The 71,621-nt window shown below is 43.2% G+C and overlaps 4 protein-coding genes across 5 annotated transcripts in view; 2 read left to right on the top strand and 2 right to left on the bottom strand.

Annotated features, from left to right (window-relative positions):
• Positions 1-13,339, bottom strand: part of ern2 (endoplasmic reticulum to nucleus signaling 2) — a 65,419-nt gene extending 52,080 nt beyond the window's left edge. Inside the window, exon 1 of one of the 2 annotated variants that reach the window (XM_078417795.1) lies at positions 13,125-13,339. In XM_078417795.1, coding sequence (XP_078273921.1) covers positions 13,125-13,220 — 96 coding nt within the window. In that variant the 5' untranslated portion in view covers positions 13,221-13,339. The remainder of the gene's footprint in view (positions 1-13,124) is intronic. The other variant, XM_078417796.1, reaches the window with a different exon arrangement.
• A 982-nt stretch (positions 13,340-14,321) lies between these two features.
• Positions 14,322-26,782, bottom strand: ubfd1 (ubiquitin family domain containing 1). The gene is made up of 7 exons (XM_078417794.1): positions 26,720-26,782; positions 23,705-24,004; positions 22,148-22,356; positions 20,904-20,969; positions 19,079-19,184; positions 18,064-18,146; positions 14,322-16,708 (listed from the first exon to the last, which is right to left on the bottom strand). The coding sequence occupies exons 1-7, from the start codon at positions 26,733-26,735 to the stop codon at positions 16,598-16,600; spliced, it is 891 nt and encodes a 296-aa protein (XP_078273920.1). The 5' UTR covers positions 26,736-26,782; the 3' UTR covers positions 14,322-16,597.
• A 3,826-nt stretch (positions 26,783-30,608) lies between these two features.
• Positions 30,609-51,893, top strand: LOC144604255 (UNC93-like protein MFSD11). The gene is made up of 14 exons (XM_078418488.1): positions 30,609-30,698; positions 33,529-33,584; positions 35,025-35,132; positions 37,883-37,962; positions 38,612-38,708; positions 39,555-39,613; positions 40,945-41,080; positions 42,217-42,219; positions 44,665-44,714; positions 46,494-46,559; positions 46,757-46,882; positions 47,726-47,900; positions 48,892-49,027; positions 51,741-51,893. The coding sequence occupies exons 1-14, from the start codon at positions 30,609-30,611 to the stop codon at positions 51,891-51,893; spliced, it is 1,335 nt and encodes a 444-aa protein (XP_078274614.1).
• A 5,153-nt stretch (positions 51,894-57,046) lies between these two features.
• Positions 57,047-67,885, top strand: ears2 (glutamyl-tRNA synthetase 2, mitochondrial). Its single transcript, XM_078418487.1, has 9 exons — positions 57,047-57,226; positions 59,262-59,417; positions 59,920-60,109; positions 61,210-61,682; positions 61,993-62,101; positions 63,743-63,896; positions 64,428-64,558; positions 65,022-65,160; positions 66,206-67,885. Exons 1-9 carry the CDS (start codon positions 57,058-57,060, stop codon positions 66,287-66,289), a joined length of 1,605 nt encoding a protein of 534 aa, XP_078274613.1. The 5' UTR covers positions 57,047-57,057; the 3' UTR covers positions 66,290-67,885.
• The last annotated feature ends 3,736 nt before the right edge of the window (positions 67,886-71,621 follow it).

Genomic DNA, 71,621 nt, shown 5'->3' with positions numbered 1-71,621 from the left:
ATACACCCCGACTAACCACTGCAAAGTTTGCACTATTATGATTTGTGTATTATCATTGTCTAGTTTACTTAGGATAAATGATAATGTATTGTATTTCTTTGTTGTTGTTCAGTCTAATGTGTTTGCAAAGCTGTAGCAACTAATTTTATTGTTCCGGTTCATATCCAGTGCACGTGTCACATAAATATTCTTCAAACTCTTCCTGATAAAATCCACGTTACCTTTGGCCGCTGACTAGTGACGACTATGACTCACAACACCTATAAAGAAGGTAATTGTGAGTGTAATGTTAGCTTCTATTGCTAGGATTGTGCAACAATTATTATGAACACCTGAAACACTGCCTAAACGATACCATAAATTTATCTCGTTTGAAGAATGAATTAAACTAAATATAATCTATATACTAAAACTCATTTGATTGTTTGTTCGTTCCTGAACTACAGCCAAAATGGTACATGATAGCACGACAATTTTAGGCCCACCGTCGTCCCTTTCGTGCTAATGGAAGAAGTTTCATTGAAATCAGTCTTATATATTTAAAGTTATTCACATTTTAAAGTTTAAATCTATGTCCTAGGGAGGGAGGGGGAAGGGAGGGAGAGAGGGATAAGGGGGGTTGAGGGGGATGGAGTGGGGGGAGGGGAAGGTGGGGAAGAGAAGGGGGGAGGGGAGGAAGGTGGAGGGGGGGAGGGAGGGGGGAGCGGGGAGGAGGGGAGGGAAGGGGAGCAGGGGAGGAGGAGAGGGGGAGGGGGAGGAGAGGGGGAGAGGGGAGGGGTAGGGGGGAGGAGAGGGTGCTGCATCAATGCAGGAGAGGGTTGGGCTCAACGGGTCCACTTGGTCTAGTACTAGACTAAAGGTTGACACAAAATGTTGGAGGAACTCAGCAAGTTAGACAATAGACAATAGGTGCAGGATTGTCATTGTCAATAGGTGCAGGATAGGCCATTAGGCCCTTCGAGCCAGCACCACCATTCAATGTGATCATAGCTGATCATTCTCAATCAGTACCCCGTTCCTGCCTTCTTCCCATACCCCCTGACTCCGCTATCTTTAAGAGCTCTATCTAGCTATCTCTTGAAATCTTCTTCAGGCTTCTCGACCCATAACGTCACCCATTCCTTCTCTCCCGAGATGCTGCCTGACCCGCTGAGTTACTCCAGCATTTTGTGTCTACCTTCGATTTAAACCAGCATCTGCAGTTCTTTTCTACACATAGTGCTAGACTACCTCTCACAGCAGAACTTTTAGTATATTGTGCAGCTTAAAGCCATTCTCACCAGTTCATAATTTTATTCTGATATATCATTCATCATAAGATTTGTACTGTAGCAATAGCAATGTGTTTAAGTCTAATGTGAAATCAAACTCAATAATAATTGAAATGGCACTCTCAGAGAAATGAAAAATGTCAATAAATAAGAACAACTTTTACAGTGCCCTTTTAATTATTAGAGAAATATCAATCTCCTGAAAGAACAGGATTTGCAATGTACCACACCCTCACCTGGCTCAATGACAAAAATTCTTAGTACTACTTTCAGGGTTGAGGTCATGTAAACTTATATTTTAAACAATTCCCTCACAATTTAACAAGATTTAACACTATTTTCAGAAAGAAATATTTGAAAACTAATCTTTTGATGCAAAATTATATGCATTCACTGCTGTCTGCTGACTTAATGTTTGATTATTTGAACTTTGCGAACTTTGAAACTGACATCAGAACTAATTTCTGTCATATTTTAAGATTAAATATAATAAAATAAAATTATTCCCTAACTAATGTGATTATTGTTTTTTTACTGAAGATCACAAAGATAATTTAAGATCTGAAAACCCAGCTGTTAAGGTTGATGCAATAAACAGACAAACTAGGAAACTAAAGAGCTGCAAGTTTTAGGGCAGTTGTTTGAGAAGCTATTTGAATCTATGATTTAGGATATGTTGACTAAGTAGTTAGTAAAATATCAGTTGAATAGAGTGCCAATGTGGATTTATAAAAGGTGGGTCATGTCTCATTGAATATTTTGAGGAAGTAATAAAGAAATTGTAGGGAAATGATATGTAAACCAAGAGGAATGTGAAAAGGATCTGAACCGGGATCTCATCTGTTATTTGTGTTACATTGGAATGAATTCTCAATATTTATTGGTTTCAAGCTGAGAACAGGAGTTTCAAAGAATTTTAGGTTCCAAGTACATTTATCATTAAAATATACTGGACAAATTAAAACAAAATGAATAAAACTAATGGAATGTTACATTTTAAAACTAGAGGACTAGAATTTGCGAGGGAAAAAGTGTTGCTACACTTACACTGATTCTTGGTATTGCACCTTTGGAGGGATATAATGGTTTTGGAAGAAATTCAGGCAGATTCACCAAATGACACCAAGGCCCTTGGATTATATTATGTGATTGCATAAATATAGGTTGCAATGTCTTGAAATGAGAAGCAATGGGATAACCTGAATGAGAGATTTAGGATTCTGTAAATAACTGTTTGAAGAAACATAATCCAATGGTTACATAGTCTTTGCAAGAGAAAGTAATTTAAGAACCTGATCATTCATGATTTGAAACATGATTCCATAAAAAACACACGGAAATAATGGAGCCCCCTCCCACAAAATGCTGCAGATGACACCACAATTAATAATTTTAAATATTAGATCTGTATCTGTGTTTGTGCTCGACGTAACAGAAATAATGATTTGGGATGCAGATCTGCCTTAATCTCACTAAATAGAGAAATAGATGCAAGGCACTGAAATGCATAATCCTGTTCTTGTGTGTAATATGAAAGAGTCACATAGACTCCGACTTGCATGATGATAGATCTGGAGTAAATGACAAGAACAGTGGAACAAGGAGTGTTCACTGCAAGGGCTGCACCAGAAAACAAAACTCACTGGAATTCAGATGATGTACAAAGAGACAATCTTGATGGTTTTTAAAAAAAGAATTCATAGCATAAAACTGTTGTAATCAGTCTTCATTTAAATTCCAACTGAATAGCTTTGAATTTTTCAGAAAACTCTTAATAATCAAAGATACTATGGTTGCTATGGAGCCACATATAGACAATGCTGGAATGTCGAATTTTGATTTTCTTTCCTAAACAAGATCTAGAACCATTACAAAATCATGAGGAAGTGCAGATAAGATGAGTGGTCACAGTTTTTTTCCCAGCGTAGAGTCCAAAACTAGAGGACAGAGGTTTAAGGTGAGAGGGGAAAGATTTAAAAGAGACCCGAGGGGCAATTTCATCACACAGTGTGATGCATATATGGAACGATCTGCCAGAGGAAGCTGTAAAGGCAGATATAATTATATCATTCAAAAGTCATTTTGAGACATATGGATAGGAAAGATTTAGAGGGACATACACCAAACATAGGCAAATGGTACCAGCTCAGTTGGCATGAACAAGATGAGCCGTAGGGCCTGTTTCCATGCTGTATGACTCTCCAAAAGAATGCAGGAAAAACTAAAGTGGCTTTTATAACAATTCAGTTGTAATATAGACTCATAAATAAAACTTTTTTCTTGCAGTTTTTCCTTGTAAATAAAATAATATATCATTACAGGTTGAACACTGATTTTCCGGCACCCTTGGTTCCAGAATCTTTCTGGATTATCCGTTTCTCCAGGCCAACAAAGGTCATGTGATAATGAAACAACAGTACATTCCTGGCCCGATTATGACACCCTTCACGTGTTTCTAATGCACCATGGAGTGCCAGAAACTTAAATAAAACAAATAGAAAATGTAAATTGAATGTGAATGGAATGACCTGCCGACTCACGGCCCCTACCATCTCTCCAGCCATTTTCCGAGCCCCGGCTTCTGACCCCACTCCTGACTCGCAAGGTGCACCAACAAGCCCCTCTCACCTGCTGCTGTTTCTAGCTGTCGGTGGTGGCTTTATCCACCACCTTGTTGACCACCACTGCCTACTTCTCCCGTTGCCCTGCCCAATCGGTCTCTTCTCTCTCCCCCCCCACCGCCCCCACCTCCAAGTTCAGGACAAAGCATAGCAGGTAATAGGTGAACACAGATGAAGGGAGGTGTTTGATAGGAAGATGGTTGGACAAAGGCTAGAGATTAAAACAGAAGGTATGAGACAAAAGAGTTGAAACATTGCGAATTGTGAAGCCAGAGGAAGGAATGTGGGTGAAGGGGGAGAAGAGAAATAGAAGCGAGTCATTAGAGGTTACTGAAAATTGGAGAGATTGATGTCCATATATTCGGTTGTAGCTACCCGAGCAGAATATGAACCAAACGCAGGCTCAGCGATCGTTTCGCTCAACACCTTCGCTCAGTCCGCCTTAACCAATCTGATCTCCCGGTGGCTGAGCACTTCAACTCCCCCTCCCACTCCCAGTCTGACCTTTCTGTCATGGGCCTCCTCCAGTGCCATAGTGAGGCCCACCGGAAATTGGAGGAACAGCACCTCATATTTCGCTTGGGCAGCTTGCAGCCCAGCGGTATGAACATTGATCTCCAACTTTAGATAGTTCCTCTGTCCATCTCTTCCCCTCCCCCTTCCAAGTTCTCCCTCTATCTTCCTTTCTCCACCTATATCCTTCCTTTGTCCCGCCCCCCTGACATCAGTCTGAAGAAGGGTCTCGACCCGAAATGTCACCCATTCCTTCTCTCCTGAGATGCTGCCTGACCTGCTGAGTTGCTCCAGCATTTTGTGAATAAATACCTTCGATTTGTACCAGCATCTGCAGTTATTTTCTTACAGAATATGAAGTTTTGTTCCTTCAGTTTGCCTGTGGCCTCACTCTGGCAATGGAGGAGGCCCAGGATAGAAAAGTCAGTATGGGAATGGAAGGGGAGTGAAAATGGTTAGCATCCGGGAGATCTGGTAGGCCTTGGCAGACTGAGCGCAAGTGTTCAGCGAAATAGTCGCCGAGTTTACGCTCTGGTCTCGCCGATGTCACAAACTGCAATTTGCTAATGTTCAGTGACATATGACAATAAAACACTCTTGACTAGATAAACAGCGAAGTTGAATGCAGAAGGAATGTTACATGTTGTTTGTGATAAAGTTAAGAGACATTATTCACTTGGAATCTTCAATTTTAAATCACTAATTCCTCTGTTCATCTCAATTGTACCAGAGTGTGTTACATCAATCTAAGAGAGCAGTGGGGACCTTAATTTAATCTTTGACCAATTCACAAGATTGTCCACTAATACTGTTAGAATCCACAGCATAACTGAGATGGTATGCAGGCCTGAATTCCATGCTTTTTTTCAAAACCATGTCATACTATCCATGCGATACTGTAGGGTGAATCTCTTGCTTTTATTTCATCATCCCATACTATATAGAAATGCTACGTATAAACCGCTAACATCTGAGTCAAGATCAGACACAGTAGAATGCTTGGTTTCTTCATTTTATTGCACAATCTAGAAAGGTTTTTTTTAACTCGGGTTTTATTACTTCTGAAAAAGTGCTGCTCCTAACTCATTAGATAGGTAAATCCTAGGATTATTTTGTTTAGTATCACACAAAAATAATGGACTTCACAGATGCTTGGATTAATTTCATGCTAGCTAATAACACACCTACTATCTGTCTATGTAATTGACATTTGCATTAAGAACTGATTGACTCACAAATACATACAGTTCTTGGACTATCCATTGTATGAGACCATATTACCAAATCAGATGGTTTCCCATTTATGAGTTCTCTATTGTCGTGAAATACATGGAATACAATAGTGCAGATCACCAGTGAACAATGAGTACTGTAGTGCAGAACATTTTTACTGGTCTAGCAACTTAAAGGTTGAGAGTTCAATTCCATAATAACTCTCAATGAATCTGAAGGGTGGATATAATGAAAAATTACCATTCAATCTACCAGATCATGATACAACCTTTGCTGATTCAGTAATAGTTAGGAATCTAGCACATGTATCTTGTTATGCCATATGCTTACATAACACTTCTCACAAACCCAAGCATGTTACAAAAAATGAAGTACTTTTGGAGTGCAAAGATAAAGCTGAAAGCACTGTGAACCTCTCCGTCAGGGAATGCATGGATGCCAAGCTCAAACAACTGAAAGAGATGCAAAAATTCAGTCAATTGAGCCACACATCCCATCAAGCTTCACCCAAACTCCTCTGGCAGTCTACAGATCCCGTAGACTCATTCATCACTCGAGAACACAAAGAGCTGTAATGCAAGCAGGTCCTAAACCTTATTTGGCTTAACATTTCAAGTGAAAAACCACACCTCAGTGCATTGGATCCTCAAAGTGTGTGCTTCATACTCAAGTCTACAAAATGGAACTAGAACCATGATTTCCTGACCCAGAGATGAGAATGCTCCCACTGAACAACAGCTGATAATTGACTTGATACTTGACTCCAGTCACACAGCATACAATTCTTTCTTACTGCTATCTATAGTCAGGTTTTTGCACAATTTCTGAGCAATTAAAGATAATAATAAATGTAGTTGTTACCAAGCTCAAAAATCAAATAACATTATAATTTTAGCTTAATTTACTAACTTGACTATATCTTATTTAATAAAACGTATACCTTATTAAATAACTGAACTACTTTTGGTTAAAGAGCAGAATTTGAAATTTCATTTGTCCCAATATATTAACTGTGGAACAATTTTACTCGATGATTGACTTACTTTTTCCCCCACATAAAGGCGAGGTGAGTAATGGTTTAGAAGTATTATATATGAATGCGCGAAGTATAAGAAGTAAAGTGGATGAGCTTGAGGCTCAGTTAGAGATTGGTAGATATGACATTGTGGGGATTACAGAGACATGGATGCAGGAGGATCGGGACTGGGAATTAAATATTCAGGGTTATGCGTCCTATAGAAAGGACAGGCAGGTTGGCAGAGAAGGTGGAGTAGCTCTATTGGTGAGGGATGAAATTCAGTCACTTGCGAGGGGTGACATAGGGACTGGTGATGTGGAGTTGCTGTGGATAGAATTGAGGAATTGTAAAGGTAAGAAGACACTAATGGGAGTGATCTACAGGCCCCAAACAGTAGCCTGGGTATAGGGTGCAAGTTGCAGCAGGAGTTAAAATTTGGCGTGTAGCAAAGGTAATGCCACTGTGGTTTATGGGAGATTTCAATATGCAGGTAGACTGGGAAAATCAGGCTGGTTCTGGACCCCAAGAAAGGGCATTTGTAGAGTGCCTCCGAAATGAATTATTTGAGCAGCTTGTTCTGGAGCCTACCAGAGAGAAGGCAATTCTGGATTTAGTGTTGTCGAATGAACCAGATTTAATGAGGGAACTCAAGGTAAAGGAACTGCAAGGAGGTAGTGACCATAATAGGATAAGTTTTAATCTGCAATTTGAGAGGAAGAAGGTTAAATCAGAAGTGTCAATGTTGCCGTTGAACAAAAGGGACTATGAAGGCATGAGAGAGGAGCTGGCCAAGGTCGACTGGGAAAGGATCCTAGCAGGAATGACGGTGGAACAGCAATGGCAAGAATTTCTGGGCATAATCCAGAAGATGCAGGATCATTTCATTCCAAAGAGGAAGAAAGATTCTAAGGGGAGTAAGAGGCAACCATGGCTGACAAGGGAGGTTAGGGATGGAATAAAACTAAAAGAAAAGATGTATAACATAACAAAGAGTAGCGGGAAACCAGAGGATTGGGAAATTTCAAAGGTCAACAGAAGGTAACAAAAAGGGCAACATGGGGTGAAAAGATGAAGTACGAGGGTAAACTGGCCAAGAATATACAGAACACTGAACGTAAACATGCAGGTACAGCAGGCAGTGAAGAAAGCTAATGGCATGTTGGCTTTCATAACGAGAGGATTTGAGTATAGGAGTAAAGAAGTCCTTCTGCAGTTGTACAGGGCCCTGGTGAGACCACATCTGGAGTATTTTATGCAGTTTTGGTCTCCTAATTTGAGGAAGGACATCCTTGCTATTGAGGCAGTGCAGCATAGGTTCACGTGGTTAATCCCCGGGATGGTGGGACTGACATATGAGGAAAGATTGGAAAGACTGGGCTGGTATTCACTGGAATTTAGAAGGATGAGAGGGGATCTTATAGAAATATATAAAATTATAAAAGGACTGGACAAGCTGGATGCAGGAAAAATGGTCCCAATGTTGGGGGAGTCCAGAACCAGGGACAACAGTCCAAGAATAAAGGGGAGGCCATTTAAAACTGAGATGAGAAAACCCCTTTTCACCCAGAGAGTTGTGAATTTATGGAATTCAAACGCAGGCTCAGCGATCTATTGTTTATTGACTAGAATGTGAAATTATATTTTTTTGTTTAAATTTAGCATTTCATTAAAAATCATTGCTAATGAGATCAAATCATTAATAGGATTTAAGATGAAAGATATTTGTACCATAATGCAGCTTGATCTCTGATTCTCAAACTTTACAACCTCAAAATTGTCAATCTTGATGCAGGGATTCGACCCAAAACAACCACAATTTTAAATCTTCCACCCACCAAGCGCCGATGCTGTCTGACTTGCTGAGTTCCCCCAACAGATTTCTTGTTGCTCAAAACTGGCAAACGTTTTACCTCTCTAACTTTCAATTCCCTTGCATAACATATAGACATTTTAAACACCTGGGTTTAGGGGTCAGCATCCCCCTGTACCACTGCACCATTGACTTTCTGACCTACAGACCACAACCAGTGAAATTACGTGACAACAAATCCTCCACAATAACTCTCAATACCAGTGTCTAAGGATGCGATCTCAGTCCCCTACTACTTATACACACATGACTGCATGGCCAGCTAATTCAACACTAACTTCACCTACAAGTTTGCAGATTACACCACTGTGATGGACTGGATCATGAATAATGCTGAAACGAAGAACAGAAAAGAGATAGAGAACTTAGTAACATAGTGTCAGGACACCAACCACTCCCTCAATGTCAGCAAGATGAAGGAGCTAGTTATTAACTTCAGAAAATGTGACAGAGTACATGCCCCAATCAGAATTAATAGTGCTTCAAGTTCCTTGGCGATAATATAATCATTGATCAGCCATTTATCGACCACATAAGCAAATTAAGTCAGCAAATTAAAGTGAGGCATCCATTTGATGTTGTAGACCAACAGCATCAAAAAAATCTATGCTCCACTCCTCAACAGCACACCCCCCTGCGTTCTATTACATACAATATTCAACAAGGAACATACAACATACCAACACTATCAGAAAACGATTACCAAAAAACGATTTGCATTTTTAGCAACGGAAATATGTAACAGAGCTACTTGATTATCTCCAGAGTGGACCATATCTAATCATGAATAGCGGTGCTCTGTTAAACAGCTAACAGCAAATGGTTCCAATAATATTCTCATTCGCAGTGATGGCACAACCTAAAAAGCAAGTGCCAAATACCAGACTGAAGCATTTGCAGAAACAAGGAACTGCAGGTGCTGGTTTACCAAGGAAAGACACACAATGCTGGAATAACTCAGTGGGCTAGACAGCATCCTTGGATAACATGGATAGGTGACATTTCAGATCAGGACTCATCTTCAGACTGACTGCAAGGGCGAGGGAAAAGAAAGCTGGAAGAATGGAAGGGCAGGTCATAGGTGAACTCAGGCATCTGTTTTTTTTTATAGACAGATGGATAGACAAAGACCATAGACGAACACACCCAAGGTGTGCAACAAAAGGATGAGATTGTTGAAGCTAGAGGATTGACGAGGGGCAAATTGTTTAGGAATATAACGTGGTGGAAGGTCAGATAGGGTTCAGTGGAGGTGAGAGGGAAAAGAAAGAGGGGGTTTATGGGGGAAGAAGGGATGTTCTGTAGATGTAACCTACAGTTGGAGAATTCAATGTTTTTTTTTAGAGATACAGCGTGGAAACAGGCCCCGTCAGCCCACCGGGTCTGCGCCGCCCAGCGATCCCCGCACATTAACATTATCCTACACCCTAGGGACAATTTATTGTTAACATTTGTCCAGCCAATTAACCTACATACCTGTACGTCTTTGGAGTGTGGGAGGAAACCGAAGATCTCGGAGAAAACCCACGCAGGTCACGGGGAGAACGTACAAACTCCGTACAGACAGCGCCCGTAGTCAGGATCGAACCTGAGTCTCCGGCGCTGCATTCACTGTAAGGCAGCAACTCTACCGCTGCGCCACCGTGCCGCCCACGGTGGCAAATCAATGTTCATAACATTGGGTTGTAAGCTACCCATGTAGAAGATGAGGTGGTGTTCCTTCAGTTTGCATGTGGCTTCACTCTGGCAGTGGAAGAGCGCCAGGACAGAAAAGTTAGTATGGGAATTTGGGTTTTAGTGGAATAAGTGCAAGTGTTTGGCAAAACGGTTGCCGAGTCTACGTTTGGTCTCGCCGATGTAGAGTACGTCGCATTGGGAACACCGGATGCAGTAAATGAGGTTGGAGGAGGTGTCTCACCTGGAAGGACTGTCAGAGTCCCTGGATGGAAGTGAGGGAGGGGGTATAGGGACAGATGTTGGACCCTACAGTTGTGGAGTATAAACTAAGTACAGGACCTTTATGGAGTATAAACTAAACAGGAAATCAGGAGGGTCAAAAGGGCCATGAAATGTTCTTGCGGAGTAGGATTAAAGAAAATCCTAGGCCATTTTATACCTATATTAAGACAAAAGGTAACTAAGAAGAGGGCAGGGACACTCAAGGATAAAGGACTGAATTCCTGCCAAGGTAAATAGCAAGGTACTAAATGAGTACTTTGCATCAGTATTCACCAAGAAGAATGGCCTACAGGATGAAGAGATAATGAGGAAGGATTCAGCAGGATATAGATAAATTGGAAATGCAGCCAGAGAAATTATAGATAGAAATAAACTGGACAAGTGTGAGGTGTTACACTTTGGACGGTATACAATAAATGGCAGGATCTTAGGAACATTGATATACAGATGGATCATGGGGTGCAAGTCCAGCTCACTGAAAGTGGCATACAATTAGATAGGGTGGTAAAGAAAGCATACGACATACTTGCATTCATCAGGCAGGGTGTTGAATATCAAAGTCAGAAAGTCATATCTCAGCATTATTAGGCCACATTTGGAATATTGTGCAGTTCTGGTTGCTGCATTACAGAAGGCTGTAGAAATTTTGGTGAGGGTGCAGAAGAAGTTTACCAGGACGTTACCTGTATTAGAGTATATTAACTATAAGGAGAGGTTGGACAAACGTGGATTGTTTTCTCTGGTCCGTTGGAGGATGGGGAACAATATGATTGTTGATGTGGACTTGTGGGCCAAAGGGCCTGTTTCTGTGCTGAACTGTTGTATGTTCTATGAAATTAATTCAGAATTTGTCCACGTACCGCTTAAATGTATCTTATTATGACTGAAGTTAAATGGAGTCAAGGAAAAAATCTTCAATGGCTGGAATCACATCTTTCACAAAAGAAGATGGTTGTGTCCACTGGAGGCTAATTATTTTAATTCCAAGGTCCAACTTGCTACATCAATCTTTCCATCACCCAAGATTAGAAATGTGGAATCTTGTATAAGATTCACTTCCTAGCCCAACTCTATAATGAAGTAGCCCATAATCATGTGCAACGTAGAGATCATTTAGGCTTAGAATGCTAAAGCTGCTTGTAGCATGCCACACATGTACGAGGGAATAACAATCTCCAACAAGAATCTAACCAGCTATCCTTGACAATGAACAGCATACTACCACCACCCCTTCAAGAACATTTAGAGCTAAATAGCATTCCCCACAACCCCAAAATAAATTAAATAAAACTACAACTGAAAATCCATGTAGGGCTCATGAATTGTCAAAAGAGTTTAATTACTGTAAATCTCTTTAAATGCATTGCAACATAAATAACTGAATGATGTGAGGGAGGTGTGTGTGTGTGTTTTATTCTGCTGCACTTGGTTGCTCAAATAACTTTGGAGAATTGTCACGCTTAGTGGAATAGAAACAAAAACGCAAGAACATTGACTGAACTGTGTAAGTTTTCCATAACCGCCCAGTACTCCAGGAGATTTAAAGCATAAAATTGTGAATGTATAACTTTTAAGGTAAAAGACTTACAGATAACTGACTTTATTTCAGATTTCCACTTTTACCACCAAATGCTTATCTCAGGCTCAATTGGGAGCATTCTGTCTGAGTCTGAAGGTGGGTTCAATACCCACTCCACAGACCCAAGTTCCACAGTCTGCCTGAAACTCCATTCTGGAAGCTAACCCGAAGATCGGGTACGCTGTCAAAGATACAGCCGTTAAGATGAACGATTAAACTGGGGATCTGTCTTTCTCTCTTGTGAATGCGAACGATTATTTCGCACTGTTGCAAAAGAATGAATGAAAAGCTCTCTGGTGTTTTTGTTTCGCATATTTAGCCCTCAGTCAATATTATATATCTAATATCAAATCGCTGTTTGTGGAAACTTGCTAATGAAAAACGACTCCCGTGATACCCATACTAAATTTGAAAAAAACATTGCAGGTTATAAAGTAGCTCGAAATAACTTGTTCGTGTTCCGAAAGGTGCTTACATATATGGCTCTCTTCCCCAAATCAGTCACTGTTTTGGATAGGTTATTAAAAGCATGTAACGAAAACATTTTCAGATAGCAAGTCAAATCTTTGTGAGTAATCTGGGGGTGTAGGCGAGATATACCGAGCACCAATCTGTACTATCCAGTTGTAATGATTCAAGTGTATGACTAGAATCAGACACACCTAATAATAATAGTCCTTGAACTTTAATGCAATTTAAAGCCAAGTGGCAACTATTCTCATAACATCAGAAGAGTTTTTAGTCCTATTACTGAGAAGAACAAAAGTGTTTTGCTCGAAGTCGAAGAGTTATAGTGCCGCTCGGCAGCCTTGGTTATGCAAATCTAAGCCCCGAGTACAGAGTAGGTGGTGAACCGTCAGCCACATCAAGGCGCAGAGGCGGAACCACAGCAGTAAACCAGCTGAAGATCGGGTTTGAGAGCCGATCGCCTGCGACCCACTTCAGTTGGGAACCCCACATGTGGGCGAGCCCATACGCTCCTCCCCTCGGCCCCCATTAACCCCTGCCTTAACCACACGCGGGCGAGATGGGAAGAGAGCGAGAGAGCCCGAAGACTCACCCGCATTGCACCCACCGGCAGCAGTAGGGACATGAGGAGTAGGAGGAGGTGGTGGTGATGGTGGGCGGCGGCTTCGGGCCACCGGGGCCCCGCCATCGCCTTGCGCCGCAGGCTCGGGGCTTCAGTGAGGATCTCCGATCGGCCGGGCCCGTTCCATGGGGCACTCCAACCGTCAGCGGACAACAGCCATGGCGCGCGCCCGCTGCCCGGCGCGAGCGCCGCGCCCCCCCCCCCCCCCCCTCCCTCACACGATTGGCTGGAGGGCGCGGAACGCGAGCGGCCGGCGTTTCATTGGACAGCACGTCGGTCGTAGACAAGATGAGTGACATTGAACACCACCAATGGGACGAGAGGATGCCGCGGCCAGGTGGGCATGTCTCCGACACTGAACCAATTAGATGCCCACGCGGCGCCGCTGATGGGGAGGGGGCGGGGCCTGCGAAGCGAAAGTGACAGGTCGCTGACACGTGGAGCTGTTTTGTTTGTAAATGTTGTCGAGGAAGGTTCTTGCTACTTCCAGTTCCGGGAACATGCTGGATGCACAAACACCAGTTTTTAAAACGGCCCATCCAGAGAAACAGTAGAGATAACTAGACCCGTGTGGGTCCCCAAGCTGTAATTGCTTATTAATTGGAAAATACATTCACAAAATGCTGGAGTAACTCAGCGGGTAGAGAACACGGATGGGCGACGTTTCGGGTGGGAAGAAGGGTCCCATCCTGAAACATCACTGTGCATCCGTCCTCCCAACAACTAGAGAACAGTCCTGGGCTACCATCTACGTCATTAGAGACCTTCAGCCCAACTTTGATCGGACTATATTTTGCACTAAACGTTATTCCTTTTATCATGTATCTGTACACTGGATGGCTCGATTGTATACATGGATTGTCTTTCCGCTGATAGACAGAAAAAGCTGGAGTAACTCAGACTCAATCTGCGTCTGAAGAAGGGTCTCGACCCGAAACGTCACCCATTCCATCTCCAGCGATCCAATCTTAACTTATTCCTGGCATAGGTAGCATCACTATCTTTATCCTCAATGAAATTTTAGTATCTTTGTTCCGTATAACTGAATAATCTCTGCTCAAGTGTTCAAATCTGGGCATTTTTAAATCAGGTTGCACATTTGAGGGATAGTGTGGAGTGCTATTGCAAACAGACCCGTAAAGGACGACAAAAAAAATCTGATACTGTAAAGTAACAAACTTTAATTGGCAATAAAGACTAGTTTTCAGAATTAAACATTGGGCTAACTAATGGTCAGCACTAAAATTGGAAGCAGTACAACTCTAAAACCAAGTCAACTTCCTTAATTTGAAAAGATCAGTGTGCTTGAATCATGCATTCTGCAAGTTATGTGTTATTAAAACTGCATGACCCTTTACACTAAACCAGTATTGTATCAGTTTGTGTCATGAAAAACATCAGAACAGGGCAGAGGATTATTTTTTATATAAAAATGATGGCATATTACATTTAAATATTGCACCTTTCATGGTTATCTGGTCTAAGATCTATAAACTTATCAGAAATCCCAAAACACTCAACATTTAATTTATCTATTTATACTCATCCAAGTAAGGATCTCAGTGATTAGAAACTGCACACTATTCCATTTATTGCCATTAGTCCAAGTATTCGGTACCAATACAACACAAAAGCTCTTCCACACTGTCCAAAATACCTCCAAGGCATGTATATCAAGTTACATACAAAATTAGGTTCCTCTAGAGCATCCCAAAGACTCCCAGGTCCAATGGGTTGGGTGCAGTGCAAAGCTCCCTTTGCACTGTCCCCTCAAATATTTAAAGTCAGAAAATTCTGCAATTGAATGGATGGCTTGATCTGATGATTTGTTTACAGTACAAGAACCCTTTTCCCCACTTTAATGACTCAAATACAACCAAACTACACAGCACACATTGCAAACCTATACAACTCTGCCAGGCAGGAAATGGCCATTTAATGTTGAAAAGTTGCCTGATGTTTTACTCCTTTCCAAATTTCTCTAAAGTGTGCTTACTGTAAAACAGCAAAGGCAGGCAATGGGAAAGAAAAAAAAAAGAGGTTCAGTTTTGACATTTAAAAACATGCAATGGTCTTTTATCCATGGTTCAACTGGTTATGCCTGCCCCACCATGTGCACACGACTAACTTTACGAGGACAGATAGGCAGCACAGCCAATTGAAGAGCGCCAAATTGAATATCCTTCAGTGCAGAAGCATTAATAACTCAAACACCCTGGAATGCCAGGTAGAGTTGTCATCCATTTAGATCCAACGAGTTCAATCCAGAAATAGGAAAAAAGTGCACCTCACATCTAGAGAAAGCCAAAATGCTTTGCAACTCATCCACTGCCATACTGCAATACACCCCTTTTCGCTTGAACTCCCTCAACCCTACGAAACTGAAACCACAAGTGGAAATGGTCATGCAGCTTTAAACAGGTATGGCCCAAATGTTAACAAGGAAAGAAAAACATATTTTATAGTAATATTGTTCATCCAAATATGGCTTCCTTTGCTCTCAAATACAAATCAGAGGAAGTACAGTGGGTCCTGCATAATTGCATAGTAAAAGCCGAGGGGAGGAGGGAGGGAGGTTCTGCAATGAAATAGCAAAACTAGTTTGAAAGCAATGCGAAGGCACAGACAAATAGAATTTGTTATGCACCATTTAGTCTATGCTCTTCCTCTGGTTGTGGAAATAAAAACAGCCAATGAGGCAATACGCAAACATGAGTGCATATGAAATTTAAACATTATGACAGAAACCCTTATATTTAAAAAGTTACTTGGATGCATATTTGTTGTGCCACGCACTTACAAGTTTGCAGATCAAAAACTGTGAATTGGGATTAGGCCAGACTGCCTTTTCAATTGGCATTGAGATGGACTATATCGCCCATGACTTGGGAAGATACTTAAATACAAGGCAACCAATTGTGAAACGTCCTGAGAACAGACACGTGATGCAAGATTGCTTACAGAAATAAATATTCCACAATTTGGTTTTATATCAAGTACAATGGATCCACATGTAGATAAGAGGCGAGGAGCACATTGAGTAGAACTCCACTGTACTGTTTTACAGATACTGCTCCAAATGGATACTGAACAAGCCTACATTGGGATGTTATCCATGTTACAGTAGATATAATAAATGCTTCTAGCACATCACCTGCAGGTAATTGTGGCTCTCAAAGAAGAACTTGGATATTTTGAAGTTTTGCTTCTTTGAAATGGTGTTTTTTTTAAATTTGATGTTCACAGGTAAAGTCATATTGAACAAACCACCTCCAGCTTCTGGTGAGGATCTTCATTATTTTTTAATCTATATCTTTGTTAGCATCTTCCAATGTTTGGGAAGGGGGATGGGAGGAAGAATTATAATCCAGTAAGCAAGTTCCAATAAATTTTGTAGTCCTTTGGTTTCAGTCTATCCTTCACTGCCAGAGGTGGAGACATATTCAAAAATACTGCCACTTTCCAAGGACTGTATCTTTGATTGCATCAACATATTGTGTAGGCACCCAGTAAACCCAATAGTAAGAAGCTTCAGTGGGACCCAGCTGAAATGCCTGAAAAAAAAGAGGAAATGAGAACGATTATATTAAAGAAAGTAATTTCTGATTATTTACAGGCAAAACAGGCTTCTACTTGTACACAATCCTAGTTCTCACCAAAGCATCTTAAATTATTGTACATGCACTGAAGTACCTTGAGGTCCAACTACTGTTGTTGTGCATGAAGTCACGGGCAACGTTCTACAGAAAGTAGAATGAATAACCAGTTTCTGTGTTCTGACGTTGTTGAGGGAGGAATAGCGAGCCTATTTTTCATTGAACAATAACCTTTGTGCTTCTAAACAATGAATGGTTTTGATATCCGAAATTGTGGCTCTCAGAGAAGAACATGGATATTTTGAAGTTTTGCTTCTTTGAAATGGTGTTTCATTCAAAAGAAGTTCACTCAAAGAATCTCTAATCTAGAAATTAGAAATCCAGTGGTTAGAAGTTCATCCCATTCACTCAAGCCACAAAATTAGCACAACAGTAACCTCCCCACCTTCACCACGTTAAAAGCCCACAACTTTTAGATAGCCCAATAACACCAAATCAGATCCTGAAAATCAAATTTGATTTCTAAGAGCAACCTTTCCTTCTCTAATCTTTCCTTTGGTTTCAATCCAGAACTCAACTCCAGAGTTGGGATCAGTTTCATGCATCGCAGCTGCTCAGAAGATCAAGACTGTAACTTCCTTTAATATCCCTTCCACAATTTGTCCTAAGACATTCAAGAGGTGGAAAGTGACAAGAGTATCTTAGTACAATCAAGTATGTCAAAATTCACAAAGGTTTTCAAAACTTGAATGTCAGCACCGAATGGCAGTTTCTGCAGAATAGTCAAAGACATGATATAAAAATATTATTAACTGCAAGATGCGCACACACACGAGTTCAAATTTTCCAACGTAAACAGCTCCTCACTTGTAAGTCATGAAGGTCTGCAAATCAGGCCATAGATAAAACAAGGACAGTTGATGTGTCTTGGTGGTTTAGTTATGGAGTGGCAGCACTAAAGTTATGGGAGTTGTCAATAAGCATCTGGCCATTAAATGTAGGGAGGGTAACGCAAGCGAAATGCAAAAACTATCAGTGAAGATTGTCCACCTAATTATGCCTCCTCACAAAAAAACCCTAGCTGCTGCTCCCTCTACTAATTAGCTGCCTAAATCTTCATTGTTTTGTTCTTCGACTTGAGCCTGGCAGTGTTCACCCTACAGCTGCCAACAACTTCCTACTCACCCAAACTTCTGCTGTATCCCATCTCGTAGTCTCACATCTGCCTCGACAATATTGAATCCTAAATAGTGAGACGCCTTGCTGCTCTGCCGCAGTGTTTCCTCCTTGTCACAAGCTCCCTCAGTACTCACCATCATGTGATAATCTTCATGTCCTTCAATAGGTTCAGTGATAACATTTTTGATAGAGCCCATAGGGATCTTCTCAGTTCTTTCTGTTTAAAAGGAAATTGCTCACATCAGAACCTCGCAGAAATATATGAACTCAATTGTGCTGGCAAGAGATGTAACACGTGTACTTTTATTTCTCATCTTTCCACTTCCAGAACTCAAACCATTATTCAAAGCAAAACACAAACATATTGCTGATTAGTTGTCAATTTGTTGTAGCATTCCAACATCAAACCTTTGCCGTGCACTTAAACATTTTGGTAAAATCTGTGCAATTTGTTGACTCGATGAACAGCAACGTGCTTTCTAGATAATCTTTGATTGAATTTAATTCAGTTTTTGATCATTGAGCCATTCCTAATTATATCTCATTTAGACTAATTTTCTATTAGACTAACTAATTTTCCATTAGATTAACTTATGCCATTACAACCCCCTTTTGCTTTGCAACTTCATTCTATTTGTTATTTAATTTCATGTCCTCCACCTTGCCATAAACCTTTCCCCATTTTACTTCGTCCTAAAACACCTGATAAAACAAATGATTGGAGAACTTGAAACCTATTCTCAAAATCAGTTCTATGTTGAAATGTTAATGTCGTTTCCACTCCGCAGATTACCTTAAATTACGAAAACATTCTGTATTTATTTTGACCAAACATCAGTCATCAGTCCAATGTGACTTATTGTCAAAGCCCCAGTAGACTTTAAAACTGTACGAGAACATTCTTCAAAAATGCAGTATAAGCCAGTTCCTTTTTAAAAAAAATCAGCTCCTCAGCCCACTTAATACCAGATGGTCTTGGCACCAGTGAAGAAAATAGAGCCCACTTATCAGTGCAATCAGTGTTTTAAAAATCTGATGATTTTCCACCGACACTAAATAAACCAATATGAAATATTTTGTTTTGTTACACAGCTGGTTATAAGATCAATGATTCACAGAAGGAACAGAATTGCCATCTGCAGAACTTACCCTTTGTTCCAATCCAGAGCTGATCCTGCTCCAGTTTAAAGGTTAACCTTACTTTTCCACTCGACTTGTTGTACATGCCAGATAATGGTACACTTGGCAAGCGCTCCTACAAAGTTCAGGGAGCAAGTTATTAACACGGCATTATTCCTCATCACCTTTTGATTCAATGTATCAACAAAATCACGTCAGTTGAAAAGACAGAAAAAAAGATTTGTGGTCCAGGATATTTTGATTAGCAACAAAATATCAGTGCCACTGATGGCATCCAACTACAACACCAGTTTCCAAACTTTCTCAATCTATCAGAAGCTTTTAGGTCTTCAAAAGTGCACAGCTCCTCAGTACTGCACCAAGACCATCAGCCCAGATGTCTGGTTTTAGACCAAAGATAGACACAAAGTGCTGGAGTAACTCAGCGGGTCAGGCCACATCTCTGGAGAAGGATGGGTGACGATTTGGGTCGGGACCCTTCCTCAGACTGAAAGTAGATGAAAAGCTGGAGGTGAGAAAAGGCCAGGGTCAATCAAGGCTGGCCACAAATGTCCTCCAGCATGGTTAGTCCAATGTTGATGTGATCTCAAAAGAGAAACAATGGGGTGAACTGTGAAACTGGTAACACGAGTAGGGGGAAAGGGAATTCAAGTAGAAGTTACTTAAAATGAGCAAATCTATTGTCCATACCGCTGGGGTTGTACACTACCCAAGCGAAATGAGGTACAGTTCCTCCAATTTGCGTGTGGCCTCACTCTGACAACGGAGAAGGCCCAGAACTGAAATGACAGTATGGGAATGGGGAGGAGAGTTTAAATGGTTGGCAACCGGGAGATCCCCGTTGGTCTAGGCAGACTGAGCACTGTGCCAAGTTGTACCAACATTTGTACTATCTGTACAAATGTTCAGCAAAAAATTACCCCACTTTTACAGCCATGTGAGTGAGGTAATAAAAAGAGGAAAACAGCCGAGCGCTTGCGCGAGATGTACAACGGGGGTCAGAAAACGGGGAAAATTTTGAAAATTTACACACAAAATTACCAGTTTCAAGCCTTTTTTTAGTGCATTTCAGAGTAAAAGCAGACATTACAAAATAATGTGAATAGGTCACTGTACACTATTAACATTTTGAAGTAAATTCGCACATTAATTGATAATCAGCCCAAAAAGGTGGTAATTGACTTTTCTGCTGTATTTTATATTTTAACCCTGTCTTCATTAATTTAGTTATATAATCTTGCACTTAAATTGAATATTTACTCATTACAGTTCCACCACGGATTTTCTGGCACACTTGGCTCCAGAGCTTTGCTGGTTTAACTAGCAGGCCAAGGAAGTCGGCTACGGGGATAGATTTGCTGGCTGCAGCTGGGCTGAAGTTCCAGAGCCTCGGCCGCAGGTCGCAAATTCCGATCGGCCGTGAAAGTCCCGATGAGGTCGAGATTGGCTGCCTTGCCCAGCCTAGGTGCCACATTTTCAGGTAAACTTCCAGGGCGAGTGGGGGGGGGGGGGGGGGGGGGGGGGATTTCCCGCGGAACCCTAGTGTTCATTACAAGTCTATACATCGGGTTTTTTTCTTTCTAATTTTTGATCTGATTTCTCAGTTTATTTGGCAAAGTGAAAAACGTGGAAACCATGCAAAAAGCGCGGAAAATTGATTTTTTAAACGCGGAAATCCTGCGTTTAACATGCCTGCTTTTAGATTCAAGTGGCATTCACAATAGAGATTTGGGTGAGAGACGTACACTATGTCAATACTGACTACCTCCCCAATCTTCCACAAAAACTTATACAAGGCTTTACAAAACAACTAATATAACTGGTAACTACATACCTTAACACCTCGAATGGATGGCATGACATCTTCTGGTTTTCCTTTGTCCAACACTTTCCTGTGTTGCTAAAGCAAGCAAAACAGTAATCAAAACCAGAGCCAACGGGATATGTTGAAAAGTCTCTGGGAGCTCATCTGAAAATGGTGTCTCAGTAAAATAATGCTCAGTTTTTACTGCATTCTTAGCTGAATTTAACAGAATATCCTCCTAGAAAGCTCAGCAGCAATTTAAAAATTCCACAGAATTAGTCTAAACTTAATAATTCACTTCCTTTTCTTTCTGACAGTTTTAGCCCTAAAAATATTCAACCCTCAAGAATCCCACACTACCTTTACCATAATCGCCCATGGCCATCTTATCTACTGGATCCCAATAACAAAGTTGATCAAACAGAAATTGTTTGCCTTCTCTCCTCATGCCCCAAGTAGCAGTTCATGCCCCAAGTAGAATTTGCCAATTACTGGAGTTTATTTTAGCACAACTTAAAAATCAAAGCACACAGACTCCCAAAGGTTCACTGTTCATCAGCGTTAATAGTCCCAGTTTCAACTCAAATCTTATAGAATGTAAAAATATGGGCTCCATGTCCCAAGTCTACATTAACTTTCCCAGTTGACCATGCACATGTGCACTTTAAAAAAAAGATTAAACAAGATGGAATTTGCTTCCCTTAAAAAGAACAAAGATCAATTCATTAAGCTCTCAAACTGGCAATGGCTGCTTTAATTATGGGTTACTGCCAAGGTTTAAATGAATGAAACAAAGGCCCCAAAAAACAGCTAAAATCAACAAACTCCAAAGATTTTAAAACAACTATCGCAAACTACAGACCAGTTGGCAAAATTAGTCTTGGATGGGATACAAAAATGACAATGTGCTGATGCACATAACTATGTCAAAAGGTGAGCTCCAACACCCCCAACATAGATCCCATAGGGAGCTTTAAACAAAATTGCAGTAATGACCAGTCTTGCCAAGTCCACGGTTTCACAGGTGACAATGCAAAGCTACAGAAGATGCCATCAACAACACAAAATCCAATTGAGGACTGCACATTATGGGATGAATAATTAAAATCTGGAGATCGTAGAGTGTCAACTAAAATTTAAGATACAGGTGCATAGTTCTATTAAGATAGGGATCCACCATAACATCCATGTCGATCCACCATAACATCCGATGCCTTTCAGCCCTTCAAAACTGATGCAACATCATGTTCCCAATAACAAAAAGTGGAACTCACCTTTTGCCTACATAGAGGTTCTTTTTTGGGTTCTTCAGCTTTGGCCTCTTGTTGGACAACCTCCTTTGGTGTATTTACTGCTAAAACGTCATTAATCGTTGATCCAATAACCATGATTTTTGCACCATTTGTTACTTTTAATTCTCGTAGAGTTTTATCTTCCTGGAGCAGCCCCTTGTACATGACCTTCTGCATGGCAGGAGTGAGACCTGAAAGGCAAATAACGTTGATCCATTTAAATCTTTGAAAAATTAACTTAGGTGCTCTTTACTATCAGGGCGTGATATACATCAACTCTGTATACTGCAATCAATACAAGGGTTGAATCCTTCCTCTCTAGCCACCCGAATCGCTACACCTTCCCTCGACTGCATCCAAATGTCAGCTTAAAACAGCCACATAAAATGTTGTTCCTTCATTACCACTATTGTCAATTACCTCAACAGCGACTCATTGTCGAAGTGAACTCACCATTTTGTACAGTAAACCTGTGTTATAACAGACCATGGGGTGGGAGAAGATGGTGTCTGTTATAGCCAATTGCCCCCTTTAACCGAGTACGGTATTATCACTATGTATTTAAAACAAAGAACTGTAGACAATGATCAATACACAAAAGGGTGCAAAGCGCTATAGTAACTCAGTGGGTCAGGCAGCATCTCTGGAGATGAGGATGCTGCCGGAACCGCTGAGTTACTCCAGCAATTTGTCATCGTTTGTACACCAGCACCTGCAGTTCCTTGCTTCTACAAAAGGGAAAGATGAAAGACTCTTGTAAAAAGACAAATTACCATGAGCAAATTCCAGAATTCAAAGGATGCAGAAAACAATATAGAAAAATGGAATACAAAAGCATCTAGTAATAAAGAAAAAACTACAAAAGCTTCATCAATAGGAAAAAGGAAAAAAAGTATTTGTGAGTCTGCAAAAGACAAAAAGACAAAGGAAACAGAGACATCTGACAGATATTGTACTCACCTTTGCAAGAAAAATACACAGAAAAAACCTGGAAACAGTAATTACAATAAAGGCACCATGCAAGAAGCTATAAAAACAAATTAAAGCACATTAAAATACAGACAATATACTGGCATGGATTGAGAATTAGTTAAGACATCAATTATAAAGTGGCCCCAGAAGCACCAGAGAAATGCAAATCCGTTTCTTATTTTCTAAGTAAGTCTCTACTATATAGAAGCTAAAGAATTGCCAAAGTCTTCAATGTTATGCATAATAGCACCACTGCCAATGTATATTTAATTCTTAAGATAGACAAAGTGTTGGAGTAACTCAGCAAAACAGGCAGCACCTCTGGAGGAAAAGGATAGCTCCAGCACTTTGTGTCTATCCTTGGCCTAAACCAGCATCTGCAGTTCCTTATTTCTATATTTTGGCCCTATCCTTTTCCTCTAGAGATGCTGCCTGACCCACTGAGTACAACACATCGTGGCTATTTCTGATATACACCAACATCTGCAGTTCCTTGTTTCTATATTTAATTCTTAGCCAGTACATAACAAGAAAAAGTAGTGCAACCAATCCTCCCTTGAAACATACCTGTAAGGGAGTGAATCTTTTCTTTCAGGCTAGCTCCTGTACTACTGAGTGGCACTTTCAGATCATATTTGTTTTTGTTCCATATAACTTTTAGATCTACCATTTCCTTGCTGATATCCGACTCTCCACCATTGCTAACAGACGTTTGAGGAAGAGAATCCTCATTCTCCATTTGTTCAGTTATTAAGTATTGCGAATCTGCTTCACTGGTAGTCCTATTCTCTGGGACTGGTAGTCCTTTCTCTTGCTGAATAGGTACGTCCGTGTTAGCTTCAGATTCCATTCCACCAGTATCTGCTCCTGCAAGACAGCCATGTTGACATAAATTTAATTTGCATTGTTATATTGAAAAATTGCTGATAGTTACACTGCTATAATTTGTTAACAATACCATATTTAGGACAAGCACATAGACTAATTCACAAAAATATCAGAAAGAAAGAAAAACAGCTTACATAATCCAAATGGATTGCAATCGAAAGATCACATTTGAACCTAAATTCACTCTCCTGTCTTCTCTCTAATCCCTTCATTATATTGATGGCAGCAAAATGTATTGATCTCAACCATTAATAAATTAACCAAACAGCCACCCGCCCACAGGAGTATAGGATTCTAAAGTTCTACAGAAAGTTGTCAACTTAGGTAGTGACACAACGGCTAGACCTACTGCCTCACAATGCCAGAGACCCGGTTTCAACCCTGAGATCGGGTGCTGTCTATGTGGAGTTTGCACATTCTCCCTATGACCCCATAGGGTTTCCTTGTGGTAATCAGTTTCCTCCCACATCCCAAAGAAACGTGGGTTTGTAGATTATTGCTCTATAAATTGTCCCTAATGTGTAGGGAGTGAATGCAAAGTGGGATAACATAGAAGTAGTGTAAATGTGTAATCAATAGTCAGCTTGTACTCAGTGGGCCGGAGGACCCATTTCCCTGGCTGTACCTCTAAACTAATTCCAAGGCTAACCCTTTTAATCCAAATCTATGACTCAGAATTCTACTCTAGAAAAAAAGCCTTAGAATTTTCCTTGCCAAACTCAATGTTTGGTTTCAATGACCTAATTTTCTTAACTTCCATCTATTTTTAAAAAGAGAAGCTCAGGATCTGTATAAGAAGATAACTGCAGATGCTGGTACAAATTGAAGGTTTTTATTCACAAAATGCTGGAGTAACTCAGCAGGCCAGACAGCATCTCGGGAGAGAAGGAATTCCCTCTCTCCCGAGATGCTGCCTGACCTGCTGAGTTACTCCAGCATTTTGTGAATAAAGCTCAGGATCTGTAATGTTTTATAGGTAGAATGTGGTGCCTTTGGAGAGGGTAAAGAAAAGGTTAATAAAATGCTGCCTGGATTATATATTACCAATAAGGTGTTAGACAGGTGTTGTCTGCTCAGGAACTTCAGAGGTTGAGTGGAGAGCTATTAAAAGTATTTAAAACTGAAAAGCATGGACAGGTTAGATAATAAGAACCTTTTTTCTAGGGTGAAAATGTCAAAGACGAGAGGTCATCACTTTAAGGTGAGAAGGGCAAAGCTTAACGGAAATGTTTTCTAAAAACAATCAGTTGTGGGTGCTGGGGGACCATGGACAACGTAGATATTATAGCAACATTTAACAGGCTTTCAGAGGCAAGATTTGAGAGGCACTCAGATTCACAGGGAATGGAGGGATGTGGATCATGTGCAGGCAGGAGATTACTTTAACTTGGTATCATGTTCAACATGGCTATTGCAGGGTGAAGGACCTGCTCATGTTCTCATATCATCCCCAAGGCCAACATTTACCATTGATCTTTAATTGCCCATGAGCCATTGGGCAGTTAAAAAAACATTCATTTTCTTGACATGGAGGCCAAGACATTTCCTTCCCTAAATGGACTAGGTCCAAATAGCAATCTGGTCATTTGCCAGAGCCCGTTCAATGTTCAAAACCAGAACTAATTAATTCTAAGCTTATTCAATGCTCACCCCTCATGGAACCCCCTTTTTAACATACTGCACCTCAACACCCTTCCGTACACCCCAAACACAATGGTTCCTGGCACCCAGCCCCATGCGTTGATCTCATGAAAATACCACCTGTTCCCTACATATGCTAGTCCCTTATGCACTGCCCCCTTGTACACTGCCGCTTCTGCTCCCTGTACATGTTGGTTCCTTGCAGTTTCCTACCACAGCATTCTTTACAATAACTTCCCCAGCTCCCTGTGCACTACGACTCACTGCACACATTGATCCATTGCACACTGCCTTCTGTATACAATGGACCTTGGCACTGTACATCACTCCTTGCACATTGGTATCTTGTTCACATATCCAACCCACCCGATTCCTTGCACACAGCCCCCTTCGGCACATTGACTCCCCTCTGCTTCTTTTAAACATTCATCACTTACACACTGACCTCCCTTGTTCCCGGACATATTGATCCTTTGCACGCAGTACATATTGCTCCCTTGTACAACTACACCTCTGCTCCCTGTACATGTTGTTCCCTTGCACTGTCGTCGCCCCCCCCTCCTTCACCCTCACTGTACACATCGATCTTTTGCACAATGACTCCCTCTGCATGGGGCACTAGTCACTTGCACTGTCCTGTAGGCGCTGGACCTTGCACGCTGCACGCCACACACACTCAGTCCGCCACCTTACACTGGCACTTCTATGCACACATATCCGACCCATCTACCCCTTTCTTCTTTGGTACTTAACTTCAACCCTCCCTTGCCCATTGCAGAGTCTCGATGGACCCGCTTCCCCACCACCTACAATCATGCATTTTGCATGTCCCCCTTGCCCACTTAACCCCCCACACCCCCCGCGGATCTGGTGACTTGGTGCTCTGGTCCTCGGGGGGAAGGGGAGGGCTCGTCTCGCGGCTGTCCACCGACATGAATCGGCCTGCAGCGATGACTGCCGTGCGTTGCATTGGCTAGGCCTGTGCGGAGACAGTGTCCAGCGATGACTGTGCTGAAATCCCCAGGTCTGTAACAGGCCGCATCCGACACCTACCGTCCCGAGTTGCCATCGCTGCCCGTCTGAGCCTGTGGCCCGCTGGGAAAGCGCTGACGACTTCCGCCATGGAACGTTATCGGCAGCTCCCGGTGATTGGCAGAGGGAGGGAGGAGCCGAGTGACACATCTGGGAGCGGGGCTCAGCAAAGTAGAAAGTTAAATGTCTTTTCAATTATATTGTGGATGCAGCAGAGTTCTATTGTTTGCAAATGCCTACTCTCTGCTTCCATGACTTTTAAAAATAAAACAAAAAGAGATACAGCTCGTGGAGGTGAAATTAAAATTAACAGAGGAACAGCTCATTAAATATTTATTCACAAAATGCTGGAGTAACTCATTAAATATGATCAATTGGCCTGATACAGAGTGGATCTCCAGTGCAAATATTTAATCAGTAACATCCAAAGTTTAAAGATCACAAGCAGCAACTCTTCAAGAAATAGTTATAAATGTCAACTGTCAACTTATTCAAGAAGTTGAACAAAAATAATTGTTTGCAAACATTTTATATACGAAGAAACCGCAGAGAGTTATGAACACTGCCCAGTCTAGCTCACAGAATCTGCTTACTAAAATGGCGCTGAAGTTTACCCATGACCTACTGTTTTTAGAGTCGAGTGGTCTATCTTGCTCCTCTAGTATCTTTGGGGCTCAGTGCGGTCCGGGGCGGGGCCATGTGATTGACAGCGGGAGGGTGGGGCTTAGTGTGCTCCGGGGCGGGGCCATCTGATTGACAGCGGGAGGGGATGGGGCTCAGTGTGCTCTGGGGCGGGGCCAGGTGATTGACAGCTGCAGGGGAGGGGCTGTGTCTGTCAGCCCAGCTGAGTGGGAAGGAACTGCAGATACTGGTTTACACCGAAGATAGACACAAAACATTGGAGTAACTCATCGGGTCAGGCAGCATTTCTGGAGAGATGGAATAGGTTCTTCTTTCGACTGAGAGTCAGGAGAAAGGGAAACATAGAGATGTGGGAAGGTAGGGTGTGAGAAAGACAGATCAAAGCAGACGCTGATACAATACAATACAATATATCTTTATTGTCATTGTACAGGGGTACAACGAGATTGGGAATGCGACTTCCATACGATGCAATAAATCAATTAGCTAATCAGCATAAATTTAGACAACCCAGTGAAACAAAATTAGAAAGAGTTTAAAAAAAGAATAATGTGCAAATAGGTCTGTGCCAGTTCACTGTGCGATGTGACCATCCGACTCAGCAGGACCGGTGCAGAGCAGCTATGGCCCTGGGGATGAAACTGTTCCTGTCTGGAGGTGCGGGCGGAGAAGGCCTTGTAGCGTCTGCCAGATGGTAGAAGTTCGAACAGACTATTGCAGGGGTGTGAGGAGTTTTTGTGGATGCTGGTGGCTTTCCTGAGGCATCGTGTGTTGTAGATGCCCTCCAAGGCCGGTAGCTGTGTTCCGATAATCTTTGGAGCTCTATAGACTACCCGCTGAAAAGCTCTCCTCTCTGCCGCCATGCAGCTGAGATACCACACAGGGATGCCATGCGTTAGGATGCTCTCTATGACGCAACGGTAGAAGGTTGTCAGCAGCTGTTGGGGCAGACCAGACTTTTTCAGTGTTCTCAGGTAGAACAGTCGTTGCTGTGCCTTCTTGACCAGCGCAGCGGTGTTAGTGGACCATGTGAGGTCCTCCGAAATGTGAGTGCCCAGAAACTTGAAGCTGGACACTCTCTCCACACTGTCCCCGTTAAAGATCGGAGCGTATTCCCTGTTATGTGACCTACGGAAGTTGATGATCAGCTCCTTGGTCTTGGAGGTGCTTAGGGACAGACTACCCGCTGAAAAGCTCTCCTCTCTGCCTCCATGCAGCAGAGATACCACACAGGGATGCCATTCATTAGGATGCTCTCTATGATGCAACGGTAGAAGGTTGTCAGCAGCTGTTGGGGCAGACCAGACATAGTACTCTGTAAACAATAACCATATATATATAGGTAAACACAAAATGCTGGAGTAACTCAGCGGGTCAGGCAGCATCTCAGGAGAGAAGGAATGGGTGATGTTTCAGGTCGACACCCTTCTTCAGACTGATGTCCGATGAAATCAGTCTGAAGAAGGGTCTCGACCCGAAACGTCACCCAATCCTTCTCGCCTGAGATGCTACCTGAACCGCTGAGTTACTCCAGCATTTTGTGTCTACCTTCAATTTGAACCAGCATCTGCAGTTACTTTCCTACTATGTACACTATATATACACTATATACACTATATAAATCAGTGCATTCAGAAAGTATTCAGAGCCCTTCACTTTTTCCACATTTTGTTACCTTACAGCCTTATTTTAAAATGGATTAAATTCATTTATTATCATCAATCTACACACAATACCCCATAATAAAAAACCCAAAACAGGTGTTTAGAAATTTTTGTAAAGTAATTAAAAAGAAATAACTGAAATACCCATTCCTTCTATCCTGAGATGCTGCTTGTCCCGCTGAGTTACTCCAACAACACCTTCGCTCAGTCTACCTGGACCTACCTAATCTCCCAGGTGCCAAACACTTGAATTCCCCTTCCTATTCCCACACTGACATTTCTGACCTAGACCTCTGAAGGAGGCCAAAGTGAGGCCAAATTCAAATTGGAGGAACAGCATCTCATGTTTTGCTTGGGCAGCTTACAACCCAGTGGTATGGATAATGATTTCTCTAACTTCAACTAGCCCTTGCATCCCTCTCTCTTCATCCCTCCCCCACCCAAGTTGAACCAGCGACAAAGTCGTCTTGTTGAGTCTCATTGTCTGTAACTCGTTTCCACCTAACACACAGCTAACAATGGCCTGTTTCCTATATCATCATTACTTTTTTTGCGTATCTATCATTCATTTGTTCTATATCTCTACATCACTGTCTGTATCTCCCATTTCCCTTTCCCCTGACTCTCAGTCTGAAGAAGGGTCTCGACCGGAATCCTCACCTATTCATCTCCAGTGATGCTGTCTGACCCGCTGTTATCCCAGCTTTTAGTATCTATCTTCAGTTTATACCAGCATCTGCAGTTCCTTCCTACACATCCCAACTTTTATACTTAATACTGACTGATGAATGCCAATATATGGATAGCCTTCTTGATCACCCTATCTAACTGGGTATCAAAATTAAGTATCAAAAGTACTTAATTAATTATAAACACTTGGGATGTTGCAATCTTTCATTTATCAAATATCATTCATGTGCCATGAAAACTTGTTGAGCAGTTCATACTTATTGTGGATATGATGTGAGGCGAATCTTGTTTCCCGCACATTCCAGATTAAGAATAGAGGGTTCCTGGGTCCATACTGGTACGGAGCACATGTGGATATGTTAACATGTAGATATGTTAACATCGATCGAGTCAGAATACATGCCAAATAATTCTTATTTGCTACTTTCAGAACCCCTGGACATCCTAAAGCTGAGAAATAAGATGTATAATATTCACTAAACGGCCTTGAGACGACCTGAGAGTGAGATCAAAAGGCGAAAGGCGACACTCGTGAGGTGCTGCATTTATGCCCAGCGCTTCTACCGCAGCAAAGAACGAGAGGTCTTTGGCACCAGGTTCAAAGAGGAACCCTTTGCTGGACAATGATCAGATCGCCACTGTGCACTGGTTCCGCATTATAAGCAATAGAGCCGGCCTTCCATGATTACTTGACAGCGACCTTATCTAATTCATCGCCGGCACCCCGACCCTCACCTCCCATTGACACCACCGTCTCTGCTCTGCCTCAGAGTCTGGCCGAAACCAATTCCTCCGCCCATCAAAGTCGGAGTGACAAGTTTCCCCCCACCCCTCTTGGTCTTTGCAGCTCCGCCTTGTTTGACTTACTGGCAGCTCACTGGGGCAAGTCGCGGCTGCCGTGGTCCACCGTCTCAATGGATGATTGCCGTGTGGTTAACATTTACCTCCTAGGTGTGGGTTTCATGCTCATCTTCACCGCTTTCACCACTTGCGGGAACATAGAGGTGAGTATAATCACTGATTAGTAAAGTGGAACTGGAGTAACTGGATTCAGATTAGAGCAATCGGATATGAATTAGAGTAATACTGGAATATAATCTTCCTGTAATGGTTTATGGAGTTAGGGTTAGACTACTTGGCGTGGGTTAGATTCAGGAGTAACACTTAGAGCGACTGAAATAACAATGCACTTTATCAAAATTTGAATGTTAAGTAGCAATTAAGTATAAACAACAATCTTTGAATCAAAATAATGTATTCGTTGTAACAATCTGTAGTTTGAAGAATATTTTAACAACGTATTGTAACTGTAATGATGAAGCTAATACTGTTTGACTAAATAAGGATTAAAGAGGACAACATTGTTTCAAGTAATAATCTGTAAATTGAAGGGACCTAAGCAAGAAATGAAACGCCTGCGGTGATCTGCAGAAGTTACATTGTACTGAAATAAAGGCGCAAGAAACTTGGGTTGCAATTCCCCTCCAGAGTCTAACAGTCTGCCGATGCTCACTGGGCTCTGGGACTGGAGGGGAGTCCCGCAAGGGGGGAGCGGGAGAGGAGGAATGAGAACGGAAACACAGACAGAAGCAGATGAGACCAAAAAAAAGAGCTCCGGACGCTATTTACTCATCAATTCGTAGCATGTGATTCCAGGACTTGGGCACAAACAGAAACTCTGTTCTTCAAATAACTTTATCTCCCACAAGTAACCCATGACTGTCAAACAACTTCAATTAAACTCGCTGTTCTGAACCATTACATTTTTGCAGCATAAAAAATAGACAGTTCTCCCAACCATGGATTCATTGACTGTGAGCTCCTGAAACCCCAAATTACCTCAAAACCCTTTACTGATCTGAAACTAATCTTTATGTAATTTTCTCTTTCCCAGGCCGATACTGTATCAATTTAAAAAAAAAGTATTCTGCTAGCCCATTCTTCCTAGAGTGCTATCAAACTCAAAGCAATCCTTCTCTCCTGTGCTAACACCAGAGTCTACTCAACTTAAACCAGTATTACTCCTTGAGCAGTCCCTCAGGGGCAAGGTTGAGGTAATCCCAAAGTATTCCCAGTGTGTTGGTGTCTGTGGTGCTGTATCAGTCTCAAACTATTAACACTGCCAGTTGCTTTCTCTATCGACCTGTCTGAACCCCAGATCACTTCCATTGTCCCATTTTTTTATATTCCAGTATAAATCCCAAACTGCTGCCATTGTCTTACATTTTATTTTAGAGCCAGATGATTGTGCCTGCACAGAAATGGCACTGGCTGTGTTGACCTTCTTCCCCATCCATGCTAATCCCATTTGGTTGCATAAGATTGTATATGTCGAGAGAAACACAAGGAACTACAGACGCTATTAACAACAACAAGAAAAGGCACAAAGTGCTGGAGTAACTCAGCAGGTCAGGCAGCATCTCTGGAGAATATGGATAGGCGATGTTTGGGGTCGGACTCCTCTTCAGGGTCTGAAGAAGGGTCCTTACCTGAAATGTCACTGAACGATGTTCTCCAGAGATGCTGCCTTATCTGCTGAATTTCGCCAACACTTTGTGTCTGTATCCTTCTATACTTTGCATATTTAATTGCCTATCTAAATGCCTCCTGTATCAATCTCTAATTAATCCCATTGCTTCATGAAATAATTGTGCATCCATCCCAAACTAATCCCACTGGTCTAGTCTCTTCCCATATCAATTTTAACCAACCCACTATTCTGTTTTATCATATTTTCAAAAAAATAATTGTTACCAACCTGAAATAAATGAATTTTTGTTCCAATGGAAACCATTCCATTAACTTATATCTGAAGATACAATGAGGATAGAAAGTAAGTCAAATAATAATAATAACAATAATAATAATAATATATTCCTTTATTTATCCCACACTGGGGAAATTTGCAGTGTTACAGGAGCAAAGTGGATAGATAGCAAGAGACATTCATTATAAATAAAAAATAAAGATAAGGATAATTGTCATAATTTACTGTGTTGTTTTTTTTACTGATACTGTTAACTGGTCTGTTGACTGGTCTGCTGGGAGTAGCGCTGTCCAGTCAAAATAATTTTATTCTTAAAAGATTACGTTTTTTCTACATCTATCGGGGAAAGTTCCAGTCTTAATTTACCAAAATGACAGCAGAGACTGGAGCTCTGAGCAAAGATTTGTAAAATTAAAGGCTGTATTCAAGGGAATATTGAAAGTTAAAGTCATCCTAACAATCATCGGGAGCTTTAAAAGGATTTAGGAATAAATAGTTAAACCCCAACTCTATTAGTCATTGGTAAGAAAGCATAATATTTAGGATTTGTTCTGGAATATAAGTAGGTTATAAAGCCCACAATTATTCAATCTGTTCACCTTACTACAGAATCTGAATGATTCTCCTGCAGAATGTTGCAGTTTGGATGCCAGTGTCTTTAAAAAGTGTTAATCTAAAATATAGCAGCAAGTTAGGCTATAAATTTGGCCCACTTCAGGGTTTAAATATATAATCTAGATTGGACTACTGCAATGATAAATGCTGTTTTGTCAGATAAATGTTGCATTGTCTTTCCAATGTTGCATTGTCTTTCCAATGTGAGATCTACCACAAAGATTGCATAACCATTATTGGAAAAGGAACTTTACCCAGTTCCTCACTAGGTGTTCTTTTCTCATGCAAAATGCCCAAAACATGAGCTGATTGCATTGCTATTTGTGGGATCTTGTTCTGCACTGCACAACTGCCATGTGGTTTTTGAAGCAACATAAGAGACCAGCCTTTAATATTTAGATGTTCATGGGAAATGAATAAATAGTAACCTTTCCATTGTTCTTACTTTGTAGCAAACTGTAATACGGAGTTTGACCAACACCAGTTTCTCTGGCAGCGGCTATGACAGGTACAAGTGGTTGCGGCTCTTTCCTATTGATTGAGTTAATTTCCATTGTTCTGCATGGACTCGTGGACAATGGCCCAATTCTCATCTACCTGCACCAAAACCCTGGAGCTCAGCAACAACACTGACCTCTGCAGTTGGGAATCTGGGTTCAAGGATGTGCTTTGTGGTTGAAGTCCATATCAATCCATCCAAATTCTGGGTGGGTTAGGAGATTTTTGGATTTTTGTTGTCAAAATTTGGGAGTTCCAACTGTGTTGAGTTTGAGTGCTATCAATCCAAGTATGCTTCTTGAACTTCTTCCTATGTGGGACTCTGATTTTGTTCTGACTGTTGCGAATCTCCGGACCCTGATTTCATAGCAGAGGATTTCTTTGCTGTGTGAGGCTCATTTACTGAAACTGGAATAAAGATTTGTAACATTGTGGCGGCCCCTCTGTCGACCGATTACCGTACGCGGTCCGGTCGGGTTGTGCGACCACCAGTGCGTTTCGTGCCTCCGGTTCTGGGGGGGGGTCCTGTGGCGGCTCCCAAGGGTCGGGCCATACTACTATCGACCCCTCGGCATGGGAATGGACCAGTCCAGGGGGGCGGTCCGGTACCATGTATATAAGGACAAGGTTTTGGGCGCGAAGCCATTCCGGCAGACTCGACCCGTCTGATAACCGAGGTATAATAAAACATAACGCCCCCAAAATACCTGGCTCCTTGCCTTTATTTCGGGCCTCTATCGACGTGCCACAACATCCTCCAAACTCTGGGTAAATAGCTTGCCATCTGGGTAATGCCACTGAATGCTGTTGCCTTTGATTTATGGGCCAAGACACACATTTGCAATAGTATGATACTTTTAATACAGTAATATATCCCATGCACTTTACAGGAGCATAATCAGACAACAAACTGACTGAAGCATTGGAAAGATTCATGAGGATAGGGCACCAATTGCTTGGCCAGAGGTGGATTTGAAGAGAATCTTTCAGCAGGGAGATGGACAGAGAGGGTTAACGATGGAATTCCTGAGCTCTGAACTCTGGATATCTGACGGCGTGCGTGCTAAAAGTGGAATAGGTGGAATATCATACCTGATAATAGGAATGAAGAGATGTCAGGGGAATGGAGGGCTGCAGAATGTTAGAGATAAGGAGTGGAAAGAGATTAATCGGGTGGCAAGAGTGGGAAAGACTATAAGTGGAGTTTGTAAGGAGCTTCATTGTATGTTGTGGTTCATGGCAGAGAGAGTGTATACTGGCTGTGAAAGGAGATTTAGTGTGTGGGTAGATCTTATTGTAGGAGAGAGGGTGCATTGTGTATGGAAGGTGGAAGGTGGTTCAGTGGGCAAGTTGATCCAACATAGCTTTGCTAGTGCCTGGGTTATGACAGGAGAAGAATTGAATATTACATTTATATTTTCATATTATATTTTCTTGTATTGTTTCCAAGTCTTGCCATTATCTATGGAGTGTTCTCGGCATCTAACCTTATTGCACCATCTGTGGTCGCAGTTGTGGGACCAAAGTTGTCCATGATATTAAGTGGAGTTGTTTACAGGTAAGATTTATGGTTTTAGTCTCCAGCATGTTATCTATAATAAAGCTTTTTGTTGATCCAGTACTGATTCATAAACTCCACCAGTCAAAATTTGCCAATCTGAAAATTGCTTGTCCATCTCTATTTCCTGTTTTTTTGTCAGTCAACCAACTCTATCCTTGCTAATTTGTTACTCAATACTGGGAGCCCATTCCTTATGGAATAACCTTTTATGTTACTCTTTTCAAAGTGTTGTCAAGCACAATACTCCATTCATAAAATTATGGCTCCGCCCAAGACGGAATTACTTTTTCAAGTGACCTATAACTACTGAATTAAATATGCATTCCAACATTTTCTCAATGATCAAAGTTAAGTTCAAGGTGGCAGACAATTTTCTGTTTTCGTTATCTCTCCTTTCTTGAATAATGGATTTATCTTTTTTGAGTTTCTGCTCTGTAATTATGGGATCTAAGGAATTTTGAAAAATCAGTGCATCCATTTCTTTGAGAACCATAGGTTGTGTGCTATCAGATTGTGGAATTTGGCAGTTATTGTCCTATCAGCAGTTTACCTGGTATGTTTTCTCTTGTGATAATTATTTTTTCTTCCTTCTATTGTGAAGATAGATTCAATATATTTGTTTAATATCTTTGTGATTCCTTTTATTCTTCCTTATTAGTTTTCCTGCCTTTGCTTCTGATGGAGCAAAGTCACCATTCTTGTTTTGTTCTTCTCTGTGTTTATAGAAACTCCTACAATTTGTTTTGCTAGTTTGCTTTCAATTTGTTTCCCCCAATTTGTATTAATATTAACTTTGCTGGTTTCTAAATTGCTCCCAATCCTCTGGCCTGCTATTATTCCTTGCGACATCATAAGCTTTTTCTTTCAGTCTATTACTATCCTTAATATTTATTAATAATGAATGGACTTTCTCTTGTGTAGATTCTTTATTCCTTGAAAGCACTATCTGTGTTCAGCATTGTAAAATATTAATTTTAATTATCTGCCAATATCTGTCTAGCAATGTAGTCACTTTTGGCCAACTCCCTTTTCATTCTTTTGTAATTGTCTTTATATAAGTACCTGCTAATTCTGTTACTTCCAAACTGAACATGAAGTTCTATCATGTTAAGATCACTCCATCAAAGTACTTTTAAGATCACATCTAAAATGGCTGGATCTCTGCCTACAAAGTGGTTTTCTAGGTAATTCTCTTGAATGCATTCCATAATTCATTCACAAAACTATCTTTGCAAATATCCTGTCAACATAAAGATTTAAGTCCTCTATAATTACTGCCTTACCTTTATTGTAGGCTCCCATTATTCCTTGACCAATAATATATCCAGTGATATAGCTAATGTTATGGGGGTGGGGAGTACTCTTACAAATGTTTTATTTCTTTTCCTAAATAGGAAATATTTAGGGTATATAGGGTATATTTTGTTGTATGCAATTACCAGTCAATAAGATGTATTAGTTTCTTTTGGTCTTTGCAAGTGTAACTAAATTCACATTGCAGCTTAATCGATACACTGTAAATGGATCGATTGTAATCATGCATTGTCTTTCTGCTGACTGGTTGCATGCAACAAAAGCTTTTCCCTGTACATCAGGACACATGACAATAAACTAAACTGAAACTTATATAACAAATCATTAGTTGATTTGATATGTCTGTGCACTGCTTCTCAAGCTTGTAACAAAGCAGTCCCACAAATTAAATTCCACTTTTTAAAAGAGGAATACAGTATATTCATGGGATCCCCACCACATATGGACATTATGATGAGGTCCAGATTTAATGCTGCTTCTCTTCAAGAATTAGTGCGTTTCATCATTCATGCTGGTCACAATCACATTGTTTGAATCAAGCCTAATTTGTAATTGAATTTAGCAACAGAAGGGCTTCAGTCACATTGTTTCATTTTTTAAAATAGTTATTGCCGCTATGAAATTTAAAACCTGGAAAAGTGAAGTTTTCCCAAGTAGCCTTTGAGAGGGGTGAGAGGAGTTATTTTGGGTTTAATCAGTTAGAAATGAAAAAAAATGGAAGCCCTATTTGAAGAAGGTCTCGACCCGAAATGTCACCTATTCCTTCTCTCCAAAGATGCTGCCAGTCCCGATGAGTTACTCCAGCATTTTGTGTCTATCTTCGATTTAAACCAGCAACTGCAGTTCTTTCCTGCACACCCCTATTTTTTACTCTTCTCCACCCAGGATTTTCTGATTATTCCTGATTTTCCGAGTAAAGATAATTTTTCATAACTTTCTGAACCATCCCTTCTCCTATTCTGCCTACCCTTCAAAATGTTACGTACCTGGAACATTCAGTTCCCAGCTTTGGTTATTTTGCAATTGCACCGCTTTAATGGCTTCAAGTCCACATCCATTTCTTTCTACATCTGTCATCTATAATTCATCTACAAATGATTTATGCATTCATAATGGGAGTTGTTGATGGTAATGCCATTAAATATCAGGTTAGGAGGTTAGACTCATTCTTGTTGGAGATGGTCATTGTGTGGTAGTTCAGTGGTGCAAATACCACTTGCCATTTATCACCTATTACAAAGGTATCAAGGAACTAGTGATCTCCTATTATCATCTAACAGTTCAAAGGGCTGCATGGCTTTCTTCTGCTCTTTGTAACTGGGTTAAGTGTTTGGATATAATAGGGGAGGGCCTGAAAGGCCTGCTTTAGTTTCTGGGATGGACTTGAGGTGAGAAGGACTTGTGGTAAAGCTCATGTGTTTATTTATTTCCAGTGGTTACGTGATTTCCTTCAGCAAGCCGATGACTTGGTCGCTGTACCTTACCTCAACACTCATTGGGTTTGCAGCCGCTGGTGAGTGCTGAATGAAACACTTTCTATTTGGAAATCTCAGTAATAGTGCTTCTCTTTCTCATTTAACCTGTATCATTCTCTCCCTCTGCCAACTATCCATCCAAATATCCTCCCTCCAACCAACAAAACATGGTTTCAACTCCAGAGTTCAACCCCAACCTCCGTTGCTGTCTGTGTGGACTTTACACATCCCACAGCTCCAATTTTCACTTTCTTCATAAGACGTATGGTGTGGCAGGTTAATTGGTGATTTTAAATTACTTAATGTATGATTTACAGAAGCTGGGGAAAGTTGATGGGAATGTGTGGAGATTAAAAACTGGACTGTGCCCTGTGATAACTAGCACAGATCTGATGGGCCAATTGGCCTTTTCTTCCTCATGCTCTATGATGCTGGCTAAGTGCATCAGTGCATTGGAACAATGGCCAGGGTGCCATTGATCAGTGATGCGGGCCTAAACTTGACTTGTCACATGCGCATATTTCCCATTAACTAGGACAACAGGATTGGCAATATTGGTAACCTTTCTGAAGTTCTTTTCGCAACCCAGTCATTTTAAACCAGGTTGCATGACTTCACACATTATCAATGCTGGCTGCGGAAGGAACTGAGGGCACTTCTCTGCACATGTTCTTCCTTCTCTTCCAGTACTGTGGACAGCCCAGGGGACTTTCCTCATCATGAACTCTGACTCCGCCACTATCAACAGGAACACTGGGACCTTCTGGGCTCTCTTGCAGTGCAGGTAAGGGAAGTGTAGACTCTCCTGGTGCAGAGTGATACACGCACAAAAGACACCCCTCAGTATTCTTGTGTAGAAAGGAACATTATATGCTGGTTTACACTGAAGATAGACACAAAATGCTGGAGTAACTCAGCAGGACAGGCAGCATCTCTGGAGAGAAGGAATGGATGATGTTTTGGGTCAAGACCCTTCTTCAGACCTGAAACATCACCCCTTCCTTCTCTTCAGATAGGTTGCCTGTCCCACTGAGTTACTCCAGCATTTTTGTGTCTACTCTTAGTATTCTTTCTCTTTTCACATTAGTGTCTGGAGACCAGACATGGTAGCCTTATGGTCATACACAAAATGCTGGAATAACTCAGCGGGACCAGCAGCATCTCTGGAGAGAAGGATTGGGTGATGTTTCGGGTCTGACAGCCCTATGATTACAGTAGCCTGGAGTTAGAAAGGCTGATCTTAGTCATCAATAATTCTTAGTTCAGTTGATGCCAATAAAACCAATTGGGTCTTGTTCAGGTGAAGGAGGCGGTGCTGAGGGAGGGAGCACAGGTAGAAAGTGAGTGAGGGAGAGGGAGAATGGGATGAAGTTGAGGGTTAGGTAAGGAACAAGGCATTTGGGGAGGCTGAGAGAGGGAGCAATGGAGCAGTGGAGTGTGAGAGAGAGGGAACACAGGGCAGTGGTGAGTGGTTAACTTGTCCCTAGGGTGTAGGGGATAGTGCTAGTGAATGGGGACCGCCGGTGGAGCAAAAGGCCTGTTTTTGTGCTGGATCTCTGAAGTTTAAAGTAAAGTCGAAAGAACCCATCTGATGTGGGCAGTCTGACTGGGTGGATGCATTTTTTTGCAGCATGTTGTTTGGGAATCTCTACGTTTATCTGCAATGGAGAGAAGTGATGACAATCTCAGGTAAACACTGACTCTGTCTTGTTCTACGTGTATGGGGAAGGCTTGTGGGGCAGGGGTGAGAAGCTCAGTGGATTTGACTTTGCAGGCTCTACACTGGGCAGCACAGTGGTACAGCTGATAGAGCTGCTGTCTCACATCTCCAGGGACCTCCGTTGCTGTCCATGTGAAGTTTGCACACTCTCCCTGTGACGGCATGGGCTTTCCCCGGTTGCTGTGGTTTCCTCCTACATCCAACGTTTTCTGGAGATTGAGAGCTAATCAGCCTCTAAAATTGCCCCTTGTGTAGGTGGGTGGTGGAATTGATGGGAATATTGTGGAGAATTAGTGGAGGAACGGGATAGCTCTGTGAGCCAGCAAATACCTTGATGGGCCAAATGACCTTTCATTTCTGTACTACAATTTGTTTGGAATTCAAAGCCTGTCTCAGTAAAACTGGGTCTACTTGTCCAGAGTAGTCTCGGTCTGTTAAGCATTCCAAACAGGCTTATGACATTTACCAATTTAGAACCTCGTGTCCATTTCATGGAGCAGTTGGAAGATGCAGTCAGAGCCCTAGCCAGCTCAGCAAGGTGAACACAGAAACAACTTGCTGGCAGGCAAAGCTCCACAAGCTGAAGGTGGGGCACGCAGCATTGCAATTCATAGGTCCTGCCTTTGAGCTTAGCTCTGAAAACTGCAGCATGTAATGCAGGTCGGCACACCACCTTGGTGTCTGACATGCAGCGTGAGCTCCCCCTGGACTCCTGGTTGTTGTAAAACAATGACTCCCAATCTTATTCACCCGTGGCTGAAAATGGATCAAACGCTTGGACTTACGGCCCATATTATATGACAGCAGGTTTAATTAATTTGATAATTCTGTCAAAATGTTTCGAGTTTTCAAAATGTCTTATTTTGGCTTTGCAGCCTGTTAATCACAAAATTAAAGCATGAAATGAAAGTCAAATTAAATCACTGAAAACATAGTTAAAGCATGAACTAAAATTCAAATTAAGCTTTTTGCACCCCCTCATAACCCAGTTTGAATCCTTCGCGGCCCAATTTTGAACTGTAACCGCAGGTTGAGGAGCGGTGGTGTAAAGGAACCCGAGGTGCCATTTTGAAGATGAATCTCTTTTCATTGTCCTGGCTACTATTTATTGCTCAATGTGCTTCCACAGTTTGCTCACTGTCAAACTGCTGCTTGATGGGAAGTTATTTGGGCCCAAATTGCTTTCTCACCATCACACGTCGCTATGTGTTATTGTCGGTAACGTATTATAGGATGCTCTGACAAAATAGTGCTCTGAAAGGCATGAGAGAATTGCAAGTGTTTTGTTCTGTGTTGTCAGATAATGACAGGCGGACCCTGTTCATCGTGCTCTCTGTGATCTCCCTTGCCGGCACGGCCATTTTAGTCACGCTGAAGAACACCAAACACGTAGACAACAGCCGCCAGATATTCGGCCCTCTGCTTCCTTCCCAGACGTAAGTTTGAGAGTGGAGCCAACGACAACTTCCATTTACAAGGGATCTTTAATGTTGCAAACATATTTCATGATGCACCACATGAATGTTAACAAATGTAAAAGGCTTGGTGTCAAGGAGACTGGTTAGGACAAGGTTGCATAGAGGTTTTGTGAGGGATGTACAGAGAACGTATTCGAGTATGCTGAAGAGGTGAAATTGGAGTATAGTAAAACACTGATCTGCTAAAGATTTTGGTGGTGCTGTGTTGGCAGATTTTTTTAATTATTGGATGTTATTTTAATAATACCTCAACATGCTTTTAATACATGTGTAGGAAAGAACTGCAGATGCTGGTTTAAATCGAAGATAGACACAAAATGCTGGCGTAGCTCAGCGGGACAGGCAGCATCTCTGGAGAGAAGGAATGGGTGATGCTTCGGGTCGAGACCCTTCTTCAGACTGATCAGACACTTTTAATACACTTTTTATTAGATGTTACATGATATATTGTAATAAATTTTCCAGAGAACCAGGTAAGCTGTTTCCCAGCTCAACCTCCTCATCACTGAGGTTCCTATTCACTTTCAGTTGGCTTCTTTGGACAGGCTAATTTGCTCACATCACTGACATCTGACACCTAAAACACTGAGTTGTGTTGTGGGAAGGGATTACTAGGTGGACAACGAAAAAGATTTAAGGTTATGCTCATAACTTGCTGGAAAATGGACAATACTCTTGGGAACCTCTGGCCCGTGACCTTTCAAAGTGCAGAAGATGCGTTGAGAACCTCAAAGCCGTGAATCAGAAGCATAGATTTTTAATTTATTTTTTAGATTTAGAGATATAGCGCGGAAACAGGTCCTTCGGCCCACCGAGTCCGCGCCGCCCAGCGATCCCCGCACTTTAACACTATCCTACACACACTAGGGAAATTTTTTACATTTACCCAGTCAATTAACCTACAAACCTGTACGTCTTTGGAGTGTGGGAGGAAACCGAAGATCTCGGGGAAAACCCACGCAGGTCACGGGGAGAACGTACAAACTCCGTACAGACGGCGCCCGTAGTCAGGATCGAACCTGAGTCTCCGGCGCTGCATTCGCTGTAAGGCAGCAACTCTACCGCTGCACCACCGTGCCACCTAACATAGAGAGGCTGTGCTTTAGCGGTAGAAGGATTGCATCACTTCACACTACCACCCATCCATCTGCCCGGTAGCAGCCACATGTGGTTCCCAATTTGGCCACATTAGTCACCTCAAAAGGCACAAAACCAGAGACCAATCGAGTCATATCAACATTAATGGACAAAAGAGAAGAAGAAGAAGAATATGGTTCTGCTCCAAAATGACATGCAAGCCCTGATGTTAACTAGCGTGTCTACAACAAACTATTGTATCATTGCCCCAAGATTTTTCTCAGTCCCTCTTGGTCCACTATTATATCTCCAACAAACTTTCTATCGAAGTGTTAGATCAGGTTCCAAGCCATTGTCAATGGTTGCTTTAAGGCATGTGAGATGATGACTCTTACACTCAATATCCACTGGATAAAGGTCCTCTACTAACATGTCCTTACTGCACAACACAAAACCCCTCCAACAACTAGAGTCCACAACAAAAGCCGAGAAAGTGTCAACCTACTAATTAGTGGGAGCCACATCTCAGTGAAAACAGATATTGCTGATCAAATTCATCACTGCCTTCAATGTAACAGCAAAATCTTTGGTCGACTGGGGAAAAGGGTGTTTGAAGAAAAAAACCTTGGGCGTGGCACAAAACATTCTGTATTAGACAGCAATATTCCCTTCCCTCCAAATGCTTCTGATTCCTGATCTACCCACAGCAGTCAAGCATCTTCATCAGAAGGATAATCGAACATCCATGATATTGAGTCCCTGGTTGTAGTCCATGGGCTGCGTTCAGTAAGCCATGTTCCAAAGACGTACAGGTATGTAGGTTAATTGGCTGGGTAAATGTAAAAATTGTCCCTAGTGGGTGTAGGATAGTGTTAATGTACGGGGATCGCTGGGCGGTGCGGACTTGGTGGGCCGAAAAGGCCTGTTTCCGCGCAGTATATATATGATGATATGATATGATATGAAGCAGACACTCAATAGACAATAGACAATAGACAATAGGTGCAGGAGTAGGCCATTCAGCCCTTCGAGCCAGCACCGCCATTCAATGCGATCATGGCTGATCACTCTCAATCAGTACCCCGTTCCTGCCTTCTCCCCATACCCCCTAACTCCGCTATCCTTAAGAGCTCTATCCAGCTCTCTCTTGAAAGCATCCAACGAACTGGCCTCCACTGCCTTCTGAGGCAGAGAAATCCATACCTTCACCACCCTCTGACTGAAAAAGTTCTTCCTCATCTCCGTTCTAAATGGCCTACCCCTTATTCTTAAACTGTGGCCCCTTGTTCTGGACTCCCCCAACATTGGGAACATGTTATCTGCCTCTAATGTGTCCAATCCCCTAATTATATTATATGTTTCAATAAGATCCCCCCTCATCCTTCTAAATTCCAGTGTATACAAGCCCAATCGCTCCAGCCTTTCAACATACGACAGTCCCGCCATTCCGGGAATTAACCTAGTGAACCTACGCTGCACGCACTCGGTACATGGAAAGAGATAACCAGGAGAGTGCCAGGCAGGTAGAGGATATGATTCGAGCTTAAGAGACCTTGAAGAATACTTGGTCCATGACCATTCAAAGTGGAGAAGGAACATTACACATGGTGTTGAGAGCTTCTGTGTAAGTAGTAGAAGGAGTAACCTGTTTTTTAAACTACCCACCTGCCTGCTTAGTCAGCCACCATCTGTGGGATGGCCTGCACGTCTTACATTGGTTTCATCAGCTGCCTCAGAACCAGAGTGAAAGTAAGTCATCTTCTATCCCGAGGGACTGACTGAAAAGAAGAATGGTAAGGGAGACGCAATAAACTGTAGATGCTGTAATCTTGAGCAAAAATCAAACTGCTGGAGGAATTCAACGGGTCAGGCAGCATCTGTAGAGTGATTGGATAGAGGAACCTAGTCTGAAGAAGGGTTCAAACCTGAACCATTGTCCATTCTTCCACACATGCTGCCCGATCTGCTGAGTTCCTCAGCAGTTTTTTTTTCATTGAAGAAGTGTAATGGGCGATATTACCAATGAGGCAGGGATTATGGGTTCAAATACCTCTCCACATACTTGAGGCCAAATTTCTGATTGACTCTCAATGCAGTATTGAAGAGACGCAGGAATGGTGGAAACTAATGATAAAACTAATTAAGGACTGATCTGCCTTCTCAAATGATATAAAATATCAAGTGATACCAACTCAAAAATAAAACCCAAATCTTGCTCAATGTATTAATCAATATAACTCAACTGGCTTAAGCAGACCACCCACTCATCATCACATTGCAATACATGAGATGCTGGGGTGATCCAACTGTCTGTGCCTTTCTCGTGTTATATCAATCACCAAGTCAGAGCACATTTCCAAACTGTAAAGTGCTTTGCAGCATTTCGAGATCGTTACAGGTGCTTTTATTTTCTTTTTCAGATCATTACAGTTTCATAATCTTGTTTTTTCTGGATGTCGTCCTAGGTTTAAAGAGAAAGCGGCCTCAACCCTGGATCAGATCATTACAGAGTTCAGTAAGTTGCTTCAATGCTGCTGAGGCTGAGGCCAGTGAGTTTGGTTGCTTCTCATGAGGGGGACAGACAATTTGTTTTGGTCTAGTTTAGTGATTAACGGGGGGTGGGGGTGGATTTGGAGGTGTGGTGATTGGTGGGGTAGGAGAGTGTGCTGATGGGAAGATCCGATGAATGGGTATGAGTTTAAGGATAGTGGGATGTGGACAAGGAGGTGCAGTAATTAGTGGTGAGGGATTAAGGATAGTCATATATGAGGATTAGTGAGTTTAGTGTGGAGGTGATCTTGTTGCTGTCAAAGCTGTAATCAAGGAATTGTGTTTTGAAATCACACTGAGAATTAAAAAAAATGAATACATCCAGGTTGTCATTTTATGGGCATTGGGATAAGAATCCCTTTGTACAGTTGGAGATTCATTTTCACCAGGCACTGCCACTTTGATCTGCCTTGTGGAAACATTACCTTACCCAAGTCCACTTGCCCTTCCATTCACCATTTGATGTAGGTTTTTGGAGTCAATTTCAATCTACATTTGGTTTAAATCAAAACTTTGATTAGTTTGTTTGGCGACTGAGTCTGTAATGCCTCGGTTCTTTTTGTTCTCTGCCATCTTCCTCTGAAGGGGTGACAAATTCATATTTGTTTCCAGGCCCCGGATCTCCAGAGACCAGATCCAGCGCTGCCGGAAGTGTCTCCCAATAGCTATAGACTGGCTTCCCCCTGATCTATTGCTGAGGTGTCCTTCTGAAAATCCAAATACATCACATCCACTGGTGCCTGCCACCTTTTCTGTTCCACTGACCACATCTTCAGAGTAATCCAATACACGAGTCAAACATGTTTTCCCTTTTATAAATCCATGCGAAGTCTTATTGTTCATTTCCAGACACCAGTATCTGGGGTGTGGCTGTCTGTTGTTCCCATGGGCAAGAGAGGAATGAGTTTCAGGAACTTGGATGATTCTGAAAAGGGTGGATACCCAGTGAAGGATGGAATTGAAGCATAGATAGGGTGCCTCAGAGACAGAACCTTTATCCCAGGATGGGAATATCAAATACTAGAAGGCATAGCTTTCAGGTGAGAAGGGAAAAGTTTAGAGAATATGTGCAGAACAATTTATTTTTGCACAGAGGATGGTAAGTGCCTGGAACATGCTGCCGGGGGTGGTGGTGGAGGCAAATACGACTGTGGCATTTGAAAGATTTATGGATCGGCACATGGATGTGCAGGGAATAGAGGGATATGTATTTTGTGCAGACAAAATAGAGTCCGGCACAGTGGCGCAGCGGTAGAGATGCTGTCTTACAGCGCCAGAGACCCGGGTTCAATATTGACTACAGGTGCTGCCTGTACTGAGTTTGTATGTTCTCCCTGTGACTGCGTGAGTTTTCTATCACACTTCAAAGACGTACAGATTTGTAGCTTAATTGGCTTCAGTAAAAAAAATAGTAAATTGTCCCTAGTGTGTAGTTTCGTGCTAGTGTGCAGGGTGATCGTTGGTCAGCGCGGACTCGGTGTGCCGAAGGGCATGCTTTCGTGCTGTATTTCTAAAGTCTAAAGTAAAGTCTAAAGTTGGTCTTGGCATCAGGTTCCACACAGAAACTGTGGGCAGAAGGGCCTGTTCCTGTGCTGTTTTGTTCTATGTTTTAACGTGAGAGATGCTGAGGTAGGCTAAAGTGACCCAGAAAGGATTTTAAACCGTGAACCCCCTTCTGCACTCGCAGATAGCCAAGTATTCGGCAAGAAACTTTTCTTACTATGTCCAACTCTTTTTATTTCAGGATCGATGTTGAGGCTAATTCGCACAAAGAACATGATGCTGCTGAGTGTGACAATAGTGTACAGCGGTGAGTATGTCCATGTGTGACAAAGATTTGAATGTGTGCACATGGGGCAGCACAGCGGTGCAACTAGTAAACCTGCTACCACTCAGCTCCTTGACTTGGGTTCAATCCTGACTACGGGTGCTGTCAGTATGGAGTTTGCACGTTTTTCTTGGGATCGACAGTGTTTAACTCTTGTTTGTTGGCTGTTATTGTTCCAGGGTTGATGCTGACCTTCTACAGCGGGGTGTATGGGACATGTATTGGAGCTACCAGAGAGTTCAGGATGGTGGCCAAGGGCCTCATTGGACTTTCAGGGGTATTTATTGGCATTGGAGAGATTCTTGGTGAGTGTGGAAACGTCTGCAGCATGCAATGTAAAACAGCGCCAACTGCTGACAGAAACCTTCCCGAGGCACATTCCATGCCGAGCACTCGACTCTGGGTGGTTGTGAGGTGGCTGTTAGAGAAAGAGGTCTAGGGAAAGGCAAAGGCAAAGACCAGAAGCTGGAGAGTCTTGTCAGATGTTGATTAGAAGCGGCCACTCTCAGAAAGCACCAGGATTAGAAGAGCTTTGGCACTCTCCCCCAACAGATAGAGGCAAATTATTCCAAATCTACAAATAGCGACATCCCCTTGCTGTTCAGGAGGTGCTGAATGACCTCCTCCTATCCCTGTATAACATTCTTAAGGTGACTGTATTGTCTCTCCTGCTCCAAAGGAATAGACATGAGAGGGATTTAGATAGGCACATGGATATGGAGGGATATGGATCACGTGCAGCTGGAAGGGATTAGTTTAATTTGGCGTCATGGTCAGCACAGTCATGCTGGGTCGAAGGGCCCGTTTCTATGCTGTACTGTCCTGTGTCCTACGGCAGTAAAGGTGTTCACATCACATTTCCAGAAACCTTCTCTCTTCCCCACCACCGCCACCACCTGGAAGGGGCAATGTTCTTATGGGGTTTAAGGACTTGGCTGACGTCCTGTTGGTTTTTGAAGAACTGGTTTGGTGCAGGACGGGTGTAGAGGTGTGATTAGTTCTACACTCAGGAGGCGCCCAATGGGAAGGCTGTTGCACTGACACATTCATGGTGCTGTGTGTGGTGCCTCGGGCAATGGATGTCCAAGGGGCACAACCTGGGACATGCGACAGTGTGGAGTGGTGACTGCCTGTCTCTCTTATTGCAGGGGGTGGGATTTTCGGGTTGCTGTTTTTCAATAATCAGTTCCGACGCACCTCTGCCATCTTACTGGGAGTCATCGCTCACCTCCTGGCATTCTACCTGGTCTTCCTCATGATCCCAGGCGATGCTCCAATTGCAAGTGCCGACAGCAGTCACTACAAGCCGTACCTGTCTCCCAGGTGAGTCTTCTTCATGATCATAACCAGCCTCCCGTTTGGATCATTTAGCACCTCTGCCCAACTCTGTACACCCCACCCAACATTTGACCATGCCACTGGACAACAGTGGCCCGAGTCCCACACTACCTGATGTGGTGCAGGACCAGGAGTAGAACTAGACCTGTGGAACTCAGCGATCAGCGGAGAACAACGGAGGTTCGGTGAGGCAATACTGCAGGCAGAACAATGGCACTGACATTGGAACTGCTTCCTCGTTGCCTCTAGCGACTTGGGTTCGATCCTGTTCGTGTGGAGTTCCCAAGTTCTCCCTGCGATCGTGTGGGTTTCCTCCAGGTGTTCTGGTTTCCTCCCACATCTCAAAAGACATGCAGGTTGGTAAGTTAATTGGCCCCTGGTGATAGAATCTGGGGATAGTTGGATACAATCGAGGCCGGGAGAATAGGTTACAGGGAATGGGATTGGTCAAGGAGCCATATAGACTCAAAGAGCTAAAAAGGCTGCTTTCTAGCACACAGGGAAGTACGGAAATTGCATTGGGGTGTAGAGTGGTGCAGAGACCAGGGAAAGCAGTGGTGAGGATACAAACAGATGGGGGGCGTAGCTGCCTGGAACAAGAAGCTGATTCCCTCACTTGGCTAATATTCACTGCACGAATGCCTCTGTTGAAAAATTGTCAAATCGTCCGTCAATGTACCTCAGAAAAGGAAATCTGTGGTCATTACACAGTCTGGATATGTAGCTTGTAGCTGAGAGGACAACCCACTGCGAAGTGACTGAGAACACGGGACCATTTGATGCGAACAGCAGAGTGGGTCACGGACACAGCCCAGAATGACCATCACAAACAAGGAGAGAGTGGCAGTGACCAGGTGACGACATGGTTTATAAAAGTAGAAAATGCTGGAAACACACAGCAGGTCAGGAGGGGTCTGTGGAGAGGGAATAGAATTAATGCTTCAGAAACAGGCGGTAATTGTTGTTGTTTTCACAGCCCTGCGGTAGCATTAGTGAGCAGCTTCCTGCTAGGCCTGGGTGACAGTTGCTTTAACACCCAGCTGTACAGCATCATCGGCATCTTGTACCCCGACGAGAGCGGGCCAGCCTTCGGCAGCTTCAAGTTCATACAGGTACAGTGAGCGGAGATGCAGTCTCTGCGGGTCTGTGGTTACTGTGTTTGTTCACCTTGTTGAATGATGCTGAATTATGGACCCGCCACAGTGTGCAGACCATAGACATAGCAGCAGAATTAGACTATTCAGCCCGTTGAGTCTACTACGCCATTCGGTCATGGCTGATCTGTTTTTCCTCTCTCAACCTCATTCTCCTGCTTTCTCCCCGTCACCTTTCACACTTCTTCCTAATCAAGAACCTGTCATTCTCCGTCTTAAAAATAAGTTCATAAACTCATCAGTGATAGGAGCAGAATTTGGCAATTGGGCTCATCAATGCATTCAAGAGAGAGCTGGATAGAGCTCTTAAGGATAGCGGAGTCAGGGGGTATAGGGAGAAGGCAGGAACGGGGTACTGATTGAGAATGATCAGCCATGATCACATTGAATGGCGGTGCTGGCTCGAAGGGCCGAATGGCCTCCTCCTGCACCTATTGTCTATTGTCTACTCTGCCACTTAATCATGACTGATCTATCTCTCTCTCTACTAACCCCATTCTCCTGCCTTCTCCCCATAACCCCTGACACCGGTACTAATCAAGAATTTATCTAACTCTGCCTTAAAAATATCCATTGACTGGGTCTCCACAGCCTTCTGTGGCAATGAATCCGACAGATTCACCACTCTCTAACTAAAGAAGTCTCTCCACTTCTTCCCAAAGGAATGTCCATTAATTCTGAGGTTATGACCTCTGGTCCTAGACTCTCCCACTAGTGGAAACATCCTCGCCACTTCCAATCTACCCATGTCTATATAATACCCAATGTCATGGCCCCCACTGCCGTCTGTGGCAATGAATTCCACAGATTCACCACCCTCTGGTTAAAGAAGATTCCTCATCTCCATTGCAAAGGAACCTTTTGTTCTGAGGCTGTGCCCTCTTGTTCTAGACTCTCCCATTACTGGAAACATCCTTTCCAGGTCCACGCTATCTGGGCCTTTCACAATCAAACCGCACAGCAGTGATCCAGATTCACACTGAGTTGTACAATATATCACGTTGACCTGTGGTATTGCTCAGTTAAAATATCCAGGACACTGAGCGGTAACAGCTGTGATAGAGAGCACCCTAAGGTACAAGACTCCCACACAGAGCTGGGAGACTGTGAAAAGAATCATGCTGAGCTGTGAAAGCTAATGCAGCTCAGTATGATCTCGTAGAGGGTCTCGACCCGAAAAGTCACCCATTCCTTCTCTCCAGAGATGCTGCCTGTCCCGCTGAGTTACTCCAGCATTTTGTGTCTATCTTCAGTATGATCTCTGTCACTTTGCGATGCATCATAGCATCCTGAGCTACATTACACAGCACAACGCTCGTACATTTAGCACCTGAGATATCACGCGTACCACACTTTGCTATGATTGGTACCAGAGACACGGTTTTATAGCACCAAAACAAATCCTTCGCCCCAACCTGTCCATGCTGACCTGGGTGCCCACATGAGCTCGCCCTGTTTGATTACGTTTAACTACTATCCCTCCAAACTCTTCCAATTTACTTATCTGTCGAAATGTCTGAAAACATTGTTATTGTACCTCTCCCTACTACTTCTAGCAGCTCATTCTATGTACTCACCGCCTCTTCGTGAAAAATGCATCTTAGATCACCTCCAAGACTTTCCCCTCAAATCCCCTTTAAGTTTATCCCTTCTCACCTTAAACCTACGCCCTCTACTAATAGACTCCCCTACCCTGGGGAAAAGACTAACCATCCACCATGTCTATACCCCTCATGATTTTATAAACCTCTACAAAAAGTCATTCCTCTGACTTCATCGTTTCAGGGAAAATCCCAACCTATCCAGTTTTATTTCAAAACTCAAGCCATCTAATCCATCCACATCATAGTGATTTTTTTCTGCACCATCTCCAGCATAATCACATTCTTCCTATGGCATGGCAACCACATGCTCACAATACTCAATGCAACATCTAACACAGTTGTAATATGATGTCCCAACTCCTGTACTTAATGGCCCGACTGAACTGAGCTCTAATAGAGGGGACACAGTTATGATACTTAATGATACTTACCGGAAATCAGTTATAGTAACTGCTTCCTAGAAGTGTGAAAGCACACACCTCCAGTTTCAGGGACAGTTTTTCCCCCCAGCTGTTATCAGGCAACTGAACCATCCTACCAACAACTAGAGGGCAGTCTGAACTACTATCTACCTCATTGGACACCCTCGGACTATCTTTGATCAGACGTTACTGGCTTTATCATGCACAAAACGTTATTCATGTTATTCCTTTTATCGTATCTGTACCTTATGGATGGCTCGATTGTAATCATTTATTGTTTTTCCACTGACTGGTTAGCATGCAACAAAAGCTTTTCACTGTACACGTCACAATAAGCTAAACTCAAACTCAAATATAATTTATTATTAGTTATGCTTTTGCAACAATTTATCAGAAAGAAGCCAGTAATAACTTCATGGCTGAATGTGTCTGAATTCAAGGCTGAATTCTGGTTGGAGGGTTTAAAAACATTTCTTTCCTGCTAGAGATTGTGCATTTGGATGATGATGCATTAAATGTTGATGCTTTAATGCAGCAGTTTAATACTTGGATGTGCCAGGCTTTGGTAGCTGTACCTTTGAGTTCAGTATGTCTCTGTCTTGGTTTGGCCTCAAGAGATGTAACTGTACCTTCTTTGTCTTTCAGTCCGTTTCTGCTGCAGTGGCATTTGGATACAGCAACTACCTGGTGCTCTGGCTACAGCTCCTCATCCTCACCATCTTCTGCTTCTTTGGCACAATCTCCTTTTTTATTGTGGAGAAAATTGAAGCCAACGCCTCAGACTTGCAAGATTTCTGACCTTCTTTGTGAAACCATGAAATGCAAGTGAAAGCCAAGGTGGGAAAGCAGGAATGTCCAGGGGATTAAATTAGGCCAGTTTTCTGGAGCACATCATCAGGCCGTGATAGCTCCGTGGCTGCAGAGAAAACAGTGCTGACAGACACAGCATTGTCTGGCAAATCCTGAATTGATTGAGGGGGTCAGACTTTTCTGTTTATAAATACAGGTAGTTCTGCTATAACGTGTGGGAAGGAACTGCAGATGGAGACACCAAGTGCTGGAGTAACTCAGCGGGACAGGCAGCATTTCTGGAAAGAAGGAATGGGTGACGTTTTGGGGTGAGACCCCGCTTCAGAATGAGAGTCGTGGAGAGTGAGTCATGGAGATATGGAAGGGTAAGGTGTGAAAAGGAGAGATCAAAAGGGACAAAGTTCAAGGAAAATTCAGTCCCTGTCTGAAGAAGGGTCTCGACACCCGCCTAGATGCTAGGGGCAAGTTACAGTGGCAAATTGACCTGACAACCCGCACATCTTTGGGATGTGGGAGGAAGCTTATATGGTCACAGGGAGAATGTTCAAGCTGTGTGTAGGAAGGAACTGCAGATGCTGTTTTAAACCGAAGATGGACACTGGGTGCTTGAGTGGCTCAGCGGGACAGGCGGCATCTCTGGAGAGAGGGAATGGGTAATGTTTCAGGTAGAGACCCTTCTTCAGACAGCGACTGAAAGTTCCTTGAACTTCGTCCCCTTTAATCTCTCGTTTTCACATCTTAGCCTTCCATATCTCTATGTCTCTCTCTCCCCCGACTCTCAGTCTGAAGAAGGGTCTTGACCCGAAACGTCACCCATTCTTTCTCTCTAGAAATACTTCAACATTTTGTGTCTATCAAGTTCTGCTATAACATGCTTTTCCATAATATGAATTGGATACCTGTATAACAAAAGCAATGAATTAGGGAAACCTATTTGCATTACATGAGCTGAATTGCTTATAACGCAATTTTCACCAAGAACCAGCAAACCAGTTAAAAGTTACTTTGTAAATTGACAAACGGAAGAAAGCTGCCTGAGATTTAAATAGTATAGGAGAGGAAAAAAACTGTCTCTATGTAACCTGCTCACAGTAATCGACACCATTGTATCTGAAGAACAAAGATACTAGAGGAACAAGATGGACCACTCCGTTGAAATCGCCTATACTGGTGTGGTACGCAAAGGAGCCATTTTCGTCGGCAAAACCCACCGTTCGTTATGCCTGTTGCAGTGTAATCAGTGTTTTGGGGGAACAGTATGTGTGATGATACCATTAAAATGCAGAATATATCTCATCTATCAATTCACAGATTTTTATTATTTTTCTTTTTAAATGTTTCTGCAAGTTTCTGCCTACTAAAATGGCGTCACCTCATACTACAGATTTTAGGGTCGAGTGGTCTATCTTGTTCCTCTAGTATCTTTGCTGAAGAACACAGCTGCCGCTTTAACTGCGTAAGGCCATTGACATTGACAAACAATCGCATTAGCGGAGTTAGGGGGTATCGGGAGAAGGCAGGAACGGGGTACTGATTGAGAATGATCAGCCATGATCACATTGAATGGCAGTGCTGGCTCGAAGGGCCGAATGGCCTCCTCCTGCACCTATTGTCTATTGTCTATTGCATCTATTGATACTTGTACAAATACAGTATATCCTATTAAATAATGTAATGTACAGCTTTTAGTATTTTTACTTTCAGTTACGAAAACAAACTTATTGCTATTGAAAATAACTTTATTTTTGTAAACCTTAAGGGAAAATTAACTTTGTTATTGTGAGTCTAAAACTCCTTCATCCCTAACCCCTTTCCCCCATTGACACAATTGACTTCATAGAAATGCAACTGTTGCATTATAGCAGAACTACTGGTATAAAGATAGAACTAAATAATAGCTTGCCCCACCTGCATTGTTATGCTATTAACCCTATTGTTGGACAAATCAATAGAGGGTGATACAGTGGCACAGCTGTAGAGTTGCTGCCTTACAGCGGCAGAGACCGGGGTTTGATCCTGACTATGGGCACTGTCTGTACGGAGTTTGTACATTCCCTCTGTGACTGCGTGGATTTTTTTTGGGTGCTCCGGTTTCCTCCCGCACTCCAAAGGCGTACAGGTTTGTCGGCTAATTGGCTTGGTAAAATTGTAAATTATCCCTGGTAAGTGGAGGCCAGTGTTAGTGTGCAGGGATTGCTGGTTGATGTGACTCTATGCCGTGACCAATGATGGCAAGAATGCATCTGCTTTCTTCACCAACCTATCAACTCAACATGCTGAAATTTCCCAACACCACAGTTGGGGGAACCTTCAACACAAAGACAGCAATACTTCTAGTGGCTCACTGTCAACAAGTGTCAGGAAGGAACTGCCCAATCATTTAATCGTTCCATCACACATCAGCGGGGGAAAACAAGCATCTAGCCCAGCCTAATGATCTTGGGCTCATTAAAGACAAATATTTTAACAATTTCTGTTCAAAATAAGATTTCATAACAGCAGTATCTTTCTCAACTTTAAGTCATTCCAAAAGATATTATAATGAATGTAAATTTGACCATGGGGGGTCGGGGAAAGCTTTTTTTCAATCTTTGACCTTGCCAGAGATGCGATTGTTTTCCGGATCGCATCTCCGGTCACTCTGCGGCCGAACATCACTGGAGACTTACTTTCCAGGTCCACGTTATCAAGTCTCCTTGAAGAAGTGATATATCCCCAGCAACTCCCAGAAATTTCAGGCCCAATACAGCTCAAACTGGAGGAGCATTCAGGAGGATATTGGGAAAGTCATGGCCATGCATCAGGAGCCATACAGAGGGATGTGTGTGGGATGAGTTATCCACCTCACAAACTACCACCTGTCTGTAATTCCCAACATTACCCTGTTCATCACCTCAAAACCCACAACACCATAACAAAACAGTCATCCTCGATTCCAAGGGACAGCCGAAGATGAAGAATTTGGGAAAAAGCACCAAATTTAAGCAAAACAAGTTGCACATTCAGTGATGGATAAAGTTCAGATGTTAAACCAACTTTTTTTTTGTTAGTTGATTAAGCGATAAATATTGACTGAAAGATTGTGAGTTACATTTACAGATTATCTTCAGAGTAATATAATAGGATTTCATATGTCCACCTGAGAGATTGGATGGGCACTCGGTTTAATATCTCATTGGAAAACCAGCCCTCTGACCGTGCAGGGCTCCAGGTACTTACTGGAGAGTGCCTGCTTGAATTTTGTGTTCAAGCCTTCGGTGTCTACAGACCAAGAGACGATGCAACATCCAGAGCCACAGATGACAAAATGTCTTGTACTAAATGGAAAGGATAGAGAATCATCTGGAGCCGCTCAGGTAAACCCAGGAATCACCTTGGCAGGAAGGGGAGAAAACTGCAGTTTGGCAAACCAAGTCTGGGCCAAAGGAATATAAAGCAATGGTCAATGGTTCAATGGTTCCTTTATTGTCACGTTTACCAGGTACGGTGAAATACTTTTTTTTGCATAAAGCTCAGCAAGACTATCACCGTACATAAGCACAATCACCTCGGTCAGTACAGTACGCGCAGAGCAGCCAACTGAGTCTAAGTGCAAGAGGCACACTGTTGTTATATCCATTTGGGTATGAGGTGATTAAAGGTTATGTATCCCTGTGGAATAGTGACTTGCAATGTGCTCCAGTTTGCACAGAAAGATTTGAAGAACCTCCAAAGTCTGCACCATGCCTGAAGCTCCAACACCAACATCCAGTAACTCTCTTGTAATATTTTGTTCAATCACACCATTCGATTTCCCTTTTTTTTAAACTCCCTATTCCACTTGTGCTTTCTTGTACTACAGCCTTTCCAGTCCCTCACGATCTATCTTCCTCACTCTCTCACCTCTGACACCCTTAGTCATTTTCTCTCTCATTCTCAAGTTCTCGCAGTCTTCCTTACTCACTCTCCTTATCCCCTTCTTACTCTTTTCCCTCACTTTCTCTCCCTCTTGTCCACTTTTTCTCCTAATCTTATTTTCTCTCTCACTCGGCCTCATGCTCTCTCGCATCCTAGCATTTCTCACACTCGCTCAACACCATCACACCCTTGACTGGTCTCTCCTACGCCATCCCACACTCTCTCTCTTTATAATCCTTTCACAGTCACCACCACTTGTCTTCCACAATCTCTGCCTCCTTCTTAGTTTGTCTCACTCTGTCAGTATTTCTCTCTTTCATTTTCACCCACAATCTCAGTGTCTCTTGGTGATCCCACTCTACCCCTCATTCTCACAAGTTCTCACTCAGTTTCTCAGCCAGCCCCAAGAGGGGTCAGCTTTCTCCCTCACCGGTCCTCATTCTCTTTTGCATCCTCGCATTTTCTCAAACACTCTCAACCCTATCATGCTCTTGACTGGTCTCTCACGCCATTTCACTCTCTCGCTTTCTAGTTTAGTTTTGTTTATTGTCACGTGTGCCGAGGTTCAGTGAAAAGCTTTTGTTGCGTGTTAACTAGTCAGCAGAAAGACAATAATACTTCGAATCTGAAGAAGGGTCTCGACCCGAAACGTCACCCATTCCATCTCTTCAGAGATGCTGCCTGTCCTGCTGAGTTACTCCAGCTTTTTGTGTATATCTTCTGTTTAAACCAGCATCTGCAGTTCCTTCCTACACAATAAGTCATGGGAAAGGGAAACGAGAGATATAGAAGATGATGTAGAGAGATAAAGAACAATGAATTAAAGATATGCAAAAAAAGTAACAATGATAAAGGAAACAGGCCATTGTTAACTGTTTGCTGGGTGAAAATGAGAAGCTGGTGCGACTTGGGTGGGTGAGGGATAGAGAGAGCGAGGGAATGCCGGGGGTTACTTGAAGTTAGAGAAGTCAAAATGATTAAAACTGAGTCTGAAGAAGGGTCTCGCCCATTCCCTCTCTCCTAGATGCTGCCTGACCTGCTGAGTTACTCCAGCATTTTGTCATGCCTTCGATTTGTACCAGCATCTGCAGTTATTTCCCTACAAAACTGGGCTGTAAGCTGCCCAAGAGAAAGATGAGATGCAAATCTGAGACACCCTTTATTCTCACTGTTTCTCAGCTGGGGAGCGAGGTCCCGCCCCTTTCTCAGCGCCGGCCCGGAAGGAGCGTGCAGTTCCGGGCAGGAGGAGCTGGAGATGGCGATGGGCGCCTTGTGTCGCCGCTGGCGGCTGCTCCACCACCGCCGAGCCCTCCTCAGCCCCTGGCCCGCAGTGGGCAGCAGCAGGCCGGGGCTGTGCGGGTTGTCCTCCGGCGGAGAGGGGCCCGGGAGCGGGGTGAGGGTGCGCTTCGGGCCGAGCCCCACAGGTACCTGGCCGGGGTTGTGGGCGGGGCGGGGAAACAACTGTAACAAGTGCGGACAATGTATCAATGTTCGGTGGATAGCCACACAACATGTCACCATGGGCCAGATATGTTGTCTTGTATGATGATGATCTGCCATCCTCTTTGTCCACATTAAATTGTGCCCATGTCTTTGTCCTGGAATTCAGCTCCTCCACTCTATTCACACTGACCTGTGTAGGAAAGAGTTGCAGATGCTGGTATAAACCGAAGATTGACACAAAACGCTGGAGTCTGAAGAAGGGTCTCGACCCGAAACGTCACCCATTCCTTCTCTCCTGAGATGCTGCCTGACCTGCTGAGTTACTCCAGCATTTTGTGAATAAATACCTTCGGAGTAACTCAGCGGGTCAGGAGGAATGGGTGACGTTTCTTCAGACTCTGTTCACTGACCATTTCTTTTCTGCATCTCCCTGGTCCTTCAACCTCCCTTGCTCCCCCTACCTCCCTTCCTCTTGCCTGCTCAACCCACCACCCTTCCCTTTTCTACATTTCCTTGGTCCTTTCCTGACCCTAATATCTCTCCTCTTCCACACTCCACTCTCTGCCCTCTTTTCCACATCTCCCTGGTCTTTCACCTTTTCTTCCTCACCCCATGCATCTTTTCCTTGACCCTCATGGCCCTTTCAATCCCACCTCCTCTCATTCTCCTCAGCTGCTCCCTTTACCACCATGGATTTCTTCCCATTACATTTTTATTGATAAATATGGTGGTATTGTACTACTTTCATGTTAGCTTTCGTTTTTTCCCTGCGCCCTCTACTGCTTCCCAGTTAAGTGCTGAGCACTGATTGAAAATCCTTCAGGGCACCCCTGCTGAAATAAAATGTATACCATGAGCCATTTACTGTGTCACCCAAGATCTTCCATTGATGTGGCCCTTTCTGCCAAGTCTTAAATTGAAATGGCATTGAGTCCAAGTCGTAGAGTCAGACAGCACGGAAACAAGCCAGTCTGTGCCTAACAAGGTGTCCCATTTTGGTTTAGTTTATTGTCATGTGAACCAAGGTACTACAGTGAAAAGCTTTTGTTGCTTGTTAACAGGTCAGCAGTTAACGTGATTACAATCGAGCCATCCAAGTGTATAGATACATGATAAAGGGCATAACGTTTAGTGTGAGATAAGTCCAGTAAAGTCCGATCAAAGATAATTCGAGGGTTTTCAATGATGTAGATAGTAGCTCAGGACTGCTCTCTAGTTGTTGGTTTAGTTGTCTGATAACAGCTAGGAAGAAACTGTCTTTGATTCTGGAAGTGTGCGTTTTCACACTTGATGCCTGATGGGAGAGGGGAGAAGGAGTGATCTGGGAGAGAATCGTACTTGATTAAGCTGATGGCCTTGCCGAGGCAACATGGTGTAGATCGAGTCAATGGAAGGGAGGTTAGATTGTGTGATGGGCTGGGCTGTGTCCACAATTCCCTGCAATGTCTCGCGTTCTTGGATGGAGCTGTTCCCAAACCACACTGATGTATGGAAGGAAACTGGAGTACCCGGAGAAAACTCACGTGGTCACGGAGAATGGATAAACTTCGTGCAGACAGCACCCATAGTCAGGATTGAACCCGGGTCTCTGGCGCTGTAAGGCTGGCACTCCCCCGATACACTACCGTGCTGCCCAATCTGTATAAAGAAGAAACTTCAGATGTTGGTTTACAAAAAACCCCACAAAATGCTGGAGTAACTCAGCAGGTCAGGCAGCATCTGTGGAGAAAAGGAATAGGTGACGTTTTGGGTCAGAATCCTTGTTCGTGCTTGGTTCTCCACAAATGCTGCCTGACCTGCTGAGTTACTCCAGCATTTTGTCTATCTTTGGTAATAAACCAACATCTACAGTTCCTTCCCACATATTGACACTTGGGGGTTTGCTCTGGGCTCCCTACTCCATTCCAATTCTCCTCGGCAATCAAGGTTGTCCCTACACCACATGGAGTGCCCCTCAAAGTTAAATCATTGTAGTCATCCTTTTGAAATCCTGCTCCTTCTTGCTTACTTTCCCAGGTTTCCTGCATCTGGGTGGACTCCGCACAGCTCTTTATAATTACATATTTGCCAAAAAGCACAGAGGCCAGTTTATCCTCCGTATAGAAGACACGGATCAGAGGCGTCTCGTGCCTGGAACAACGGAAAGTATTGAAGACGTACTGGAGTGGGCAGGTATTGTATGTAATTCTAAGCTTGTCGGGTATAATCGTCTCTCTCAGTGTTAGGCTCATGCTTAAATCACCCTCCCTCTCTCAGCATGTCTTTCAATTATAGCAGTCTCTCACACCCAACGTAAGAATCTCAGTTATATAACAAACTCCCTGTTTCGCTGCCTTAGGCCATTGGTTGCATGTTTCTTATGACCTGCCCTCAGTATAAAATCCTGTTATGTAGATATATTGTGTTGCACTTGACCTTGTGTTATAAGACTGTCACATTTATTCTTTACCACACCCTCGGTATTAATTTAACACTTTTGATGCTTTAATGTACCCCACTTTATTGTAATGTTCTTAATAATAATACTGCAAAGAACATTAGAAGCAGGGGGAGGTTATTCAGCATCCACTCCCTCAGCACCACCTTCCTGCATGGATCCCATCTCCGTTGAGTTCCTTAATGTCTAAACATCTATTAGTGTGTGAATCGGGTCTTGATGTCACTTGTTGTGCAGGGATACCCCCCGATGAGAGCCCTCGTCATGGTGGCCCCTGTGGACCCTACCAGCAATCGGAGCGACTTGATCTGTACCGGAAGGCTGCTGAAACTCTAGTGAAGAAAAATGCAGCATATTATTGCTTCTGCACTCCGTCACGCCTGGAAATATTGAGGAAGGAGGCACTGAGAATGAGGCAGACACCAAAGTAAGTTTGGAATGAAATGTGTGTTTGCAGGGACTGTGTCCATTTTGAGCATATGCCTTTCTCCCCAATGGCTTGCCTACAATAGTTTATATTAGTGCATGTGCTTACTGTCCTTCAAGGTGAGTAGAAAAATAACTGCAGATGCTGGTACAAATCGAAGGTATCACAAAATGCTGGAGTAACTCAGCGGGTCAGGCAGCATCTCAGGAGAGAAGGAATGGGTGACGTTTCGGGTCGAGACCCTTCTTCAGACTGATGTCAGGGGAGGTCCTTCAAGGTGAACTCTGTTGTTTAGTATACGACCTGCTGCATAAATGTATGCCCTAATGAGACACACAGTGCTGGAGTAACTCAGCAGGTCAAACAGCAGTTCTGGAGAAAAAGGATGGGTGACGTTTCGGGCTGGAACCCTCCTTCAGTCTGAATGTATGCCCTGCCCACTGTATACCTTCTGACTTTATTTTGAAAAAATAGAAATTTCTCCAGCGCCTTGTGTGAACGTGAAATGCTGTAAAGTAGTTTACAGCCAATTAAGTGCTGTTGAAATATCGTCACTGTTGTAATGTTGGAAGAATGGCAGCTAATTTGTACTAAGGAAGCTTCTGCAAACAGCATTGAGGTAATGATAAGAATATTTGAACCCGGGTCTCTGGCGCTGTAAGGCGGCGATCCCACTGTGCCCGAGCTGCAGGTTCTGCCAACTCCTGCAAGTGGGAATCGGGTCACAGCTGCATTTCTGACACATTGTTTCTGTACCTTTTCATACCTTTAATTTCCCTCTCCCCTGACTCAGTCTGAAGAAGGGTCTTGACTCAAAATGTCACCTATTCTTTTTCTCCAGAAATGCTGCCTGACCCACTAAGTTACTGCAGCATTTTGAGTCTGTCTTCACTCTTAACACTTCCTCAGTACCTGCCCTCTAACAGTGCAGTGCTCTCTCAGCATTGCCTCTCAAACAATGCATGTTCCCACTAATCCTCTGACAATGCAACAACTCCCTCTGTGAACGTTCTCCTGGATAATGTGCTCAGGTCTCCGAGGCGAGACTTGAACCCACCACCTCCTGGCTTCTTGTTAATCCGAATGCCCTCCACTTTCAGGTATGACAACCGTTGTAGACACCTCTCTGCCGAGCAGATCGAGGAGCGACTGGCACGAGGTTCCCCGTATGTTATCAGATTCCACCTGGACCAGGGTACTGTGACTTTTGAAGATCTGGTGTATGGACTGAACAGGATGGAGCCAGCCAGTGTGGAAGGAGACCCTATCATCCTCAAAGCAGACGGGTTTCCGACCTATCACTTGGCCAATGTGGTTGACGACCATCACATGAAAATCAGCCACGTTCTGCGGGGAACTGAGTGGCTTACTTCCACTGCCAAACACGTGTTGATGTACAGTGCCTTTGGCTGGCAGCCGCCAATATTTGCTCACCTTCCTCTCCTCTTGAACAAAGATGGCAGCAAGCTGTCTAAGCGTCAGAGCGATCTGTTCATTCAGAACCTTTCCCAGAATGGCTACCTGCCAGAGGCTCTCCTTGACATTGTTACCAACTGTGGATCTGGCTTCTCAGGTACTGTGGATAAGGAACGAGCTTTGTTCTGTTTACCGTTTACTGTTATGGGCTTGTTTGTCAGAATGGCGTCAGACTCCAGAATGGAGTCTGTGATCACAGGTTTGACACATTATTGTCCGACTGAGGTATGTTGGACAATACAGGAAGTGTGCAGCATAAATTGTATGGGCAAGCACTTGTAACTCTTGAGTGCTCACAAAGATGGGGTAGTGAACACAGAGCCACAGAGAGCAGTTGGAGAACAAGGAATCAAAATGCAAGCAAATTGAAAATGATCATTCCATTTATTCTCATTTGTGTGTTGTAGGCAATCGTACTGGTCGATCCCTGGAGGAGTTGGTGAGTGAGTTTGACGTGACTGGAATCACAACTCACTCTTCCCTATTGGACCTTGACAAACTGCCAGAGTTCAACAGGTACATAAATATCCAAATGTCAGCCCGCACACCAGTGTGTGTATCACTACCAGTGACACCCGAAACCCTCTGACTGTCAGTACTGGGAGTGTGTTCAATTTGTGTCGCATCTGCTTTCATTCTTAATTTTTAAATATTTCAGCTTCTGATAAAAGTTCTGAGTACACTCCCAGAACAGTACGTACTGAGGGGCATGACATTATTTGGAGGCATTAGTAGTCTGTATAGGAGGGTGTCAAGTATTCCAGTGCACAATTGGAAGAAGTGCAGGGAAGTTCTCGTACTCTGGGTCAGTTGCTGTTTATCGGAATGACTCTTCAGCACGGAAGTGCTTTAATGGTGTGGTGAAGTGCAGTGGAGAAGCAAGTTTCTTGCTCCTGAGATATTCAGACCTTGACTGTCTCAACACGATTCCCAGTCTGTCCTGAAGTAGCTACGTTTGCTGGGGTATCACATCTGGTCCCAGCAACCTTGGATTGAAGTGAATAAAAATCAGCCAGGGCTAAAATGATTGGCTTCCAATATATGCTGCCTTACAGCACCAGAGACCTGGGTTTGACCCTGACTACAGGTGCTGTCTACGGAGTTTGTCTATTCTCAGCGTGACCGGGTGCTCTGGTTTCCTCTCCCTCACAAAAGACATACAGGTTTGTAGGTTAATTGGCTTTGGTAAAAATTGTAGGATGATCTAAGAGTACGGGGTATTTATTCACAAAATGCTGGAGTAACTCAGCAGGTCAGGCAGCATCTCAGGAGAGAAGGAATGGGTGACGTTTCGGGTTGAGACCCTTCTTCAGACTGATGTCAGGGGGGGCGGGACAAAGGAAGGATATAGGTGGAGACAGGAAGACAGTGGGAGATCCCCCCTCAACTCTATCCAAGGACCCAAACAGTCTTTCCAGGTGAGACAAAGGTTCACCTGCACCTCCTCCAACCTCATCTATTGCATCCGCTGCTCTAGATGTCAACTTCTTTACATTGGCAAAACCAAACGCAGGCTCGGCGATCGCTTCGCTCAACACCTGCGCTCAGTCCGCCTTAACCAATCTGATCTCCCGGTGGCTGAGCACTTCAACTCCCCCTCCCATTCCCAGTCTGACCTTTCTGTCATGGGTCTCCTCCAGTGCCATAGTGAGGCCCACCGGAAATTGGAGGAACAGCACCTCATATTTCGCCTGGGCAGCTTGCAGCCCAGCGGTATGAACATTGACTTCTCCAACTTTAGATAGTTCCTCTGTCCCTCTCTTCCCCTCCCCCTTCCCAGATCTCCCACTGTCTTCCTGTCTCCACCTATATCCTTCCTTTGTCCCGCCCCCCTGACATCAGTCTAAAGAAGGGTCTTGGCCCGAAACGTCAGCCATTCCTTCTCTCCTGAGATGCTGCCTGACCTGCTGAGTTACTCCAGCATTTTGTGAATAAATACCTTCGATTTGTACCAGCATCTGCAGTTATTTTCTTACACCAAGAGTACGGGGTTATCGATGGTTGGCGCGGATTCGGTGGGTCGAAGAGCCTGTTTCCGTGCTCTATTGTCAAACTAAACTGGGACTGGGTCGGTACCTTAAGTAAGAAGACGTGGACATGTGACTCACTGACTGATGGTGACCACTCAGATCCTGCCCTTTCCATCACATTTGGCAGAATTCACTTGTTGCGCCGCATTGAGAACAGTAGCTCAAGGCAACAGCTGGTGATGGAGCTGCAAGCTCACGTGGAGAAGGTGTACAAGGAAAAGCTGCTGGAGGGAGAGGCTCTGGGCATGGACTATGTGGAACGGGTGCTGGAACACCGGAAGGTAGGAGCAATTTCGACATTCATTCTCGGGCTCAACCCTCGTCCGTGGCCCGGTAGCCATGGCTCAGGATAGGTTGCCCGATGTGGCTGAGTAGTGGCAGCATCAGCTTTAGACTTTAGGGATACAGTGCAGAAACAGGCCCTTCGGCCCACCAGGTCTGCGCCGACCAGCGATCCCTGCGCACTAATCTACACACGCTTGGGACAATTTTACAATTTATCGAAGCCAATTAACCTACAAACCTGTACGTATTTGGAGTGTGGGAGGATTCCGAGGCACCAGGAGAAAACCCACATGGTCACGGGGAAAACGTACAAACTCTATACAGACAGCATACGTAGTCAGGATTGAACCTGGGGCTGTAGGGCACAACTCTACCGCCCTGCCACCCTCTCCACCATTACCTTGCCGATGCTAGTGAGGTTTGAGCAATGCCACCGACAGTGGTGTGGGTCAGACGGAGCAGCAAGACCTCAGTTAATGAACTGTGAAGCACAGCCACAAAATCATGTGTTTTTTACGCACTGACAGGGGCACATCACATCTTTGCTGGACCTACTGAAGCCAGCATACTCTTACCTGTGGATCCGGCCTCCTGTACCCCGAGAGCAGATGGAGGGTCTGACCACAGAGGGAGAGAAGATCTGCAGCATGGTGATAAGGTAAGTATCTTCCTCCCTGACCCCCCTCCCATTCTGTTACTCCGTAGTTCTCCCCTGCCCTCGCCCCGATACCTTGCCCTGTTGTCCTCGCCCTTCCCTTGCCTTGTCCTTTTCTCTTCCCTTCTCCTTTTCTCTTCCCTTCTCCTTTTCCATTCCTTTTTTTCCCCACGAGCTGGTCCCTCTCAAAGCTTGTTCTTCCTTCGTCTCTCTGTGTTCCTCTCTTACCCTCCCATCTCTCACCCTCCCCTTTACCCCATTCAACCCCCCCCCAATGTGCCTGTCCCTTCCCTGTGCACCCCCCTCTCTACCCAAATTCGTGCTCCTCTTGATATTTGCATCTCTTGCATTAACCAGCTCTCCTCAGCATCCTCACTCCCCTCACCTCTATTTCCTGTCAATTCTGTCACTCTGAAACTTCATTTGACATTGAATTAATTTTGAATGTTGATGCTTTGAATTTCAGCCTGTTTCAAAACTGGTCAAAGGGTAATGGGACGATGGCGGAGCTGAACTCTGAACTGAGGTCGTTACAGGCACAGTTCACAACCACCAAATTCAGTGTCATGATGAAGCTCCTGCGACTGGTTCTCAGTGGGCAGCAGGTAGGAAGCATGCAGAGCAATGGTACCAGTGGAGAGGGATCAATTACTTGCTGAGATCAAAGGACCTGAGGTTGTTTCACTTGTGTTTAGGTTTTAGTTTATTATTATTACACATACTGAGGTACAGTAAAAAGCTTTGTTTCGCACACTGATATCAGATCAGACATACCATACATAGAAACAATCAGTTCAAACTCAAGTGCATTCGATCATGGGGAAGAGTGCAGAATATAGTTCTCAGCATTGCAGTACACCTGTTCTTTAGACAAAGTCTAATGTCCCCAATGGGGTAGAGGTGAATTGGACAGTACCCAGACTTGTGGAAGGACCATTCAGAAGCCTGCGAACAGAGGGGAAGGAGCTGTTTCTGAGTCTGGCCGTGTGCTCTTTTAATCTTTTACCTACTGCCGGATGGGAGCAGAGAGAAGAAGGAATGTCTGGGGTGGGGACAAGTCTTTGATTATGTCGGTTGCTTTTCCGAGGCAGTGTGGTGCAGATGATGTCAATGGTGGGAAGGCTGGGCTATATCTACAACTCTCCACAATTTCTTGCAGTCTTGGACGGAGCTGTTCCCGAACCAAGCTGATCAATGAGAATTATCAGGGAAAATTTAACATAGGAGATAAATTTTGAATGGTTTTCTTAGATAAGAGAGGGAGAAACAGTTTTCGCTGCTGGGAATTTTGGCATCCAGAGGAGAGATATTTGATAATTGGAAGAAGAGCTTGAGGGGGGATTAACACAAGGTTTATTACCGTGTGCAATGTTGCATTGCTATAGCTAACAGTAGGTGTGTGAGATTAATTAGAGACCTTTTTCAGAGACTGCATGGACAGTGGCCAAATGGCCTCTCCTTCTGCCATGGGCTTGTGTTGTTCTAAGATAGTGCTCAGCGTTGGTACTGAAGAACTAACCTGATATCTGCTTGGAGTGCTACAGAGAGAGGTTCTAATGAATAGGAGGAGATTTTAACAAGCTCTAGTCATAATTTTTTATGTTTATCCCACATTTTTGAGAATCTGATTACATTTTGCTTTTTCCACAGCAAGGACCGGGTGTGGCTGAGATGATGATGTCCTTGGGGCCTGAAGAAGTCTGTGAACGACTGCAACGAGTGATCTACCATTGAGCCCACGAGGCCCTCCTCCTACCTGTGCACTGGGGAGGTTGTGCTTGATGTATCCCTCCATTGGTACGGACATATTTCAAAGCTGACAGAACATCTAAGAAGGGAAACTGTTAAATGTCCAGACATTTGATACCACTGGTTCGATCTACCTGCTGTCATGACAGCCTCTCTAAACGGTCCTACTTTGTGATTGTAGCACTCTGTCCAAGGGATTTGGGCATCAGTTGGAGTGGAGTTAGGCAGGGAAGGGAAAGGCTTCTATCTCCATAGGGTTTTCCCTGCGTGATCCTATAGGAGATGAGTCTTAAATCCATGAGTTCAGGACTATGTGCAGCTTTCAGGGCTTTGATCATCAATGACCAAACACACCAAACCACTTGCTCTCAACAACAAGGACATTTGGTATCAATGGATTTACCATAAACTATTTAATGTTCTACGATGCACACCTTCTGCCTTTTACCCTGCTTCATGTTATCCTTTCTGTATATCATTCTATTATTTTCTCTCTCATGTCCCTATTTCCTCTTAGATTGTCCATTTAATTCCAAAAGAATTCCATTTTGGGTAAAGAAGTGTCTCTTCAATTCTTTCCTGAATTTGTTAACTGTAACTAATTTATATTTATCATCTTGTATTTATCTCCTTTAGTTTTGGTTTCCTCCTTCCCTCCATTGCAAGTATTTTCTCCGCAGATACCCTGTCAAAACGAATGTATTATTTCAATGTCATCACTGGCCCATCTTTTCTAGAAAAAAGGTCTCGGGTTGATCAGTCTACCTGTTAGTTACAGCTTTTTAAACGTAAACATCTTGAGAATTAATGAGAACCAGGGTATGTTTTATAAGATGGTCATTGCTGATGGATCAAGGAAAAATATATAAATGCCGATACCTTCAGTTCAACCCATTTATGGAAGTATTCTTTATTGTGATATTTCTTGTTCCATTTATCCTGGTTTAAATTATGAAGTGGTTAGTAGTAATGTGCACAATTGCTGGGCAAACTATGGTCCTGGATTTAATTCTGCATTAAAGTCCCAACAGGGTAAGCGTTTGAGGTACAGTTCACTTATTCTGATGCTCTGAAGGCTATCACCGGCAAAAAGACCATGAGCAACTCAAACGGGCTCATCTTTTTGACAAGTAACTCCAGTAAAGTATTCTGGTCACACGATAGTGACAGGAGTTCTGGCTTTACCAGCTCTGCTCACATTTCACATATCTTAATTTGAAATAAAAAAAATGCCAGATACTGGAAATCCGAAATTTAATAAAAAAACAAAAATGTTGGAAACACTCAGCAGGTCGGGGAGCATCTATGGAAAGAGAAACATTTGATGTTTCAGTTTGACAACCCCTTCATCCGATTTAACAAAGGATTCCAGATCAAAATGCTACCCATTTATTTCTCTTACCACAGCTGCTGCTTGGTCTGTAACGTGTTTCAGCATTTTATTCTTATCACCAACTTTCTCCAGTAAGTAAAAGAAAGTGCTATTTAAATTTTGTTGAAATCTGCAGTTACTTTATTAATCAGAACGGGTTGGAGAAAAATTATTTTTAAGGCAAGCTTTGTGAATGGAATGAATCTGAAATAAAGGAAATGCTGTGGTTGTGTAATATCTGAGCTAGTCATCGTTGGCACTGCTGCCATTTTCTAGACTTTGTTTTAACCTTCTGGTGAAGTATCCTCATAATTTGTCAGCACATCTGTGGTCGTTCAGACATCAGTGGACCAGCTGAGTATTTTCAGCGTCATTTCCATTTAGAGTTATGTGGGGAAATTCTGGAATTGATGACTCTGCCCTTTTTGTTGACTTGCCTCAGACTTGGTTTCTGTTTCTACTTTGTTAATGACAATCTTATTATGCTCCTCCCTCAGCCTTATTGATCTTCTCTTTCTAGTTTAAGAAAATAACTGCAGATGCTGGTACAAATCGAAGGTATTTATTCACAAAATGCTGGAGTAACTCAGCGGGTCAGGCAGCATCTCAGGAGAGAAGGAATGGGTGACGTTTCGGGTCGAGACCCTTCTTCAGGTCTCGAAGGGTCTCGACCCGAAACGTCACCCATTCCTTCTCTCCTGAGATGCTGCCTGACCTGCTGAGTTTCTCCAGCATTTTGTGAATTAATACCTTCTATTTCTAGTTTGTAATTTATTGTCTTCTCTCACTCTCTCTAGCTATTTCAATCTTTCTCAGCTTTCTCTTGATCACCCAATCTTTCAGTCTGCATGTATATTTTGTATTTCTTCCCGTCATACACCTTGCTAGTTTAGTTTAGAGACACAGCGCAGAAACAGGCCCTTTGGCGCACCAAGTCTACGGTGGTCATTGATAGTGCTAGTACACTAGCACTATCCTACACGAGAGACAATTTACAATTTTACTGAAGCCAATTAACCTACAAACTTGTACGTCTTTGGAGTTTTGGGAGGAAACCGCTGGAGAAAACCCATGCAGTCACACGGAGAACGTACAAACTCCTTACAGACAGCACCTGTAGTCAGGATCGAACTCGGGTCTCTGGCGCTGCAAGGCAGCAACTCTACCACTGCGCCATTGTTCCCTTGCTCTGTATAATTCTCTGACACTCATTGATTCAAGATTTATTTTGCACATTTAACACATTGCTGTATGGAATGGTCACATTGTTGTTGGTTAGCAGCACCAATAATCTTTGAATGTGCGGGAGCAAGTATCCTTATGAATTTAAATCTCTCCAGTCCTTTTCCCCTTCCCTGCCACCCTTTGTCTAACAGAAATATTTAAGTCCATCCATTAGCACAAAGAAGGTTATGTTGGTGGTGAAAAGTTTTAGTTTAACAGCTTTAAATTTAACTTAAACTTAAAGTTTTTGATTAGTTAGTAGACTAACTAAAGTTGATTCTGAGATTTTAGACCAACAGGCAGTCCTAAAAGTGTCAACAAATATTTCTACCTGATATTCTGATTTGTAAGGAATTGTTGAGGACAGAATCAGATGTATCACAATCATTTTGATAGTTCAGCAATGTCTTATTTCTCTGATATTGTCAAATAGCAAGGGTCCAGAAGAAAAACCACTGTTTGAATCATAAAATATTTAAGGATTTCCTTTCCAGCTAACTGCCTAACTAAAAACTTCAGCTTTGACATTTCATTCTCTACAATAGACAAAAGCAAGGAGTAGACCAGCAGACCGCTCAAGCCAGCCCTGCCATTCAGTTCAATGGTTCTTTATTGTCACATATGTACTGCACAGTGAAATTCTTGCACCCGTCGCTGTATTTTAGCGCCATTTGCAAAAGTAAAAGATCAAACTCCGGTCCACATGCTGGATGTACTGGAGTGCCCCCGATCCAGGCAAGCCCAGGTAAGCCCCAGGCTGCTGCAGGGCCTCCTCCGTCGCCCTCGACTGGCTCGGCCTCCTCGCCAGCCCGACCGCCTGTGTCCCAGGGCTATCTCCTGCAGCCTTCCTTGAGGATGCTGGAGGCAATACCCAGGCCCTTCTACTGGCCCACTCCTCGCGTCCGTTGTCGCCAGCGGCTCCCTCCTTCCCCTCATCCATTCTCCGGTCTTCGGGACCGAGCTCGGCCCTTCTGAGCTTCTCCTGCAGGCAGCGGCCTGCTGGGTCTTCTGTGGCAGCGAACCATGCCTCCGCTGATCGTGGCCGCGGGCGGCCTGCTGGGTCTTCGTTCGCGATGTCCGCCGAGTCCATCTTTGATCTCAGAAGCTGCCAAGTCCGTCCTCGTTCAGCGCCGCGGCGCCTCTTGGGAGCTGTCTCAGAATTATCATGGTTGGGCTATGCTGGCCTCATCACTTCTGTGTTATTTTCATATAACGCACATTCCTCCATCTTTCATAGAACAGCAAAGGGACAGGCCCCTCGGCACAGAGAGTCCACACTGAACACGATGCCAGGTTAAACTAATCTCCTCTGCCTGCACGTGATCCATTTCCTGCAGATCCATGTGCCTATCCAAAAGTCTCTTAAATGCCACTATTGTAGTTGACTCTACCACCACCCCTTGCAGCATGTTCCAGGCATCCACCACACTGCCTAACTTGGCTGCCCATCTCCTTTTAAACCTTGCCCCTCTCACAGTAACGCTATGCCCTCTAGTCTGATATTTCTACACTGGGGAGAAAACGTTTTATACTATCTACCCTATCTTTGCCTCTCAATTTTATATACTACTTTCAAGTCTCCTCTCAGCCTCTGATGTTCCAGAAAAAAACAATCCAAATGTTCTTTTACAAATACACTGATCAGCCAAAACATTATGTCCACTGACAGGTGAAGTGAATAACATTGATTATTTTGTGACAATGGCACCTGTCAAGGGGTGGGATATATTAGGCAGCAAGTGAACAGTCAGTTCTTGAAGTTGATGTTTTGGATGCAGGAGAAATGGGCAGGAGTGGGCAATAGTGGCATTTAAGCGCCTTTGACAAGGGCCAAATTGTTATGGCCAGACGACTGGGTCAGAGCATCTCTGAAACGGCAAGGCTTGGGTGCTCCCGGTCAGCAGTGGTAAGTACCTACCGACAGTGGTCCGAGGAGGGACAAACCTCAAACTGACGACAGAGTGTTAGGCGCCCAAGGCTCATCGATGCGCGAGGGTAACGAAGGCTATCCTGCCTGGTCCGAACCGACGGAAGGTCTACTGTGGCACAAGTCACAGAAAATTTTAATGGTGGTCACGGGAGGAATGTGTCACAATACACAGTGCATCGCACCCTGCTGCATATGGGGCTGCACACGGAGGACCAACAGCATATTAGGCAGGTGGTCATAATGTTTTGGCTGATCAGTGTATTTATTTACGTATTATAAAAATCAAGATTCTTAAGTGAGAGCCAACTTGGGTCATATAACACATTTGGGAAGCTTGCAAACAGGACGTTGCTATTTAGGAAATGGCAATTTTTAGGTGACCTTGAGTTCTTTTTTGTTAGAATAATCAATACTAGAAGTGACAGAGCTTGTTGAAGGTTTCAGCTTCAGATAAGGCAGATGATATCACTGTGGTGGAAATTGGTGATCTGAGAAATTATAAGAGAAATGTGATTTCAGGTTCACCTTTAGAAAAACCAAAGTTATCTCCTGCCATGTACAGGTTTAGACAATTGTTGGGAAGTGAGTTGATGGCTTGTTTTGAAGACATTTTAGAGATTGTGAAGAGTGAGGGGAGCAAGAAAGAGGAAGTTCCCGGGATGCACCGTGACTGAGGGTGTGGGTCAGACTGTGGGTTGAAACTCCTGGGGCTGGGCTGAGATCCCAGGGGAAGACTCCTAGAAGGGTGTCGATCCCTGGGGTGGGATCCTGGGGATTAGCTTGGGCAGTGG

Source organism: Rhinoraja longicauda, chromosome 21, assembly GCF_053455715.1.
Source record: "Rhinoraja longicauda isolate Sanriku21f chromosome 21, sRhiLon1.1, whole genome shotgun sequence".
NCBI lineage: Eukaryota > Metazoa > Chordata > Chondrichthyes > Rajiformes > Arhynchobatidae > Rhinoraja > Rhinoraja longicauda.
The sequence above is the reverse complement of the archived record's forward strand: the minus strand, read 5'-3'. Positions and strand labels throughout refer to the sequence as shown.

What these genes read in the sequence shown, in the direction of transcription:
- ubfd1 (XM_078417794.1), bottom strand. An exon ending in AAAGATTCACTCCCTTACAG is followed by an intron (nt 22,357 to 23,704) that starts GTATGTTTCAAG and finishes TTTGCCTTTCAG; the next exon opens with GTCTCACTCCTGCCATGCAG. An exon ending in GCTCTGGATTGGAACAAAGG is followed by an intron (nt 18,147 to 19,078) that starts GTAAGTTCTGCA and finishes CCTTTTAAACAG; the next exon opens with AAAGAACTGAGAAGATCCCT.
- LOC144604255 (XM_078418488.1), top strand. Translation starts at nt 30,609, where the DNA reads ATGGATGATTGCCGTGTGGTTAACATTTACCTCCTAGGTGTGGGTTTC. An exon ending in TTAAGTGGAGTTGTTTACAG is followed by an intron (nt 35,133 to 37,882) that starts GTAAGATTTATG and finishes ATTTATTTCCAG; the next exon opens with TGGTTACGTGATTTCCTTCA. An exon ending in AGAAGTGATGACAATCTCAG is followed by an intron (nt 39,614 to 40,944) that starts GTAAACACTGAC and finishes CTGTGTTGTCAG; the next exon opens with ATAATGACAGGCGGACCCTG.
- ears2 (XM_078418487.1), top strand. Translation starts at nt 57,058, where the DNA reads ATGGCGATGGGCGCCTTGTGTCGCCGCTGGCGGCTGCTCCACCACCGC. An exon ending in AGACGTACTGGAGTGGGCAG is followed by an intron (nt 59,418 to 59,919) that starts GTATTGTATGTA and finishes CTTGTTGTGCAG; the next exon opens with GGATACCCCCCGATGAGAGC. An exon ending in AAACTGCCAGAGTTCAACAG is followed by an intron (nt 62,102 to 63,742) that starts GTACATAAATAT and finishes CACATTTGGCAG; the next exon opens with AATTCACTTGTTGCGCCGCA.